The 70814-nt window shown below is 39.7% G+C and overlaps 6 protein-coding genes across 6 annotated transcripts; 3 read left to right on the top strand and 3 right to left on the bottom strand.

Annotated features, from left to right (window-relative positions):
• Positions 1-10028: 10028 nt before the first annotated feature.
• nfkbiab (nuclear factor of kappa light polypeptide gene enhancer in B-cells inhibitor, alpha b) lies at positions 10029-14105 on the top strand. The gene is made up of 6 exons (XM_073484175.1): positions 10029-10329; positions 11606-11711; positions 11919-12129; positions 12933-13021; positions 13164-13424; positions 13523-14105. Exons 1-6 carry the CDS (start codon positions 10082-10084, stop codon positions 13556-13558), a joined length of 951 nt encoding a protein of 316 aa, XP_073340276.1. The 5' UTR covers positions 10029-10081; the 3' UTR covers positions 13559-14105.
• Positions 14106-15799: 1694 nt separating this feature from the next.
• Positions 15800-20643, bottom strand: psma6a (proteasome 20S subunit alpha 6a). The gene is made up of 7 exons (XM_073484309.1): positions 20491-20643; positions 19695-19789; positions 19486-19567; positions 18774-18929; positions 18145-18323; positions 17204-17298; positions 15800-16713 (listed from the first exon to the last, which is right to left on the bottom strand). Exons 1-7 carry the CDS (start codon positions 20564-20566, stop codon positions 16656-16658), a joined length of 741 nt encoding a protein of 246 aa, XP_073340410.1. The 5' UTR covers positions 20567-20643; the 3' UTR covers positions 15800-16655.
• Positions 20644-20836: 193 nt separating this feature from the next.
• On the bottom strand, positions 20837-31321 carry prorp (protein only RNase P catalytic subunit). Its single transcript, XM_073484496.1, has 10 exons — positions 30511-31321; positions 30206-30347; positions 29889-30123; positions 29492-29796; positions 28997-29044; positions 28716-28848; positions 23223-23333; positions 21496-21644; positions 21131-21329; positions 20837-21037 (listed from the first exon to the last, which is right to left on the bottom strand). The coding sequence occupies exons 1-10, from the start codon at positions 30935-30937 to the stop codon at positions 20909-20911; spliced, it is 1878 nt and encodes a 625-aa protein (XP_073340597.1). The 5' UTR covers positions 30938-31321; the 3' UTR covers positions 20837-20908.
• Positions 31322-31820: 499 nt separating this feature from the next.
• ppp2r3c (protein phosphatase 2, regulatory subunit B'', gamma) lies at positions 31821-37934 on the top strand. Its single transcript, XM_073484485.1, has 13 exons — positions 31821-31965; positions 32078-32202; positions 32768-32872; positions 33124-33236; positions 33684-33781; positions 33884-33954; positions 34099-34231; positions 34427-34482; positions 35432-35507; positions 35733-35869; positions 36613-36750; positions 36972-37031; positions 37409-37934. Exons 1-13 carry the CDS (start codon positions 31899-31901, stop codon positions 37601-37603), a joined length of 1374 nt encoding a protein of 457 aa, XP_073340586.1. The 5' UTR covers positions 31821-31898; the 3' UTR covers positions 37604-37934.
• Positions 37935-38986: 1052 nt separating this feature from the next.
• Positions 38987-52359, bottom strand: fam177a1 (family with sequence similarity 177 member A1). The gene is made up of 10 exons (XM_073483249.1): positions 52311-52359; positions 48283-48552; positions 46885-47163; positions 46272-46574; positions 46064-46129; positions 43233-43381; positions 42615-42803; positions 42056-42122; positions 41572-41669; positions 38987-41399 (listed from the first exon to the last, which is right to left on the bottom strand). The coding sequence occupies exons 1-10, from the start codon at positions 52357-52359 to the stop codon at positions 41184-41186; spliced, it is 1686 nt and encodes a 561-aa protein (XP_073339350.1). The 3' UTR covers positions 38987-41183.
• A 10810-nt stretch (positions 52360-63169) lies between these two features.
• LOC141010580 (uncharacterized) lies at positions 63170-66356 on the top strand. The gene is made up of 4 exons (XM_073483615.1): positions 63170-63255; positions 65220-65272; positions 65472-65831; positions 66021-66356. Exons 2-4 carry the CDS (start codon positions 65227-65229, stop codon positions 66260-66262), a joined length of 648 nt encoding a protein of 215 aa, XP_073339716.1. The 5' UTR covers positions 63170-63255; positions 65220-65226; the 3' UTR covers positions 66263-66356.
• Positions 66357-70814: the final 4458 nt, after the last annotated feature.

Below are 70814 nucleotides of genomic sequence, written 5' to 3' on the forward strand. Positions count from 1 at the left end.
AAGTTCTTATTGTGATGACGTTTGGTCAGTTAAATCCCCAAATGCCTTCAAAATTATATCTTTCTATTTTCCAATTAGAAGAAGAACAACTTTAAATGGGCTCTGTGTAGTTTTGGAGAATATTTACATCGAGGTTTTTATTTAGTTTTTTCTTAGGCATTAAAAAACAGTCAGTGAAGATTTTTCTCTTCTGATTAAAATTTATTCCCCAAAACTACAGAGTGCCCCTTTAATATTGGATGTGGACTCACTTTTAAACGTTGACTCTAGATTAGTAGGACCAATGAGACTTCTTGTTTTAGTGTATTGTTATCAAATGATTTTAAGACGCCTTTAAAGTTGAATATCCAAAACATGAACAGTTGGTGCCTCGTGATATGCTGTATGAACTATAAAGACAGTATTGTATTCAAGTGTATATATTTATGTGACCTTTGACATTGTTTTTAATGTTTTTGGTCAATGATTGTTCTACTGTCATTATGTGACTCATGACGTGGTGAATAGATAATCAATAAAAAGCTGTGTAAATAATAATAACAATTCTACTAATTGGATCGCTCTACTCATTAAATTTAAGCATGTTAATAGTGTCATTTTCTTGCCTTTTTGTTTGCTGCGGTGTGAAATAACATGCTGTGGTTCCCATGTTGATGAGCATCTGCCACGGATCCTTTCCTCTTATTTCTAGAGGCTGATGTGCCTTCAACTGTCACACGCAGATGTAGCCTACATATTCTCAAGAACAAAACCTGATCACACTATTGTGTTGGAGTCAGTGGAATTAGAAACAACACCCATGGGGACTCGGATACAGATCATATCTTTTTAAGAGCACTAAATGGACCGTTTCTGCCCCGCTGAAGTGTCTGATTGTCTGTGTCTCTGCTGTTTGTGGGAACATCTCGGGCACAGCGTTCCCTCTGCGTGCGTGTGTGGATGTGTTTGCATGTGTGTGCTCGAGCATGTGTGCTTGGCTTTATCTCCCGAGTAGAACAGAATAGCAGTGAAAGCGTGGAGAATAGAGGGGGAGATGGTGATCGTGTGTGTGTGTGTGTGTGTGTGTGTGTGTGTGTGTGTGTGTGTGTGTGTGTGTGTGTGTGTGTGTGTGTGTGTGTAGGGACTGTTCACACCCGTCCTCCCACTAGAAGCTGCTCTGGCTGATAAGAGATCGGAGGGAGATTCATCCATCCATCCATCCTCTCCCTCCGGGCTGGCCGGCCCCTCTGCGCGGGCCAGGCGGTCTACAGCTCGGCCAGTGGGCTCAGGCCAGCCGGCGTCGCTCCCTGGAAATCAATCAAGGCAGATGAGCGTGAGAACGAGCTTGAGGGTCGGACTGCTGGCTTGACAAGGGCCGCCTGGGGAATAGAAATGAGAATAGAAATGAGATGGGTGGTGGAGAGTCCAGCACTAAAAACTAATTAAGCACCAAGCTTGCTGGGTCTTTAGTTGGGTTGTTTTTCGCTGTAATTGTCAGCTGCTAATGTCTCCCATAGAGAGGAAACCTTGACCCAGGTTCAGCCTTCATTGACCTGACTGACTGGCACAGTAAACATGAGTGACTGAAGCCACTGATTTTCTAGCCTAATTTGGTTTCATCGCAATCATTTCAATCCTACTCTTCATGGAATATCTGGAAGTCTATTTCTGTCAAAAAGGACATCAAATGTTAATTAAATGGTAGAAATATTTATTATTAGTCATTATTTATTAATGAGCAACGAATTCAATTTTCTTCCACTTATCTCAAAATTGTCATTTGTGTTTTCACCATTTTGACCTACACATTTTAAATTTGAATTTATTTCACATTATGTACTTTTTTTCATACTTTCTGACAGATGTGTGTCCATATTATGATTATATGGCACCACATTAAGTTAGGCAAACTGTAATATCTCTCCTCTGCTTTAATAAAGTGAAACAGAGATATTACACTGCAATAACCTATTTTCAATTTACTACAGTAAATATAATTGTCCCACCATGTGCCCTGTAGATGGTCACAGATAAGAATTTTTTTTGACAATAGTTAATTTAAAAGCTCTACCATGAGGTTAAAATAATGAAACCATATACTCATGAAAAAGGAAGGGTAGGGAAGAACAGGCAACTAAAAACAGGAAAGATCTTGTTAGTCAATGTCCTGTGAAAATATGGATCCACCGACAGTCTGAGGATGCTGTTGGCTGCAGGATATGAAGTGTGTGTGTGTGTGTGTGTGTGTGTGTGTGTGTGTGTGTGTGTGTGTGTGTGTGTGTGTGTGTGTGTGTGTGTGTGTGAGTGATTGAGTGTGTGTTTAGTTTGCATCGCATCAGTGGGCAGTGAGGTGGATAATCTTCCAGACTGCTGAAAATGACTCTATTGATTGTGCTTCTCAGTCACAGGCCTTTAAGTACTGCAGTATTATACAGCTGAGCTGTCTGTCTGGCTGTCTGTCTGTTTACATAGAGTTTACATCTTAACTAGGACTGCAGGGTGGGAACCGTGTTTGTATATAGCTGCATCTGTGTGTGTGTGTGTGTGTGTGTGTGTGTGTGTGTGTGTGTGTGTGTGTGTGTGTGTGTGTGTGTGTGTGTGTGTGTAGAGCAAAAATGTCTGATAGAAAAAAGAGAAAACCATTCAGACATTTAGTTAATCAGCAGTTGCGTTAAAGGCTAATGACATTGGGAAGAGATAGCTTCTATGTAGCCATGTGAAGGTCTTTATAATTACAGTTACATCAATTATCACCACGTGACCCATAAATACAAAAAAAAAAGACAAACGTAAACCTCCACGACACATTAAAACAGGGCACCACTATTTTACACACACATTATCAGGCTGTGAAGTGTCTGAGCTCTGTTGGTTGAATCAGGGATTTTATGAAAACAAAATCCAGATTAAGCAATCGCTGTAATAGTTTATTAGTAATATTTTTGTAAATAGGTTCATTTAAGAATGCATTCATCAATTACATGAATTTGTAAGAGAAGTTAAAATTCAATAAGAAAAAAATAAAGATCAGACACTAAAAGAGGAGATATAGAATCCTTCAGAATGTACAGAAATTGATTTCAGTACAAATGTATCCTTTAAAGCACATCCCTTAAAATCATACTCTCAATTTTACATACAGAAACCTAGTCATCAGTCATATTACAGTCTTACAAAAAGGCTCATATAAAATGGTTCTTTAAGCATTTTTAATGCAGTCCTTTTTTTGTGCTGTACAGAAAAAATATTATCTCTGTCTAGGTGGGTCTGTATAGGTCCAGTGTTGTAAAAAGTACCTAAAGTAATACTTAAAAATAAAAAAATAAAAAATAAAGATTTTTGCAGAGACAAATAGTACTTGAGTATAAGTCTTAAAATATCTGATAGTAAATCTACTTAAGTATCAAAAATATTTTTCTGGCAATAAATGTACTTAAATACCAAAAGTGCAAGTATAAGGAAATAATACATATATTTACATATATGTATATACTGTATACTATGGGTCAACCAATTATCGGCTGACTGATTATCAGAGCTGATATTCAGCATTTTTCTGGTTATCGAAATCATTGTTTGTTTCTTTGTTTTGTTTTTTATTCTGATTATCAATAAAGATACCCATACCTGTACTGATTAATGATAAAATAATTTAATAGTGAGTACTTTGGCTCTTATGCAGCGTGCAAACTGTAAAGTGACAAATAACTAAAGTTACCAAATAAATGACAATCATGACCATACTAAGAGGTAGAATTCCCCGAGATTCAACTCTCCAGTGGATACACTCTGTTGGGTGACAGTATGATGGTATATCTCAATCAAGTTGTCATCTGGCGCCATCTAGTGGTACACGCTCCTAAGAGCATCATGAGCAGATGGATTTGACCTTTTTGGACTCAAACATGGATAAGAAGTCCTAAACTTGCATGTCAGCTGTTCTGTCTCCATGAGCAAACCCCATCCTCAGATGGAGACAACTGATGATAGAGCTGAAAGCTCGGAAATAATGTGGGCCTAGAGTTGTTTGTTAAACTGGCAGACACTGACCTTTGACCTTAGTGTAGGTGGTCTCTAGAAAATTTTATTATTATTATTATTATTATTATTATTATCATTATCATTATTATTATTATTATTATTATTATTATTATTATCATTATTAAATGACACTGATGATTTGCATTGCAGCAGTGACTGACTGACTGACTGACTGACAGCAGCTCTCTCACTCCCCCTGCTGGCAGAGTAAACAAGCTGGCTCCTTTGACTTAATTCTTCCTGTATTCCCTCTCTAGCGGCTGTTTTCTTATTCCCACTAACACTGTTACAATGACTCTGGGTGGCCTGATTTGTTGTCTGCGCCCACTGAGAAGCTCACTGTCAATCAGATCAGATGAGATCAACTTTCTTTGGTCCTTGGCCTTCAGGAAAAAAAACATTTGATCCTGGTTTTATGTTGCCCACTACAGCTTTAAATAACAGGAAGCTGGAGTTGTGAATATGTGCAGGGTGATCACTGTTTGCACAATCTCTCTAGAAGCGTTTTCTCAACAAAGCACTGTAACATAGACAGAATGAAAACAATCAGCTTTAACAAAGGGGAAGTCAGCACTGCTGACTGGATACCCCCCCACAGCTCATTAAAGCAGACTCAGCAAAATACAAGGAACATCAACAAATGAGTTAACAACTCTACTGCAAAGTAATGAAAATGAAGCCCCAGCTGTCTCTTCGGGTGTGCTATTTGTTACTCTCCACTAAGTTAATACAAAAATAATTGCATTGGTTGCAAATGTGAAGGTGCAACAGTTTGAACGATTGGCACTAACAATTCTGCACAAAATGGAAAAGTGTTTCATATAATATTAGAAATAATTGTTGATCAACACAATGCAGATAATCTTTTCTTTTTTCTTAATTAACCTTTTGATATATTGGATGTGGTAATGTGTAGAACAAACTCCTCGTGAAAATGGTAATGTATCCCAAGTCTATGTCTCTATGCCACTATATAGCCTTGGAAGTTAGCAATGTAACGAGGTAAAACCACAATTTCAATTTTGCATTCAAAATCTTGCTCATTTATCTGCAACAGTACACAGTTATTAAAAACAAAATGAAGTTATAGTATCAAAGTGCTCATGTGATAAATTATTACATGTCATAATATTTCCTTATTGTTTTTCTCATCCGCTATTGTTTTAGCAGTATTTCCATGTTGGAGCTGGTGGAGGAGAAGCTGATTTAACTACTTTATATAGTATGTGTTGGGTAGTTTAATCTGAACATAGCATTTTATAAACAGATCATATGTTTCGTATGTAAAACCTGCAAAGTAACAAGTACCTATCACTGTCACTAATTGTAGTTGAGTAAAAAGTACGATGTTTCCATCTGAAGTGTAGTTAAGTTTAAAGAACCAACAGTTCTGGAGTAAACGTAGTGGCTACATTCCAGAACTGATTATACCAATCAAATCACTAATCTTGGAATATGTTTCAAATCTTTTAATGTGATCTGAAAGACACATAGGAGGCTTTCATATACTTTAATGTGCATTTTGCGGGTAGATACTCTTCTCTGGCCCTGTTCAGACCTGGCATTAGTCGCTTCTTGAGTGACCACTTGTGATCGGATCTCACTTCCCTGCTCTAAAACAAACGCATACATCAATTCTGTTTCATCTTTTCAGATATCTCCTCATAACTTGCCCAGTTTGAACCATCCAGTTTCCTTTGTACCAGTGTTTTGTGTGTAACTTGCCACCAGATTCCATTTTGCTTGTTATTGTGGCTTCATGTTGTTTGCAGTTTCTTAGTCCATGAAGCTTTTCTGGAGTAAAACAGTCCTGCAGTATTCTCCTGAACAACTGAAGTAGATGGGGACTTGTTTTAAAATGTCAAAACAGCTTGTCCAGCCTAATCCAAGTCTCCGGAAGCCAAGAGATCGAAAACATGTTATTTACACCTTTTTGATGTGAGACTTCTGAGACTTGGATCATGGAGCCATTTTATGTTTTTTTTTAGTTGTTTTTTTACATTTTAAAACAAGTCCCCAGTTAGTTAAGTTGTTTAGGAGAATGCTGCATCACTGATTTGCTGTGAAGCTCCAGAAATGTTTTGTGGACTAGGAAATTTCACCCAGCTTTCCATCAGCATGGGGGTGAGTACAGTGATTTTTTTTTTTAGATTGAGAGATTAAACTGAATTTTCATTTTTGGGTGAACTTATCCTTTGATACGGTGCTTTTTGCACTGAAATGAGCTGCCATTTAAGTCGGCAGTCCTTCAATGTGGCCCAGGACACATTCACTTCAGCTTTTAAAAGTAAAGTCATTTTGAATGCCTTCTGTCTGAAATAGAGATGCATATCGAGGGAGCTGACTGAAACCACAGCAATATTACACCACATGAGTGTAAAGTCCCTCTGTAAACACAGAGGAAAGTCTTCCAGACCAGAACTCAGTCTGCTGTCTGATACAGGAAGCAGGAAATGGAGTAAATGGAGAAGCAGGTAAAGGAGCAGGTTACAACAGTGAAACCCTGCAGTGTGTGAGAATTCATGGGATGTTTTATGTATTTGTCATGCTTTTGGTTTTCACACAGCCATATTTTCAGAATGTGACTTGATGAGTCATTTTTCACTTTGACCCTTTACCTTAATACATTTCACTGTGTGTGGCTGATCGAGTGATTCATGATGAGTCATTATGTGTTGTACATGTCAGCTCATGTCCAGAACGCTCAGGGGTTCCCACTGACACACACTGTACATGCCTTTATGTAACAATGACTATTCAATAGAAATCAGTGAAGCTTCAAAAGACCGTCATCTTAAAATCCTGAAAATACATTTTAATTCAGCATTTCTCTGAAGACTCATGACAAATATAAAAACATTTATTTAACATTTAATATGGTTTATGACATTTTTGAACTAAAAAAAAATGCCATTATGTGATTTTAAATCTGATTTGTTTTCAGCTGGTAAAAACTGTTTCTCACTTCAGGATCATTTTAAAAAAAATTATTTCTTATACAAAGTGAAACAATTTCAGTCTCAACTGTACTCACACATGCTGCACAGCATTGTGAGCTGGATGAACTGACATATTTGTCAGTTGGATTCTAGGTGGTTTCTAGGCACCGGCAGTGTTAGCCCATTATGCCCAGTGTTTATTATCCTATGCATCTCTTTCATGTGTTCTCTGTGTGTGATCAGTGTGTTTTCATTATTATTACTGTTACCAAGAGAAACACTTGGGGTGCCAAGAAAAATATCCGGCTTTCATTCGACTCACTTCCTATTATGTGCTTGGTTCCAGTAAAAGCTAAAATAACATAAAGAAATCGCATTTTAAAAAGCATCAAAAATTTAACTCATACATAATAGACATCACAGAAAGTACACACACACGCACAACCACGCATGCTGTGCATCACATACAATAAAATCAACATAATCCACTCTTAAATGTACAAATAGAATACATTAACAGTAACAATGTAATAAACTAATTGGCTTTCAGCTAAATCCTTCCTCTCCAAAACCCCAATGACAGAACTATCATAAAGAAAGAGCTTATCAGAGATCTGATAACACCGTCTCAGTTTCTATTCCCCATGTTTTCCAGTTAGATCACACTCCAACCATTAATACGTGATCTGGCCAAGTGCTGATGACTGGTGACATAGTGAAAAGCCCAGAAAAGCCAGCTGGAGACACCCCAGAAAAACACTGATTACACAAAAAAATCCAGGACAACCACTTCTTATGCAAGTGTAGTTACTTCCTTCTATGTCTGAGGCTGCTGGTAAAAGATTTAGATTTGTATTCAATGTGTTTGATTTTGTTTCTGTACTGTTAAGCATCACTTGTTCCAGATTTTAGTGTCAGTTACCGTAATGATGCCGAGTTTCTGGTGCTGGTTTCATCTGACTGGTTTTCGGTCAAAATGATTCAGTTCCACCAGCTCCAATCATATCGGCATCGTTTACACACGTTTGAACAGAAGAAGATGCCGAGGGTTTCCTGCCAATGTCCAACACTGTTGATTGACTTCAGCACTTACACGTCATACTTTAGATTGGTTGGATTACTCGTCAGGACGTCTGTATTGTCCACTACCCAGAAAAGAAGACATAACATAAAACGAAACTCTAAAGAAGGTCAAAATGTAAAAATACACTGACTGACTTTTAATTCACAAATGGAGATTTGAATCTGTCTAAATTAATAAAGCTTTGTGCAAATGTGTGTAACTGCTTTGTTTCTCCTTCCTCCTCCAGCCTGCTTTGTGCATTCCTTTCCTCCATTCATCTGCCTCATTCTGGTTCAAACAGAGGTCTTGTTTTCACTGTACATTCAGAGCTGATTATGATCAGCAGGCTAGACACACAGTATGTATTGAGAATGAAATGCGGCTTGTATAGTTCTATCATTCTTGCTCCAGAAACTGGGTTGCAGAGCAGAAAAATGCAATTGTTTCACCTTGAATTTTTCTCAATTCAACATTGCGTAACATGGTAAATATCTGAATCTAGTTCATGATGCATGATATTCTTCACAGAAGCTGTTTTCTAGTTGCAGCACTGCGGGTTTGCATGCATTTTCCTGACCAGAGTCCTAATATGTTGCTCAACAGTTGCTAACGTGACAGTAAAAATGTGCTGAGCCTCCCAGTCTAACTGGTCACACGGACTGAACAATGGGAGGTAAAAAACACGCCTGGAGTTTCCCTCAGGCCTACAGAACTTCACGTTCAACTTGTTGTTTGTTTTTAAAGGGATAGGTCACAGCCTCGTGAAGTCCTGCAGCCTGGTCGGGAACTTGGAGTGCTTCCATTTTATCTGCAAAAGGAACTGAATGAGTGACTTGATACTGGGTTATTAAAGGCACTGCGACTCAATCAGTGGGAGTTTAATCCTCTTCTAAGGGAAACATTTGCAGTGGCATCATTTACTATTTTCAGAAATAGTTGGCAGGATGCTGAGTACAGTTAGTAAATGCTTGTAACCTCTGACCTCTGCTTGCAAGATATTAATCCTTTTTTTTTTTTACACTAAATCTAAAATCTATGTATGTGCACTGTCGCAACAGGCACAAACATACAGCACATATAATCTATTACAGTTGTATCTAAGGAGTTCCCCTGACTTAAAGAATCAAAGCTGTCAAAGTGAATTAGATCTTTAAAAGCAAACATAATGTTGACCATGGGGTTTAAGCTCTGCTGCATGAGGTGAGCTTGAGGAAAACTCAGACCCGTCTTTCTGTTCTTGCATTCATCATATTATATGCACGGCGTGGTAAACAAACCGAGATCACATTGCACACTTTGAGTTTTGGAGGAAACTCCTGTGCATGCTGCAGCCCCCCTCCCGCAGGTCTTCAAACCCACTCAAAACACAGAGGGGCGGCTGAGCAACATTCCCTTTCGTTCAAGTGATTCAGCAGGGACATAATGCTAACGAAGGTGCAGTTTGAGGACTTTCCATGCATGCATCCTCTACTCATGCCAGAACAGAAACTCATGTGCAGCCAGAGGGACAAATTTAAAAATAAAGAGGCTCATGCTTCAAATTATTCTGATTTCCTGGACTTCAGTATTTCCCCTTATTGTGGAATTAACATTTGATTTGCTGAAGCACTGGTGTAGCTTTAAGGTGGATTTTATTAAACACTACAAGTTGTGTAAAATACAACATAGCTTGCATAATAGCTGAGAAGAATGTTTTCAACATAGCTAGTGATTTGAGGTGTAGATTGGAGAGAAATGCATGTGTTGTATTTGAAAACTCTTACACGAGGCCTGACATACTGCAGAAATGTGTACTTTATATGCAGCAAATGTAGCCTGCAAAAGTACTTTGCTCTGTTGGTGACAAACTGAAGAGTGTATTTATGTGTCTCAATAGAAATCCCCTCCTGGAGCCAGCAATCTGTATGCTGTGTTATTCTAAGTGACAGTTTTGTGGAAATCCCCCACCTAGTTGTTAGCCCCGCCCCGCTGCAGCCGCCACACAGAGGGCATTTACAGACTGCTGCTCGGCTCCGTCAGAAGACATCCGCACGCACCTCGTCTCGAACAACAAACCAACATGGACCTCCACCGGACCAGTATATTAAACCAAATGGATTATAGCCGAGAGTCTAAAGAAGGGAAGCAGTCGACAGATGAGCGGCTGGACAGCGGCTTGGACTCGCTGAAAGAGGAGGAGTACCAGGCTGTGGCGGCCGAGATCCGTCGGCTCCAGCTGGAATGTGAGCCGCCGCAGCACAAACAAGCTCCGGCTGTAAGCGGAGAGCTGCACGAATGGAAAACACAGATCACGGAGGACGGAGACACGTAAGTTAGCCCGGGAATAACGTTACAGTGTTGAGCACGGGGGTATTTATAAGCTTCGTAGGTACAGCTTGGCTTGTAGTATCGCCTGAGTAGGCCCAGCTTGGCTCTCGGAGGTAATTTGATCCTTTCCTGTGGGGAATGTCTTCCTCTAGCTTGTCATTACAATTTACAGGCCCGGGCCTAACCAAGTCCACACTGGGGCTTAACTTCTAAGCATTGGGGCTTATAAAAGTACGCCGCTGCGGTGTTAAAACACAGAACGGGTGTCCGGTTTTGATAACGGGACTGGCTGTGGCCAGACACGGCTGTATTGGACGTAAACAAAAGGCTATTATCAGCAGGGAATCTACTATGGCCGCGGGTCAGACTGGGAAAGTCCCGGGCGCGCCGCCAAGGAATCCGACCGAAGCGCGCTCCCGTGGAGCGAGAAGAAGGAAAAAAAGTAGAAAAAAGTACCTTAAGTAACACAAACGTAAGTCTGTGGAGGCTGAGGCCGAAACTCTGCTCTGCAGTACGTGTCTGCGGTTTGTTGTTACTATTATAAAACCAGGGGGAATAACATTATGAATGACTCCAAGTGTTATTCTTGTTATAATGCAATTCTTCCACCGGGAAATGTAGTTCTAACTCCGCACAGAGCTCTGCAGTGGCCTCAGAGTCTCATATAGTGCACACATGAACAACGTGGGTTCATCGATATGGTCCGGAAGACCGCAGCTGTCTCGTATTAATCAGTGAAGCATAAAACCATGTTTCAGTGATTTAACCAGAGGACACACACCAGAGGGCTGGCTCTCAGTGTGGGGGCAAGGGAGCACCGGCTCATCAGCAGCTTCTAGAGGAGTTAACTTTATTTATTTACATGGATTTATTGTAATGGCATTCTCAGAACATTATCCCCTTTACACCAAGTGGAAAACTGCTCTTTTACAAATTGATTTAAAAAAACATTATTTAATATGAGAAGCTGCATTGAGAGGTTATTTTCTGCTTCAGAGGACGTCAGTAAAAGTCAGATATAGGGTATTCAGCATTTTCAGGGCTGATTTCTCGTTCTGTGCAATTATATAATAAATGAATTGAAGCCTGCACCTGATTTAGCACACAGTAAAACTTGCTTTTCTATACGTTCTGTATTTGCTGTTCTTGCCTACTAAATGTCAAGTGACTTTGTGTCACTGCTTCCTTGTGGAAATTCTTCCTTTTGTCCTGTAGCTTTGGTTGTGTTGTGTACGTGCATTGTAACAGGTTTTCTATCCTCTCTCTGTCTCTACAGGCTGCTCCACCTGGCCATCATCCACGAGGCCAAGGACTACATCAGAACAATGATAGACCTGTCCAGGAACACAGACTTCCTCAACACACAGAATGACCAGAGACAGGTATGAAAGAGCTGCCTCTGAGGAGGACTTCATCCTCCCCTCCCCTCTGCCTTTAATCACCTCCACTTAATTCAGTTTACTTACTCTATCTAGACTCTCCTTTCCACCAGGATGTAGCAATAATAAAAATTACACTGTGTCTTTACTATCAAAATGTCTGCTGACTCAGTAACTCACCTGTCTTCTCCTCACTTCCTCCCATCCCAGACTCCTCTCCACTTAGCAGTAATAACAAACCAAGCAGACGTGTGTCAGCGCCTCCTGGTATCCGGCTGCGACCCGACGCTGGTGGACGACAGCGGGGACACACCTCTTCACATCGCCTGTCGCCACGGTAACCTGCCATGCTTCAGCGTCATCACACAGAACTGTCAGCCGGAGCATCTACACACAGTGATGGCTGCCTGCAACTATCATGGTGAGATTGTAGGACAAGAACAGTGTTTCTCTCCTGAGCTGATGTGGTTTTGAAGTTGTTCCTGTTCTATTCCCCCTTTGGACACCCTGAAGTTTTCACAAAGAAAACATTTCTGATAAAGGCTTCAGTTGTCAACAGTATAACTACAGTTGTTTACATGTTCAGGAATAAATATGCTTGAATTTAGCAGTGGCAGGTCTAAATTTCAATGTTTGTACATCATAATAATATATTCCGTAGTAGTGGTGATTTCCATTATGTGGTGGCCCACCCTTGGTGCATGGAAACAGATGAGACACTGACCAGTCTGCTGCCTGTCTCCGCTACTATTTAAAAGAAGGAGTGGTGGGCACGAGAAGAGAAATTTCTGCCGCCCATTATCCCTGAACACTATGGTTAGGAGGAAGGAAACATTTATGCAAGCAAGGGGAATGCCATAGCCATTCACGCCATCACATCCTGCTGAAAGCCCATCTATTACATGGCACATAATGTTAGACGCTGAGGCTCTAAATTTAAATGTGCAGGATTTCAGTTTTAGACTTGTGCGTAGACATTTTGAAGTCTCAAGTATGCCGTTGTTGGCTGGCTTGCAGACTTCTTTGAGGAACCGACCAACCAACTTAATTTGTTGTATAAAATAAAAATGACTTTAGTAATCTGGGTTAACGTGGCAGATTAATATAAATCCACATATAGCTAATAGACCCACGTTTGATCCCGGGCTTTTCTTTGAAAACAGCAGGTATGAAGTAAGTGGCCTGGTGTCAGCTCTTAAGCCCTTTTCTCTGATGTTTTTACAGGTCAGAACTGCCTCCACCTGGCCTCAGTTCAGGGTTTCCTCTCACTGGTGGAGAACATGGTGGATCTAGGAGCTGACGTTAATGCAAAGGTAAACGACACACACACCAAATGAGAATACACACTCTAATTACACAAAATGTATGTACATTTAAAATAAATCCCTCTTGAGCCCTTTTATTTTGTATTTACACCCTGTGCTAATTACATCGTGTTCTCTTCCTTTCCTACAGGAACAGCGTAATGGTCGCGGTGCACTTCACCTGGCCGTGGACCAGCAGAATTTCTCACTGGTCAAACTGCTGCTGAAGAAAGGAGCAGACCCCAACCTCCTGACCTCTGGAGGGCACACTCCCTTCCACCTCACCTACGGCCGCGACAATGACGACATCAGGAAAGAACTGTACTCGCTGACCAAACCGGACCTGAGGGAGCTTCCTGACAGCGAATCGGACGACAGCGAGGAAGAGGAGGAGGAGGAGTCTGATGAGGAGGTGTGTGTGTGTTGAAAACGCGGAGATTCCACTCTAACGTTAAAAGTTGCTTTCCGGCCAGGGTGTAACCATTTTTTCTGTCCTCTGTGTGTTTCTAGGTGGGTTATGACGATATTCAGTGGAATGGACATTAGCAGGAAACAAGAGAGAGAGAGAGAGAGAGAGAGAGAGGGGGGAAGTTACAGAGGCTGCGGTGATGACTGTAAAGGACAAGAGAAATGGCTCGGCATGTCGACTGCTTCCTGCAAAAACGTCACATGAGCCCGGTAGAGTGGGTGACACGCCGCGGGCGTGACCGCTGACAAATCGGATGGACAGGCAACTGCAATGGAGAACCAAACGGAGACTGATGGTCGAATAAACCGATGAGTCTGCTCCAGGCTGCAGGAGAGCAAACGCACGCCGAGATGTGAACACATGACACATTATGATGGGATCGCTTTATGATAAAGAGGATTGCTTGTATTTTGTGGACCCTGCGAATCATTTGTCACAAAAAACATCCATCCACACAGACGTACCTGCAACAGCTCTGTTGTATGATATTGTAAATGCTGTGTATACAAGATGTATTTTTTATGGAAGCTGTGAATGTGTACAGTTGAGCAGGTTGTATATGTCAGGCAGCAAACAGTCCAGCACACTCCAGTTAAATTAAAAACACTCATATTTAACAGTAAACACCTGTGTGAGTAAATTTGTGGATTGGGGAGTGTAAAGGGGAAACAGACAGCATGTGAATGGAAAATTGCAGCTGGATGCCGACCAAGGCACTAAGTTTGGACGAGAATGCTTTCACATGTGTACATTAGATGTCATAATTCTGGTAGTATCACAATAAAGATCATACAGACTCCAGCATATAATCGACAGCGCATGACAATATTACAAGGCTGCAATTACACGGGAAATAACCTCAACCATGTGCCTTCATGCTGCCGTCAGTGCGTCTGTGCTTGTAGAAATACCTCCATCCAAGCGTAACAGCTGACTAAGTTCAGAACGGCTCTTTATTTTCATGTAATGCATGTCATTCAGGGAAGTGCTGATAACCCGACAACTCGTTTCCACTGAAAGAGGAACTGTCGGCAAGTTGAATTCCTCCCAGCGTTTGCGTAGAAAGAGATAAGAGGCGGAGGGACATTGTGTGTGTGTAATGAGGCTGATTGCTCGGTCCTCTAAATCAGGAAGTTTTTGGGAGGGTGGAGCCAAGGGGGAAGGGACAGGAAATTCCCAGGAACAACACTCAGCTGTTCGCAACATTCCTGCCTCTTATTCCTCCAAAGAAGGGAATCTCCGCTGAATAACAGGATGCTTCAGTCAAGTTCGGAGCAACAGGGAGGAAGGGAGTTTTACTGAAAATTCAGAAAACATCAAAAGTCAATGTTAAATAGAGTTATGCAATTCTATGATTGTCATATAGATATGCTCTTCACATTTAAGTTGTAATAGACATTATACTTAAAGGATAAGTTCACCCAAAAATGAAAATTCTGTCATTATCTACTCAATACCATGTCAAGGATGACAGGTGAAATGTTGTGGTTCAGAAAACATTTGTGGAGCTTCACAGCAAAACAACATTGCGGCATTCTCCTAAAAAACTGAAGAAGATGGGGACGCCAATCCAATCCAAGTCTCTGGAATCCCAAACTGTTAGACGCTTGTAGGTTAGCAGCTACAGTGAAGATTTCAGCCTTTTTTCACATTTTAAAACAAGTCCCCAGCTACTTCAGTTGTTTAGGAGAATGCTGCAATGCCGTGTTGCTGTGAGGCTCCAAAAATGTTTTGAGGACTTCACCAAACTTGTCATCTGCAGGAGGGTTAGTGAATAATGACTGGATTTTCAGCTTTGGCTGAACTTGTCCATTAACGCTATAATAAAACAATAGTATCTGTAATGTGGTGGACTGTACAACAAAATACTAATACTATTATACTAATATAATACTACAATACTAATATATTTTAAATATTTGCAAGACCCTTATTAATCAGGGCCTAGATTCTTGTGTAGAAGCCAAACATTTTTCTTCTCAATTAAACGGATTGCCACGCTTTGCATTGAAAAGCTGCTCATGGTTGACAATTTAGAGTAAAAGCAGCTGACAAAAACAAAAACTGATAAATATGTGCAATCTTTGTCCAACAAAAGTGGGACATTAAAAGTCTGTTTTACATGAAAATATGATACCAGCAGTGCAGCTTTTAAAGTAATGTTTTTCCACATGACTCACTTCACCCACCTCACCCAAAAGCTCAGTATTAAGGTTGGACCTGGTAATATTTGTCTCCTTCCAGAACAGCACAAATAGAAATTGATTGAGCATCACAAGGTTAAATTCTACAAAGAAAAGGACACAAGGGAACGCAAGTAATCGATAAAAACATTGTGTTTAATAGAAGAGCAGTAATGTACAGCAGAGAGGAGGAGGATCAAAACACAAGGGAGAGGATGAAATAATTAGAGACTCGTTGACCTGAGCGGACCTCAGCAGGGGTGTGACGATGACTGTCGCAACGGGAGAATTCCCACAGCTGTTCCCTGGGTTTTTATCACAAAGTACTTTAGAGCATAAACATCAGAGGAGACTTTAAAGCAGATGAATAAAATGAGAGAGATACACGTTGTGGCAGCCCTGAGTAAAGATTTGAAGCACTGATTGAACACAGTGACTCAAGAAGCTGCAGGACCACCAAGTCCGTACAAAGTAAGAGGTATTGTGCTGTAGTTGTAGTGGTACCACACCCCTGTCCTCCAATCTGCTCATGTCACACTCATCAACTGAAGTCATTTGGGCTAAGCTCTATCCAGAGAGGAAACAATGGCTGACACCATCCGCGACCAACGACTCATGTTGACAGATATGAATGTCCAGCATCTTTCCAAGCTGTGTGTCATCTGGCAGATGCCTGTGGTGAGGATGTCTCAGTGAGGTGAGAAGGAAAATGAATGGAGGGGTCAATATGTGAGAACAGGGTGTCCAGTGAGGTCCCGGGTGTGACCAGAGGATGAAGGAGGGGTAAGTGCCGGTGCAGATGGGTAATGTATTCCACCCACCTGATAAAAATGACCAAATTGTTCTTTATTGTTCAGTTTTTAGTTTATCTCGAGCTCACTCTTCTGAACAAGATGATACCAACTCCTCCTTTACATTACTTCTGGACAAGGCCTTTGTGTGGAGGAAACACGATTTTCTGTTGTCGCAGCAAAATGGCTGCCAACTTTCCTCACTCCCTCTCAGACAAAGCCACCAAGTGAACATCAATCTCAGTCTCGGACAGGATCCTGGAACAAAAACACACAAGTTAACGGTCGTAATTTTTGTTGTTCTGGATTTTGTAGGCATAACACACAGATGGACATGTTGAGAACACATTTAAACTTGTAAGCCCTTCCTTTGATCTAATTTCTGGTTTTAGTTTGGGGAATTTCCATTACAAAACGTGCTTGTTTTGATCAATTTTCAAAAAATAGTTCTGCAAGGCTTTAAAGGCAGGAGCAATGGTATCTGCTCTGAGCTGCATGATTTGTTGGAGGATTTTTTTCTTTTTGTTTCTTTGTAAAATGTATCCAGGAAATTTCTTTCAGTAATGACCCGCTTCACTTTTATTCTGCAGAACCCATTTATAGCAGCACCTGGACTGTGAAACCATTTACATGTGGCCAGGATTATCTTAATTCCTGGCTATCAGTATATTTTACATGTGGCCAGGATTATATTCTTAATTCCTGGCTATCAGTATATGTTCTCTCTTTGTCTCAGGAAAATACTCACTTGAATTTAGATTCCTGTGTAGTGATAACTCCAACCTCCAGCTCTGAGGGCTTAAAGTCGATGGACAGAACGGTTGACAGACATGAGATAGCCGTCTGTTTTGAGAAGAGAGGGACAGTTGTTGAGAAACATGACAGGAAGTGGAGGAAGTGAAGAACGTTTAAAATCCCTGAGTCTGAGTGGTGATGCATTTAAAAACAGCAAGAAGCTCACAGCGTGAAATCATTTAGAAGGATGGAAAATAATGAGTAATACTAGTGTTTGTTAATGGAGGAATAAATGAGTGAATGAAAGTCTATGCTTACACCAGTGCGCGGCATCAGTGTGGATTGTGTGTGTGTGCCTTCTATCGCATGTGCACATTTGACAGCAATACAGTTAATTTTTCTTAAAAAATAAATACAGGCATGGCACATGCTTGTTCACCTGCTCTCTTTGTCTACCAACATCAATACCTATACCTATATTTTAAAAAAGGAAATAGCAGATCAGTTTATATAAGATAGATCGTATATACTTCTTACTGTCCCTGATTTGTATACCTACACCAATACTTTACATATTCATTCCTAAGATGGCTGCAACAGTTTGGTTTTCACTCGTTTTCAAAAAGAGAGTAATGCAGCTAGTAAAGTGACTCAACTGGTGTGAACTCCCTGAAAATTTCAGACATCCAAAGAAAACTCCACGACTTTCCCAGCCTGAGACATTTCATGACATTCCAGAAATGTTATAAGTGGCAACCCTGCCATGTAATATAATGTAATATAACTGAGTTGACCGACACCCACAATCTTAATCAGCAGGGTTGCTTTAGGACAAAATTCCAATGTGGCAATATGAATCTGAATATACAACAGTTCTATAACAAGCATGGGATATGATTACCCTCATTCTTTGTGTATATTTTATAAGGATATGTGTGTATATGTGTACCCTACCTCTATAGTCTGCTCATAGGTCCAATCCAGTTTCTTCTTGACTTTTTTCTCCAGGAAGCTGGTGGCCTCAGTCTGTTTGACTCCAGCTGCTGTGGCTTTAAAGCCACAGTAGTAGCCCGCTGGATCACACTTAAACAGCTGCGGACCCAACTCTTCATCCAGTCCGACCACAATCATACCTGGAGGAAGGATGCAGGGTAGAGGGGAATGAAGACAGGACATGAGAATCAAAGAAAAAGAGGCATTTTCTTCTATTAAACGTCTTGACGATGCTCTTAACAGAACTTGAAAAATACATTTTACTTTTGTTAAAATAAGGGGGGGATGACCAACATTTGTTTTCAAAGATATGTGAATTGGAGATGCAGAATGCAGATGCAGATTTTGTTCTGATATTCAAAATCAAGCTGTGTTGAAAACCCCCAGAAACTCCCACATACTTTCCATACTAATAACACTCTTAATATTGCTGAAATATAAGCATTCACCAGCTCCGGTCATGGAGGAAAGTATTATTTTGGAAATTTTTAAACATTTTAACAGGTTGCTTTTGGTTAAAACCCCTTATAACATAAACAACCATAAGGACACGTTGCTGTTGTGCTCAAACACAAATACACAATACTCACAGCAGCCTAGCGGCCTCATCTCAGCATTCTGCGTGTACACTTGGGAGATGTCAGCCATGCGTTTGCACAGCATGTCCACAGGGATCTCATAGCCATACTTGTACATCCAGTTAGCTGCTTCATACCGTGCCCTCTGCACCTGAGACCTGCTGTCAGCTGGAGGGAAGATGAAGCACAAAATAAGTATTTCACTCAAATGAATTTAATAAAAGACATACAGGAATGAATGATAAACAAGCAAGTTGCTTCAGCTTTTTAAGCAAAAAGAAACTTCAACTAAAAGGATCTATGATACGACAGGAGTACTAGTGCTGATAATTCAGCTTTTTGAGATACAGGATAGAGGATTAGTTTTTCATTTAGCTGGCTACAATGCATTTGCAACTCATAACGTGTCATGTCTTACCACTTTTTAAAACTGGATAGGTAGTTTTGCTGACAATTATTATGCAATGTTCATCTGTAACAAGAGATGGCCCCTTGACTAAAATTGCACTCTCTTGATGATTCTCCAGTTCTGAAAAATGTCTGAAAACTTTGCTGACTGATGCATTTCTAGCCCAAAATAACAACATGAGCGACATGACAATAAGGTAACAAACAGTCTGCAGGAGCTCGTTACAGTTAGCCTTGACAGAAACTTTAAATACTCAATCTTTCTATGGCTCAAAGTTGTGGGTATTCGACATTAGTTGGACAAGACATTGCTTACCAGTCATGCCAGTCAAAACGCAGCCAATGTTCTCTGTAATTTTGAACAGATGTGTGACTGTTGCGGCATCCAGCAACTTGTCCTGAGAAAAATGGAAGACAAAAGAGTAATGTACACCACACATGTACTCCAACCATAATCATCTGTGCTTGGTGAAGACACAGAAACACAAACTACTGAGTGTTTATCGTGTTTTTGTGTATACTGACTGGGACTTTCTTTTGTGTGACAACCACAACACAATCCTTCCCTCTGACTGCTACAGAGGTCAGTCCCCCCTGGTTGATGGCTTTGAAAGCATACTCTGAAGACAGACAAAAGGAAAAATAAACTCATGAGTTACAAGTGTGCACTTCAAACTTTTCATCAATGTAAGAAAACTTTTCTAAAAGGCAGTAATCAAGCTACCTGGTTGTTTTGCATGTAATTTAACATTCACACGATATATCTATCTAAGTATAACACCATATATACCTTTGCCATATATGAATAGTAGCATTATATTATTTTCCCAGGATGTGTTTCGATAAGGTTTGTCTGAGGTCTGAGGCTAACAACTAATGCAGCTCAGTTATAACGACTCGTTCAAGAGAATGACTGATGGAAACTGGGGTTGAGGTAAATAGTAAAGAGTGCTAAATAACTGCCTTCTGTAGTAGCTGAATAAAAAGGTTAAATAAATTCCAATAAAAATATTTGTCTAATTTAATTATTTACTTATGTTAGCACACCACAGCTAAATTAACCTAGCTAAGTTAGCTGAAGCAAATGGAACAACACGTACCTGGTTAATATAGTTAATTATTACTTTACTATATTCAATTCAAGGTTAATCATATATTAAATAAGCTACATACTGACAGTAGCACGATTTACTTGAGAAGTTTTTCCTTAATAACACTGAACTATGAATGGGCTGTACAAAGGCTGCTAGCTAATGTTAGCCTGTTAGCTAGTAGTGATGACAGAGCAGGTTGAGTTTTGTTCCTTTCTTTCTCTTCTTACCGACTTGGTAGAGTCTTCCCTCCGGAGAGAAGATGGTGATATGGCGGTCAAACCCTGCGCTTGACCCCCGAGACATGACAGCAGGAAATAATTGAGATAAACACTGGTTTAGACTGAAATTGAAACTAAACTGAGAGGAAACAGAGCCAAAACATGCCTAACATCTACTACCGGATGTGATTGGTCCGTTTGAAGGCTTTCACTTCCGGGTCAGCTTTGTAGTTTACAGACGTCACCACTGAATACAACCTTCTGCTCCTTTGCACTTTGTTTATGATTGTCATTATTTTTAAAGGAATATTTTCCCCATGTTTTAAAGTCACATTAAAAAGCAAAGACCAGTTAGTTATATGTGGTAAATGTTTTATTTACAGGTCCGTAGTCATAATCAAAGCATATGAGTTAGGAGTGTGGATGCTCAGTGCTTTCTGGTGAGGCAGAGCCATCTTTGTGGTACTTCATAGGTGCTCCTGTCCTCTGTGTCGTCGTAGGGAAGGTGCCACGAGTCCGCTGAAGTCTGGACAATGGTGTCATAGTTGGGAATACTCTAAACACAACACAGATACAGACAGTTAATTCATATGCTTCTTCCTTCAGCCCTCTCCCCTCACACCTCTGCCTGCTCCTTTCTCTTCCTCACCAGAAATCGGACTCTCCTGCCGGCTGCGACGTGTCCATCCACTACCAGCTGGTGGCCTCTCTGCCATTTGAAGAAGAGGCGTCTGGTGGCTCCGTCTGGCAGGCAGGCCTTGTGGTCCCTCATGAGGTCCCTGCTCACAAACTTACAGTGGTTCCCAGAATGTAAAGTGGCATACAGCAAGAAGGGGTCGTCCTCCGAACTGACAGACACACAGACCAAAAGGTGTAAGGTTGTTGATAAAAAAGAGGCACTGCTGAATACAACAATCATAAAAAAAAATCCTAATAACAAAATAACTGCTGTGTTTTATGTGTTTTCTGCGGAGTATATTCCGTATGATGTTTTTTTTATCATCAGGTGCTCACATGTTTTCAGTGAAGAAGCAATGAGCTTTCTGCCGGATGAGGTCCATGTCGTGTCTCTCCCAGAATCTGGACGGCCGCAGCATGTGTTTCCTCCCCAACACCAGAATAGTGTGGCCCTGACGCTCCAGCTCTGACACCACCGCCAGCAACTGAAAACACACATGCAAACACCTCAATACTTTGAATACATGAATATCTAATAACACAAATACCGGCCGAGACGCCAGCATGAAGCAGATAGATGACTAATACAAGTTTAAGACAGTTTGCGTGTGTGTGGTAGATCCTATAACATGTAATTATGTGTTAAAAGGATAGACAAAAGAGTTATACAAGTGAACTGGAATAGGTTTTGTAAGTTGCATAGCAACAACATGCAACAAAATCACAGTATTACAGATATGCAGGCCTATCTAAGTGACCACACCCCAAGTCATGCTTTTTGGATGTCTTTTTATACAAGTCAAAGGAACAGGAAGAACATCTGTAAGTTGTTTCTGAGTGGACTCTTAGATATGGCTGAAACTAATTACTGTACCTCTCTCACTAATAATGCAATGGAGCACTTCTGTCAACTACTTATTGCCTCAGCCAGAGCTACCACTCTTTACTTATGTAGCACTGAACCAAGAGTTTTGTTAAATAGAGCTGTGTGATGAGATGTGGGAAATTGATTCTTAAGATGTTTAGTGCGTCTGTGGGCCCTGGGGAAGCCTTAAGATGTCATCATTTTGTGTTATTGGACCTTAAAAGGGTAGTACACGTATAATGACCTTAAACTTGTGTTATATGTTATGTTCACAATTATTAGCTATTCTAGTGGGGAGGCTCTATGGATGGCAATGATCCACTGACTGAGCTATTTTATGACCAAATACCTGCAAAACTATTGGCACCTCCATCAGCTGCAGCTGTACTTTGTGTTGAGTGCTAATAAGCAAATTAAGTTTAAGTTTAGTTGTGAACATGACAAATATTGCACTTTTACTGTGTTTTTTGATAATGACCTGCTTAGCAGCAGTGTTTGCATCGTCACTGTGAGCATGTTAGCATGCTGTCATTAGCATTTAGCTCAAAGCATGGCTGCTGGGTGAAATTACAGCCGCTCAGCGTCGATAGTGAGGCAGCAGACTGTTCATCGTATGTTTAGCATGTATTTTCATATCTCATACATAACTGTGTAGCTGACCTCCGATTTCTTTCATGAAGCCGTTTGAATAACAGTTTCTGTCACTAAATTTTCATGACTTTTGCATTTATTTTAATTATTCATTCAGCTTTCCCATGAACTAGATGACCAGATAGGGAAATAGGTTTGTCTGTGTGTGCTTCCCTTTGTCTTGCAGCCACTTTGAGAAAGATGTGACATATTTTAATGCAGAGAGACCGTTGACACTCACATCCTGATAGACAGACAGATGTGGGCACACAAGCAGACTAGGTGTTATTAAAATCAGGTATTGGCCAGTTATAGCGGCGCTTCCTACACACATCTACTCACGCACACGGCAGGGTTAGTCATTGTGCAACCGTCAGAAAAGCCCCTGAGTTGGACAGACATACATGTAGGAAGATACCACTCAAATCTAGACTGTAAAACTGTGTGTCTGCATTTGCAGATATGATTCTGAATTTGCACCGTTGGACTCGTAGACACCGTACAATATTTAACTTAAACCTTATTTATATCACTGTTTGCACATGCGTCTGTCTGTTTGTTTTCTTACCGTCTCTGACTGCTTGGCTTTGTCCTTGTTGATATTTGCTACATTTAATCCATCTACGACCACATCAAAAGCTGGCTTCCTCTTCACAAATGTCTTGAACCTCTCCAACTCCTGAACAGACACATAAACAGAAAGAAATGAACACAGAGATAGAGATAGAGAGCAACATACTGAACAAAAAATAGGCCAGTGAAGGAGTAGATAGAAAGAAACAGATAAAGAAAGGCACATCATTCCTGGATATTGTGCCATATTGTACAAATACACTTCAGTTTACACTTCACCACATTACTGCTTTTTGCTATTTAACCATAGGAGCTCAGGATATTTAATAGTCGTGTGTGGATGGTAACAGAAGCTTCTAAAAAATCTGAATTCATAGTGGCACGAGAGGAAAAGTGGATCACCAAATGTATTATAATTCATCCTCAGGGGCTCATGAAGTTTTAGTCCAATCCATTTAGTAGATGTGGAGATATTTCACTGAATATGTGATGAATTTGACCTGCTAGTGGTCCACAGGGAAAAGTCGGGATCACCAAAGTCAGCAGGATGTTAGTGATTCATCCACTGGGGAATGTCCTTAAAAAGTTTCATGGCAAATAGATGTTGAGATATTTCAATCTGGTCCAAAATGGTGGACAGAGCCATTCTGCTAGCATGGCTGAATTATGAAACAACGTGGCCATGAAATGTTGCAGTTCTTGATTTGGGCAAAGCAAAGTTAAGAATGTGCTCTAACTGTTGCCTATATATTAGACCTGTTTAGTCTTTTCTAAGCATTTTAGTGCACTACTAGCCCGGAGCAAAAGTCCAATAAATTCACAAATAAGTCCAGAAAGCATTCACAAAATTTACTCTAACATTTTTCTTTTAGGTGAATAAAAAGCAGCAGACAGGCAAAAGCAGACAATACACATGGACATTTCCATATCGACTTCTAAGCATGTGTGTTCGATGTCTACTCATCGCATTATCTTAGTCAAAATCAGACTATTGACGTCAAGTTAGATTTGGGTATAAAGGCAGACCTGCTCATTTCCAGAAAATGCGGCAGCCTTAAAAGCTGACAGTTTGACTGGCTAGTTAACTGGATGTGTGACTTAATATGTGCAGTACTGAAAATTTACAGGAAAAGTCTGCAGATCAATCAAAGAACAACATCAGGGGCTTGTTCCTCATTATGGTCGAGGAACGCAACTGAACTCCACCTGTGAGTCCGCTGGTCTGATGGTTGGCTGATTGTCTCACTGACTGATCAAAGGGCTGCCAGTAATAAATCTACCTGGACTTTCCTTCTCGTCACTGAGATGGCTGAGTGCCAGCTGGCCGCTTAACTGACAGAACACATTGCAGACTAATGATCTGATGACAAAATGTACATAAGTGTGCTACTGTCAGCTGTCTCTCAGCTCTAGTGTTTGTACTACATTAAGTCACACTTTATTTTCACAGTCTAATACTCACACTAACTTCCTCTAATGGGGCTAATGTACAGTATGTAAGTACAAAGTCTAATGTGGCTGCAGGTGCTCGATGTCTGTCCTAAACTTAACTTTTTTATAACTTCAGCACCTAAAAATACAGCCAATAGTCTATGAAAACCACACGTTTTCTTTTGCACTGCAGGGAATGAGGAAGGCTTCATCACTCTAGTCACTATATAGGCCTCCAGCACGTGAACAGTGTTAGTACTTTCGCTTTTAGATAGCGGCAGTATGGAAATAGGTTGCTGTGAATTCCCCTAGACTTGAAACTTGACTATGTGCACACTGTCACAGATGCACAATCAAAATGTGATAATCAAAATGTAAAAAAGGCTGTAATATTCCTCCTCTGATGGAACTGTTCTCCGGATTAAACGTCTGCCAAACCTTGTTGACGCTTCGGTATCTGTTTTGATTGCTTTAATTCAACCAACACATGCCCACACGTACAGTATGGAACCATAACTAACCCTACCACAGCCGTGTAGTTTCACCTTGTAGGCTGGTCTTGGTTGAGGTGGGGGAGATTGTTTTTTGTTTTGGGTGAGATGGCAAAAGGAACTAGAGAAAAAGACTGAGGGTTGATGGACAGATGTATGTGTGTCGTGTGTTACGATGAAGAAAGGGTGCAAAAAAAGAAAAAAAAACAGAAATAAATAGATGTAATTGTCAGATAAAAAGAAAGAGAAAAGAGAGCAGGAGACGGAGGAAGAGAGAAAGTCCAGTATAATTATCCAGGGACTTTCCAGAGCTGATATGTGAAACCAGCTCATTGTGCCGCTGTGGATAATATGACTGCTTAAAACACACACACACACACACACACACACACACACACACACACACACACACATTTGCACCTGCATACATATCTTACAGTGCCGCTCATTATTACACAAAGGGCGATAGTATCCTGTAAACAACATACGCCATTACCAACGATGTACAAAATCAAAATACAACAAAACATAACTGACTGCAGGATTCAGGCTATAATTAAATCTATTCATTTTCATTCAAACACTTAAATAGGAACTTCCTGCTGAGTTTAACACTTATTGTATCAAGTCCACCTTTGGTTATACATATATTTGGTTTATTTGTATGATAACATCCAAGATTATGCATTAAATAAACATTTTATATTTGAGAATCCACATTTAAGTAAAGTTATGTCACAGGTAATGTTTGAAATAAATATGACTAAAACCATACATGTTAGTATCTATACCAAGCTAACACAGTGAGCAGCATGTTTGTTTAACCCCATCATTTTATACATTATACCACATCATAATGTGCTACTGCAATTCAAACTTCTATACTGAGGAAAAATCCTCTCTGCACATACAGTAGAGCCTAGTATAGGCTGCATTACTTAGCATCATATTAAAGATAAGCATGTTCATTATTATATTACCATCACATATCTGTGCTCTTTAAATTATAACTTGCTAAATTTCGGGGCAAATGTTTTATCCAAATTTCAATCAAGAGAAGAGAGAATCCCAAAGTGTTTGGTATAAGTGATTGCTATCAGCAGCAGTAATACCAGATCACAAAAAGAGAAAGCATTGTAGTATTATTCTGTTTCCTGTGATTGGGAAATGGGTTCAGATAAAAAAGCAGAAGGCTCTGTTGTGAGAAGGTCCATGTTGCAGTTGTCAAAATGCTAAAAATAGACCAAACTTCTCTTCTTGTTTTTGTATTTGAGGCATGTAGGCCTAACTGTGCTGAAATATGTTCAACTGGCCTAAAAAATGAACACATACATTTAACATACACATATCACATATTGTGTGCTGGAAGGTTACTTAGCTCCAACAGCATGCAGCTGAAAAAGACAGAGGCAAATGTACTGGGGTCTAATGTAATGCAACAGAACAACAAAAATGCCACCTCTTAAAAATGTTCTGGTTTTTGTTTTCGGCATAGGTGTGAACAAAAATATTAGAAATTGCCTTTCATGTGACGCAAGGCAATACATCATCACTGAAATCTACAGCCTAAGAAATTTTGTTGAAATTGTGTGTCAGAGAGCAGTTAAACATACTAGTTTCAAAAAGCTGATATAAAATGGCTTTTCTGTTAGTTTGCATTAAATTGCACAGAGGTTTCTATTTTTCTGGTCACTCACTGTAGTGTTAAAATGCATGACTTGATCTCTGTCTGCTTTGTGTCTCAGCATCTATCTCTGATTCACCGCAGACAAACACGGCTCCTCTTCCTCTTCGTATCGACGCCCTGCCTCTCTTCCTCCATCTGTCTCCGTCCCTGCCTGCATCTGTTGCTTCACTGTTGTCTGTAGCACTCTGATTGCCCTTAAAATCAATTGCCTTCAATTGGGAATTAATCAAGTCGAGTTAAAACAGGATGTCTGTCTGTCTGACTGCCTTCCTCGGTCTGCCTCCCTGGCGTGAGGTAGTTTGTGTTCCAGATTCTCATGGTGCTCCACACGCTGGAAATCCCCTCAATTTAACTAACAGTTGCACCAACAAACTCCCCCTGACTACCGAAAAACACAAAGGACCGCATGCAAACCTTCTCTGTGTTCATAAATTTAATGTGACATGTTATTAACAATGTGTTACTGATGTTGCCAAGTATCTTTTTGGAACTATTTCAGGTGAATAACCTTGTTTTTAAGTTTACTGTCATTGTCATTATACAGCCAGTACATTACAATTCACATACAGTGCACATGCAAGAAACAGTGATGGCTCATTTTCATTTTATATTTAATGTAGAATATTAACAACCAACTGCACAAAGCAGCAGAATATTTTACCTTGAATGAATAGGTTGACCTATTTGGAAATTATTCGCTTGGTTGCAGACAATTATTGAGTAGACTGATACCACTCTCATTCCTGTCAAATATTAAGTCATCACATTTACATGATAGACTTTGGTGCTCATGTTAATTAATGTGCATTGTCAATGCAAATAAACTAAACTAAACTAAAAAACTAAAAAAGTCAGACAACCTGTTTCCAGTCTTTTTGCTGAGCTAACCAACTGCTCGTGCTAGATACTTATTTATGGGACAGATATGAGAGTGGTATCAGTCGTTTCATTTAACTCTTGGGAAGAAACCAAATAAGAATATTTCCACAAATGTCAATCTATAACTTTAATCTATGTTTTTTGTTTCTAAGAAAATTGTGAGTTATGTTAATTATTAATTAAATGGGATTGTTGTCTATGAAAATGTTCTGCTAGCAAACATAGGAGTAAAAAAAACAATTACTAAATAGCTGTACTCAGCAAGTGTCTGAATGGCTTTACCAACAAACAGACAGAAAAGAGATGACTGGGCACTAAATAGCGAAGTCATCCCAGTCCTGAGACATTAATCATTAAAGTTTTGTCAAATGCTAAACTTAACTTCCTTTAAAACAACTCCTTAAAGTGCATCACAATAAGATCTGTTATTTGGCTGCTTGACTCTCATCCAGATAATGAAAACATGTACTGGCGGGTTCAACTCAACCTCAAACAGCCTAGTGTTGCATGTGTACCAAGGACGCCATCTAGCAGAAGTTAGAGAGAGGGAGCTAGAAAGCCACTGTAACATGCTGTGACAGATAGGCCTTAAAATAGATATCTGATTTGGTGTTTAGAAAGGCCATTTGACACATTAGCAACATGGATTGTTATCTAAAATTCATTATTTCCAATTATTAAAAAAAACAAAAACTGACTGAGTACAATGTAATCATGTCCAGTATTAATTAATATGAATGTTAATCACATTGAATGGACAAACTGCAAGTGCAAATCAATTAATAGCACTTAATATCACAAGATATATTGTAAATAATCTGCGTACAATGAAATTAAGTAAACAATAAACCTAAATACTATGTCTTCAAGTCCTACTAGAGGTGTATTTAAGCTACTGGCATGCTTCTTATTATGACCCTAGATTTGAATAATTAATCAATACTTAATAGTTTTTAACTGGAAACCCTGATTAGCATGTGTGTGTGTGTTTTGTGTGTACCTCCGGTGTAGTCTTGTTGAAAACATCTCGTCCCTGAATGATGTCAGTCATCACTCTGTCTTTCAGTTGTTGGTACTCCTCAGCAGTCAGCTGGATGGACTCTAACTCAGACCCACAACACCCACAAACACCCCTTAACAAACACACACACAAACACACACACACACACAAATGATACATATATGCATACAAAACATACAGCTCAGCCCTTGCACAAATATGGATGAAAACACATAAACCGCTGTAAAGATTCATGATGAGGTAGAAGGTGGAGTAATTACTTTGGGGTGGCCCTGGTCCAACTTCCTGTCCATCTTTGCCCTGTGAGACTGAGACAGGGAGGAAGAGACAGACAGAGAACAGAGAAATGAGAGTGACAAGTTAAAGTGGATAAAAATAGAAGGGAATGAGATCATGTTTAGTTCATACAGACAAGGGAAAATTACTTTGGGGAATAAAGCTACTTTTAAATTGTATCGTGTTTTTGTTTTTTTTATCAGTACAAAAACAAAGTAAAGAAAGAAGCCAAATCACTTAAAATGTATTCAGAAGTTGAATCTAAATATATGACTGTTCCCCAAATGTTTATTGACACATTATTGTACATAATATCTGTTGTGTTTCATTCTGATAGACGTTTTTTGGGCAAATGATATCATGATAAAAGATGTTGCCACAGTTGAGAGAACCGACACTCATTATTCAGGAAATAGTATAAAGTGCATCCAGCCTCAGTTTCCCCCCTGACCCTCAGAATCTTTATCACTCTTTTGTACCTCTCAAACCAGGTCTTGATGCTGCTGGCGAGGCTGTTTTGGGGGTAAATCTGATTGTTCCTCATGTAGAGCAGAATCTCCAGCAGCTTCTCCTGGTGCTCAGACTGAGACATGGCCTCTGCTTCTTTCCTGTTTTCCTCCTCAGTCTTCCTCACTCCCTTAAACAGAGCATCCCAGGTCTCCTGGTGTGGGCTTAGCCCCTTTTCAATTAATTCATCATAAAGAGCCCAGGCAGTGGTAGTGTCACCGTGTAACATTGCTGCTGAGATGACATCGCCATAATTGCGTGTTGATGGGGAAAAGACCTGTTAGGGCAACAGTAAAACCAGGTGATGATAGAGTAGTGATGTCATGTCCTTCATCTCCAATAGGAGTTCACTAAGATTGCTACAACAACCTTCTTAAGCTCGGTCAGGATGTTGACAGCCTCCCTCCACCTTGCTGTCCGGCTGAAGGACTTGATGAAGAGGCTGGAGGCTCCTGTGTCCAGAGAAGCGAAACTTCCACGCATGATGTCATAGACATCAAACACCTCAGCGTCATGGCCGCCACTCACACACAGCGTCAGGTACCGTAGGAGGAGCTCATAAGGTAGCGTCCCTGTTTCCATGGCTACAAAAGTCAACAGGGACCTGTGGCAGAAAGGTGCAGTACATGTTTGTTACATACACAAGCTTTACTGATATTTCTTGCTATTTACAATTAATTTCTCACTTGGCGATATCCAGCTCTGCCTGGGAGGAGAACAATGCCAGCATCATCTGGATTTCAAAGCGTTGAGAATTTCCCAGAGACGACTCCTTCAGCTTCCTCCACTCTGCAGCAGATAACGGCCGTTCAGGAGGCTCTACCTTCCCTGTCAAAAAACATTCATGCATCAGTGAAGGAAACTGAAACAATGATTCCCACACACTTCCACAGAGTCATTTAGACTTTATACGGTCTTAGAAAAACATAATTTCAGTCCAAATGATTTCTGCACATTACTTTAACTAACTTGATCCAAAAAAAGGTCTGACCTGCTCCTCTAGTCACCCTCCCTTCAGGCTCCTCTTCATCCTGAGAGACTAGAGCGGGTTTCCTCATCATCATCTCTGCCGTCCTCTTTGCTGTCCCAGCAGCAAACACAGATTTGGGGAAGGAAGGTCTCTGTCGAAGAGTGGAGGTCTTACCTCTTCCCTTGACAGCATCATCCCAAGATTCCTCTTCCCTACGTCTGATGGTGGTGTTTTTTACTCCTCCCTGTCCACTGTTCCTTCTGTCTGCCTGTCTAACACCTGGGTTGAGGTTCGTGTCTCTAGTGCACAAAAAGCGTGCCGACAGAGGCTGCTGTGATGACTTACACAGAGAAGTCTTCAGTGTGGTGAAAGCTGAACTTCCTTGGTGAAAGAAAGGCTGCAAGGGTCTGTGGCATATTCTGACTGTTAATATCAGGGTGGAGCCCATGTTAGGATGTTTAACCTCTGGCCTTGTGAGAACTGAATATAGAGTTAGGTTATTCACTTATCTTCTCCTTCACTTCAGTTATAAATCAGCAATTATCCTTAACTTACAAACTTTACCGACACTTATTTTCCAACCACAAAACACATGCTGTTCGTTGCATGAATCACTAAACTGTGACACTAGTCAGTTAACATCGCTGTTTCCAAATACCAGTAGTTACCTAAACACAACTATCACTCTCTCATTGGCTCTATAAACCTTTAGTTTCGACTCACCCTTCACCTCGATATCCATATTTATTTAACTAACCATCAACAGCCTCTTTCCTTCTACAACTTCATGGTCAAAAACACAACTGTAGGCATGTCTCGAGTCGCACACTTTGACGTCATCATCGCTCGACAGCTCCGTTTGTCAACTGCATCAAGTTTGTAAAGTTAACCAGAGGACGACCGGAACAAGCTATTTGGTTTTTAAACGAGGGCGCAAACTGTATCACTTGAAATAGCGGGAATAAGAATATTTCAGGAATATTTCAGGAAATGTTCCTATTAATTTCGAGAAGATTTTTCGCACATGAATATTATTTATTGTACTTTGGTGCTTGAGTACTTTTTGCTACCACTATGAGACTTCCTTTAATGATTGCAAGGATGGCTCTTCAATGAATATTGATTTTAATGGATAGCAAATGTAATTACCTTAGGCAAGTACTCTGCTGCTTATCTGGCCGGATTTTTAAGGGTTTTGCATTTTCCCAACGTGTAGAATTACGCTTTTATTTTGAAATAGAAAAAAATCAAACCGGAATTAGAGTTCTTCTTTATTGTGTAAATTGACGCTGTCCCATATTTTGGTAGCTTGGCTACTTTGTACACAGATGCTAAGACTACGTGACTGTTTTTGATGCTAGGGTTAGAAAGTTTATATTAAGACATATTAGATTAATGTCGGAGCAGGTATGGCTGAAGAGCAACAGCCTCACTGGTCGGACATTTTGAAAAGGAGGATAGCAAACTCCAAAAAAGGTGAGACAAAATGTAAACTAACGTCAAATACAGGCTAACGTTGGCTAGCTAACGAAAGTCGCCCTTTAGCTGTTAAGTCAACATTAACTATCATCTTCCCTGTCGGTTACAGATGAGAGAAGCGAAGAGGAAAAGAAAGCAGAAGAAACTGAGCTGTTCACCAAATATTACACGGAGTGGAGGGGAGGAGGCGACAGAGACAAGTCCTACAAGAACATCCCAAGATTTTACTACAGGGTAATTATTATTTAACTATTCGGCATATGTGAACCCAGTGAAAACTGTCGTTATTAATCTAACTTTGATTGTGTTATGTGACAAGACAGAGACCTTACCTCTGTGCCATCACTAAAGACCCATAACAGAATTTGCCTAGTAAATGTTCATTATAAGAAAAAGATTACATTTCAAGGAACGAGCATATGTAGAAACAAGAGCTTTATGACAAGGCTGATTCTGGTCAGCTACTGTTTGGCAGGAAGGCCTACATTTACTAATATTATATGAAGGGCTGCATTTTCTCATTTAACTGATTCATTGTTTGATCTACAAAGTATCAGAAAATGGTGACAGTTGTTTTCCAAAGCCCAAGATGATGATCGCAGGACTAAAGAAACCGGAAATTTTAAGATTTAATGATGAGTTATGGTAAAGATTATGATGTTGATTGTGTTATTACTGATGTGTAGTTGCCAGCAGTGTACAAGGTGCCGTGATACAGGCTTGCTGTTCAATGACAAAGATGTGCAGAAGTGAAAGTAACTCAGTTGATGATGATGATAACGATGATGATGCTCTATAGCTACCAGCGGAGGATGAAGTATTACTTCAAAAGCTGAGAGAGGAATCCAGAGCCGTCTTCCTCCAGAGGAAGAGCAGAGAACTGCTGGATAATGAAGAACTACAGGTAAACACACACACACACACTTAAAGGTGAAATACAGTAAATGAGATTTTGAATAGTAACATAGCAGCAAACAGCTGTTTGGTATGTAAAGATATAGTGGAGTAATGGCATCCTGAGCAGAGTCACACTCCCTCACTGTTCTTTGTTTTATAGCCACACTGGCCGCGCATGTATGGTAGTGCTTGTTAGCGATTCTTGAGAAAGTGTCCGTCTACATTGTTGTCTTTTAATTTTTTGTTATCTTTCTTTAGAACCTGTGGTTTCTACTCGATAAGCACCAGGTGCCTCCTGTGAGTGGAGAGGAGGCCATGATCAGCTACGAAGCCTACCTGCAGGTGGGGGAGAAGGCCGGGCCCAAGTGCAAGTAAGTAACAGGTAGTAGAATTTCCTGGCAACAGCACAGTTTGGGTAAACCCCCCCTTGTGACTGTTTTGTTTTATAGCTCAATGTGTTCTTGTTTTTGCCAAGGATTCATGCTGGATCAAAGGTTAATGATGGAAAATCCCCTGCCAGCTTGAATTTATATCCACCTGGCGTCAATGTGTCTTGTCTGATGGGATAACTGTATAATCAGATCGGGCTAAAACACCAATAATCATAATTGCATTGAAAATATGATCATTACCTCTGGAGGATGCCAGATTTGCATTTAAACAACCCAAGCTACATCAGCATTCTGTGGCCATAAAAAAATTTGCCTTTGAACCAGAAGGGGTCACATGATAAGCAGCAATTGAATATCAAAAATGTTTCAATTATGGCAAAGGAAATAGAAATCTGACTTGGATTAAAATTCTCTGTCCTCCTTCAGAAAATTCTTCACAGCCAGGGTGTATGCAAAGCTGCTGAACAACGACCCTTACGGCAGGATCTCCATCATGCAGTTCTTCAACTACGTCATGAGGAAAGGTCTGGAGTATCTCCTAGCCCTGTTTACTCATCTGGATTTATCCATACCAGTGAATGTTTGTCACTGAATGTTTCTCATTTCGATTCTCTCTGTATATCCAGTCTGGCTGCATCAGACCCGTATAGGTCTGAGCCTGTATGATGTAGCAGGACAGGGCTACCTAAGAGAGTCGGTAAGCTTCTCCATCAATAACAACAAATGTTTCAGTTCAAGTTATATTCAACAAGTTTTTCCAACAATAGGAAAATAATGGTTTTCAGTAGTGCTCACAGAAAAAAAAATGCAGGAAGAGGCTGACACTCATTATCTTGTGTAGGATCTGGAGAACTACATCCTGGAGCTGATCCCCACTCTGCCTCAGCTGGATGGGCTGGAGAAGTCCTTCTACTCTTTCTACGTCTGCACCGCTGTTCGCAAGTTCTTCTTCTTCCTCGACCCCCTCCGAACAGGTGAGAGTGAACCACACACAGCGTGAAAATGTATCTCTGTAGTGAAATATTGAATAATACATATCAAAGTGTAGTGTTAACGCAGTACAGATGGAGTCAATGGGTAAAGACACATTTGTAGAGAGGACACTTGTGCTTTAATAGATCTGTGCTTATATGATCTTTGTTTTTTGTTTTTTTCATTTTGTTTTTTAGGAAAGATTAAAATCCAGGATATATTGGCCTGCAGTTTTCTGGACGACCTGTTAGAGGTAAGAATTTTTTCATCGCTCACACTTCTTAACCTATTCACTTAACCCTGTTTGTTTGTTTGTTTGTTTTCATAACCCCTCCTTCAGTGTTAATTCATACTGTAATCAATTGTGTTGATGAATGCAATGGAGAAAGAATTATCAAGAGCCTTTACTTGTAGAGTGGTATTGAAAGTATTAGTACCACACTGCAGAAATGCTGTGTTACAAGTAAAAGTCCTGCATTTAAAAAAAGTAATCAATGCAAGAAAATGTCTCCTATTACTGTTAGGCTATTATGTATTAGTTCATTAGATTATTCTTCCCCAGACATCAATGTGTAAGCAGCATATTACTGTTGTAGTTGGTTGAGGTGAGAGTATATTTAACTAATTATGTATATAATATAATATGTATACAGCTAATTATTATTTTCATTACGGATTATCGCCAGTTATTTTAGTAATTAATCAATGGATGGTTTGAAAAAAATCACCAAGCAGTGGTTAAAACCTCAAAAGTTTTAAAATGAATTAATATTGTTGAAAGAATTTAAAGGAAAAGAAAAAATGTCTCACATTCCAAAAGCTAGAACCAGGAAATGAAAAATAGTTGCCTGTTAATTTTCTGTCAGTCAACTAATAAACACACCAACTAACTATTGTGTAAACTGTTTGGTAGTTTGATTTTTCTGTACTGAAGAACAGTACTTGAATAAATTCACTTAGTTACATTCCACCAGTGTGTGTGTGTGTGTGTGTGTGTGTTAAAATGTTACTAGTTTATCATGTTTCACTACCAGCCTGCTGGTTAAAGGACCAATTTGATTAGTCTCCCTGACAGACATGAAATGGCCCAACATTTAAAGGAAAATTCATTGTGAAGCAATACTCATGACAAGTGTGAAGACCAACTCATCTCCTGCTTCTCCTCTCTCACGCTCTCTTTCCCTCTCCCTGTGCGCTCCCAGCTGAGAGATGAGGAGCTGTCTAAAGAGAGTCAAGAGTCCAACTGGTTCTCAGCCCCCTCGGCTCTCAGAGTCTACGGTGAGAAAACGTCTGTGTGAGACTGTCATGTTTCCAATCTCACATCAAATGTCCATGATGTCAAATAACCTTGTTCGAGACCTTGCAGTGCAGATCATTTTAAGCACTTAATGATATCTATGCCAGATAAATGACAAGACTTTGGATGAAGCGATATGAATCTATGATTTTCAGTTATTTCCTCTAATTTTTATTTTATTTTTTTAAATCACTGTGTCTTTATAGGACAGTACCTCAACCTGGATAAGGACCACAATGGCATGTTGAGTAAAGAGGAGCTTTCGCGCTACGGCACGGCTACGCTCACCTCAGTCTTCCTGGACAGAGTGTTTCAGGAGTGCCTCACCTATGATGGAGAAATGGTACAATCAGCAACAACACCAGGCGGCCTGCATGGAAGCATCTGCAGTTGTTATGCTTGTCCTCATTTACTCAGGGTTTTCTTTTAATTCCTCACCTGTATGTATGTTAATGTTCAACTTCTACACAGTTAATCTTCAGCTTCTCATTGAGGCAAAAACTGTGTCCTGTCTGGGCAGCTGACACACACAGTTGATGGCACTTTTTATTGTTGAGGATATTGTTTTTCAATCCTGTTCCTGGTGGCGCCCTGCCCAGAATGTTTAAGATGTTCTCCTGCTCCAAGGCATCTGATTTAAATGATCTCCTTGTTATCAAGCTCTGCTGAAGCCTGATAACGACCTATTCGTTTGTATCAGGTGTGTTGGAGCAGGGAAGCATCTAAAACATGCAGGGCAGGGGGTCCCCAGGATCAGGATTAATAAAACACTGAATGGGGCACCACAGTAGCTCAGCTGGTAGAGCATGTGTCCCATTTACAGAGGCTGCCTCCTCGCTGCAGCAGCCCAGGGCTCGAGTCCGACCTGTGGCCCTTTGCTGCATATCATCCCCCCTCTCTCTCATCCTGTTTCCTGTCATATCTCAAGCTGTCCTATCAGATAAAGCCATAAAAAGACCAACAAATACATAAAAACACTGAATTATTCCTCTAAATATCTCCTCCTTGCATAATTTCAGACTTCTGTGTGCGCGGTCTAAATTGGATATTTACAGTTACGCAATTGTGTTTCTCTTCTTGTCACAGGACTACAAGACCTATCTAGACTTTGTGTTGGCGTTGGAAAACAGGAAGGAGCCGGCAGCGTTACAGTACATTTTTAAACTTTTGGATATGGAGAATCAAGGATACCTCAACGTCTTCTCACTCAACTATTTCTTCAGGGTATCCGCTGCACACACATCACACAAACACGCCCTAATGACAGAATACCTCATCTGCATTTATTCCTTATATCCTTCATCACAATTTTCTCATCCTCGCTCCTGACTATATAAGCCAGCCTTTGTTGTTTTTTTGGTATTTATATCCACTTACACATATTACAAACACACCTTCACACTCACTGTATTGTGTCAGTATTTCATGACAATATCGTTCTGCAGGCCATTCAGGAGCAGATGAAACTCCACGGACAGGAGCCAGTCTCCTTCCAGGATGTCAAGGTATATTGTACATAAACACACTCACACACCAGGGTTCGTACAAAGACTAGAAAATATGGAAAATGCTTAAATCTTATGTTTGCATACACAACTGTACGCACACAGTCCGACAAAGTTTCATAGACACGTCAATACTTCTACAGAACCTTGCTTTCATTGTAAAAGTACTGTAATGTGATGGGTGCTTTGAATCCTTTGTTTATTTTCATTGATTGTTATTTTGACAAAGCTAATGATGGGTCAGTCTTAGTCAGATTAACATTTCTTTTGGAAGACAACAGGTTCAACCACGCTGTATAAATTTTTAACCTATATCAAGAGACATTCTTAGTTTTGGGGTAAAACAGATACACATTTTGATCACCGTCTCTCCTCAGGATGAGATCTTTGACATGGTGAAGCCTAAAGACCCCTATAAGATCACCCTTCAGGACTTGGTTAACAGTTGCCAGGGCGATACCGTCACCAGCATCCTGATTGACCTCAACGGCTTCTGGACCTATGAGAACAGAGAAGTGCTTGTTGCCAACGACAACGACAGCAGCAACACAGCTGACCTTGACGACACCTGAATATGTTTCAGAGACACTCCTGATGCCAAAAGGTGAACGTTTCATCCTGAAACCTGAAACCTGAAGCCAAATGTCCTGTTGAAGTGTCGGCACTGAACTAAAGTGAACTCTTAACTACTGTCTCAGGTCCCTCTGGTTATGTTTGAGAGAAATGACTACAATGTTAAAACTTTGAGAGAAAAATGAAGGAGGAAAGCCCGACATGGTGCTTTGTGTGAATCTTGTTCTCTGTTCCTGCCCGTTGTGTCCTGTAAAAAAGACCTAATATAAATGTTTTTGTCATTGACCTTCTTAAATAATAAATGATTCCTTTTCATGCCTTTTCTGAGAATGCCTAAATGTTTGACTTTACTTTGTATAATGGAAACTCCCTCTCATTTTCACCCACTGAAATCAAACAGGCGTGAGAAAATCAAAAAGCCTGAATACAAACGTATAATAAACTATAATTATTACTTTTATATAAACACTGAAAAAAAAAACAGCTGTGTGTAATGTGAAAGGGGTCACTCATATTACTCATATACTAATCATCTGACTATTAAGTGTCTTTCAGCTCACCGTTTTGCTCTTGTCGTGTCATTTTCAACTGAAGCAGGCCGATGTCTGCAGCAGAAAAGCTGTAAAAACTCAAGTGTCCTACCTGCCGAGTACAACACACCAAGCAAGCAACTAGCTGATGAGAAAAGTGGAATGTTTAATGAGCTTAAGTGCCAGATACTTCCCTCAGGAGTTAACTGAGACTAAAAACAGCTAAAAGAGTGAATGTATAACCTACATCTACCATGTGGGCAGAAACACTTATAATAACACAAATATTAATGTTGCTTTGTAATTGCTGGTTGTGTGAATAAGTAACCGTTTGCTAACGAGTTCGCTATATCACCTTAAAAGGTTATGTCAGTGTTTTAACCTTACTGTCTCAAGATTACATTTTCACCATTAGTGAGGACAAAATAATGTTATAATTGTTTATAATAAAAGTTGTTTTGGGAGCATTTTTCTAAAATTTGTTCTGAACTGTAGGTAGACAGAATACACTCTCATCCCTTTCTGCCTTGAATTTGATGTTTTATCACATTATTCTGACGCTGAGAGTAAATAGAAACCATGTTTTCAGACTTCATGTTGAAACAAGTCAAAAAAACTTTGGATTGGGTGATTAACAAGTAAATCAAAACTCCAGAAAGCCGGATCCGTCTACATGACGTTTATTCGAGAAGATGGTTGGATTGTTACAAAAACAACCTTAATGATTTTAATGACTTGTTTTTGGTGGTAAAGCTTCTATTAATAAAACTCTAGGAAGTCAAACAGATGGTTACTGTAATTTAAAATAAAACACAGCTGACTTACTGTGAAAATAAAATACAAAATCCAACCTTTTGATTATTCAAAGGTTTTATTAACACAGAGAAAATATAAATAGTATATATACAGTCATTAAAAGTTTGTTAAAATAACCAAAAACATTTGCATATGTTGGGCCTTTTTACAAAGAAAAAGGCAAGAATAATATTCTACATTGACCCACCAAGTATTAACATACCATACACTTTATGTCCAGATAATATTGCTATTGCCTTTCAGTTTATCTTTGAAGCCCGTTTTGAAAAGGTGTGTGTAATTTCTCTGCATGTGGTCTGTCACCACACTACACAACCATATCAGTGGATAAAAATAACTAATAAGAAGCTTATGACAGCTCACTCTGAGCATTAAGCCCACTGCACAGCTAAACGCTCATATGAACACAAGGACACTTAAAGAATGAGCCCTTAACACACATACAGGTGGTAGCACTGTATGTGGACAACCATTAACGCCAATGTAGATCATCCTTCATCAATACATTTGAGTTTCAATTTTCAAAGATCCGAACCATAGTGATATTGTTTAATGAACATTGGCTAAAAAACCTGATCTTTTGACATACACAAGATATGACAATTAGTGCTACTTCATGTAAGTTGTCTCCGTTTGTCAACAGATTCAAGTGTCATCACAGAAACATTTGTATATTGTGAAAAGCAGAAAACAGTAAAGGTGAATCAGTTCAATGACAATAACTTAGAAATCAATTATCTTCTGCGTCTTGTGTGCTTCCACAATTCCTTAACTCAACCTGCACCTGAGTGGTGCTGTGACACCTCCAAACATCGGCGTATATGAACAGGAGGATTTCCAAATCTACCAATACACTACGCAAATGGACCTGTGGCACTATGGCTTATCAATTACAGTCGACAACTGTGAGTTTATTCACTTGCAGTGGAAGTGATTGACCACAGAGTCAAGTATTGTACTACAATCCTAGCTGGGACAGTTACAGAACACCATTTGCAACGACTTAGCTATAATGCCTAGCCTAACAGGAGCGCCACAAAAAGAAGTAAATATGTGCTGATAATTTCATAAACTGCCAATTCAAACAAATCTACAAACATCTTGTTTCCCTCCAGAGCATACGATCTCCCTTCACAGATGTGGTGTTTTGAAAATATTAGTTTGACTCCGCAACAGTGAACCATGGCTAATGCCCCTGTGTGCAATCGACCAATTAAGTTCAAACACAGGAAGTCCACATATTACATGTGTCCCGTTTAAAAAGCAGAGAGGTGCAGCAGCCTTGAGGAAGGATTCTTGAGCACTAAAAGGCAGCAGGAGATGAGTTGTCATACTGTATGTATTTGGGTATCACATTAAAGATATAAGGTGCTGTTTGGTGAAACTCAAGGACTCAAAACTATGTTTTCTGTTAAATCTTGGCATTCATTAATAAATGTTTCAGATTATTACTCATCTGTACTGTGAGGAATTTAAAAAATGTAAGTATAGATATTTTCAATGAGTAAATGAGTCATTTCAGTGCCGTCTGTTCATCTCTGTAACCTTTTCAACTTGTATTTCTAAATTCCAGAGATGACAGTACAGCGGTAAAGGCAGCGATGGAGAGTAAAACACGTTCCCAGTGCACCAGTTCTGGCTTCTTATGTCACTACCTGCTCATTTTCACAGCCAGGTGCAGACAATGATGGCAGAAACAAGAAAAACAGGATGAGACAGAGCAGAAATGGCTCAGCGGTGCCAGTATCAGGCCCTGCTGTTACAAAACTGGCTGAACTTGTGAAATGTCTTTGCATATTTACGGCAGCAGGATCAACACATGCCTAGTAGATTTATCACGTGTCCACTGATGCCGCTGCTTATCCCAGGGGTCCCTCCATTTACTTAGAATTAAAGAACAAACTGAGATTGATTTCTATTTCTCAGTAAGATTCAAATCCAGCATTTATTTCACCTTCTCAAGAGTTGAGCCCAGTCCCAGTTTGGTCTACACAACTAGCTCAATAATACATCTCAGTCTTGCATATGATTTCACACTATATACAAATTAACATTCACAGATAAGGCCAGTGCTGCCACTTCCACAGCCCTTTAATTAGTCCCTGCACTGTGTACTAAGATCTCCATTTATAAAATAAAAACATAGAAAAATAACAATATTATTAATCTATAAAGCTAAGTAAATGAAGGTTTTGCCAACTGATAGAAATGTATGAATGTCAGCGGTTAGTTTTCAGGAGGGGAGGGGAGATGGGACTCTGTTGGTGTCTGTGGTGTTGAGAGGAGGCTCTGGCTCCAGATCAAAGCTGATGTTTACAAAAGAAGCTCCCGATGCTTCCGGCTGCTCCACAGTAGCAGGATGAGGATCGTCCTGCTCACCTCTCTGCTGCTCCGCAAAGCGACGCTCCGCCATGTCAGACAGATGGTTCTCCTCCTCTTCCTCCTCCTCCTGCAGGAGACCACAGTGCGTGTAGCATTTAATACCGTCTGAGAGTTCATGTTTGTGTTCTTGCTCCTGCCTCAGTGTAAACAGCTTTTAAAGGTGCGGCTTTATTCCTATTTACACATGAAACTGACATATGAAACTCAAGGATGTGTGTGTGTGTGTGCACGTGTCATACCTCTTTCTTCATGCGGTAATACTCGTCGATGGCATACTGGTATTTAGGAGTAGTGATGCCGAACAGAGAGGCCAGTCTCTCTCCCATGTAGTCACACACTACAGGACACATACACATTCAACAAAGATTATTATGAAGGTGCCCAAAAACAACCAAATACGACTGAAGTGCGAAACAAGCTATAAAATACACTGTGATGCATTTCTGTAAAGCATCTCATTCGTGTTTACTGTTTAACTGTAAAATATCCTGCCTCTGTAACAAGTCTTTGTCACAAGTGTTTAGTAATCACATCTGAAGGATCATTGTGAAAACGGTGTGTCTATTGGCTGATATATCAATACTGGAATTTTTTACTCCCCTATATTGGCATCGTCATTGGCCCCAGAAAACGAGTATCAGTCCAGGTGAACTATTAGGACCCAGTGAGATGTGACTGGTCCTTGCTAGCATGAATGCCATCTGTGACAGAAGCCTCCTTTACCTGAGATAGTGGAGGTGGTCATTCTCCACATTTGGAACCAGAAATATGGACCCCAGGTCAGTTTGGACTAAAACACAGGAGAAGAGAACCATGACAATTAGAACACACATCTGCTGGTCAAACACAAAAGAACAAATATTACCCAAGATTATTGTCAAGCATCATTTAAGGGGATATCAGGGTGAAGAGGGATAGGGAAAGACATGCAACAATGGTCCCTTGTTTAAAGCACACCAGGGACAGGAGAGACACTGTGATTCATGATCAAATGTGCAAACACAGGTACAATGGCTCAGCTGGGACAGCATGTTACGTGGCATAGTGACCTAATAATACATATGTAGTTCAATTGCACATATGTATTGAAAAGGATTTACCAGTGACAGGCCATTTCTGTTTTGATAAATAAAGGAAATGTCTCCTAACACAGGCCTGAGAGAAGGTTCGCTCTGATGCAAACACGCCCACAGGATATGCCCTACATCTGAGGCTGTTTAACATCTATAAAGTCCTGGTGGTTTCCGGCAAGTGACTGTAAAACTTTTTGATCTCAGCCTACCGAATCTACAGTAGTGACATCTTTCTTCACAAGCTCCTCCTCTTCTTCCTCTTCATCGGTGCTGTACTCCTCCATGGTCTCTCCACTGGCAAAGTAGATGGTCCTGCGGGGAACCTTCACCCTCACCTGTGGTCTCCCTGCAGAGTCGTCCATCTCCACACTCTCAAAGTCTGCCTCCTCTCCTGGACACTGACAACAGATAATACATGTACATGAAGCCATAACATAAAGTAATATCTTGTTATATTTATCAGAATAATATCATGTAAATATATATATATATATACACATACATGCATACATACATACATACATACATACATACACACACACATATATATATATAAACCTAACAAAGTTATTTAACTAAAGTTAAGTAACTGGAATAATTTATGTCATATACTGTAATGTTAAGAGGTAAATAAAGAGAAGTTTATGACCAAATGTAAACATTAGCACTGCAAAGCTCAGCTGCGTTTATTAGCTTACTTTAGCTACTTTTTGTTTGTTGGCTGTTAGCTTCTCAGCTAAGGAAGTAATTCTCCTTTAATATAGAAAAGTCTCAGCTTATAATACACAAACACGATCAATGGCGACAGTTGTATCACACCGACTAACCTTATCAGTTTCCATAGTTTGTCCCAGTGAAACGTTGACATTAGTCAAATACAACGACAGATTCGCCATCTCACTCACTCCCCTCACTACGAGCTTGTTGTCTGTGTAGTGCTGGCACCACTTCCGGTCGGACTTCTTCAGAATAAAAGCTTTTCTGCACAAACGCCGGGTTGTTTGACAGTAAAATTCAGCCACACTGTATTTCTTGTGTTTGGTGGTAACTTTTCTGCACAATATAGATTCTTTTCCCTCTTTCCAAAGAGTTTACGTACACTTACTAAAGTAATGCCTTTTATGGATATTATCGTTATTAATATGACTAGAAACATACATTAGTTCCATTGTTGATCAATATATTTACACACATAAGTGAGAACAATTAGTGTACATAAAATACATAGATGAATAAATAATACAATTAGTTAGACATTTGGTGGAAGCAAGACATATGCCAAGAAATAGATAACTATTAACACTACTCAGGTACTGTGCCCATCAGATGACCATAAAACAAGACATAATACCCCAGTCATCCTCCAGCCTCCAGGCTGACTGACTGCTGCTCTGTCAGATGATGGAAGGAAGAGAGAGACAGAGCCTAGTGCCCTACTCCCTCCTATTGGTTGTCCTCAATCACCCAGACTGCTTTCACCTGGGAAGACAGGAGCATCAGCCACAGTTGTGCGTCCTGGCCAGCAGAGGGGAGCATGTAACTCTGCAGCTGTCTCAGCCAAACATCATGGAGGAGAGATCCTTCGTTAAAAGTATACAAACCATGCACATGTCACAAATAAACACAGGAAACAAAAAGCCAACCGTCCCTCCTTCTCTCACTTCACACATAATAACAGTGCTTTGAATTGTGCCACAGTTGTTTCCTCTTAAAGACAGCTGAAGTGTTTCAACATGGCAGACTCTCATCACTGCTGTCCAGTGTGCTGATCCTGGAGCTATCCGGGGTACCAGCCATTCAACATGGTGGGTCGTTTAACCTCTCACACAGACTGAGTATGTGTTAGATCAGATGAAGACCTCTGTCAGTCCCACATCAGCTGTTTGTATTAGTGTTAAGCTGCTTGACCTCATTCGACTGGGCACAAGTGTTACACCCTGTTCAGCAACATCAGTACATTCCAGATGTTTTTATTAAATTAGCCAGTTATCAACAGGTCAGAAGGACTGTTTCTATAGAATTATAGTGCAATTACCATGTAGATGTTAGTGAAGGATGAGCACCAAACAGTCAGGAATCACACAGAAACAGGTGATATTGATTATTTAGAGTATTATATAGTAACATTTAATCATTTTCTCTGAGGGTACCTCTGTATTCAATCATTTCTATTATTGTTGTATGTTGCTTATACATTTAATTTATGTTAACTGACAGCTCAAATCACTGCTGTGAATAAACATGTTTCAACGTGTATCTCACTCTGAGTCTCTCAGTTTGTTTTCCTGAAAGCTTTTGACAGTATTAGCCTCACACTGTTGCATTATTTTTTTTCTAGAAACCAGTCAGTCAGATTTTTAGTTGTCAGAAAGCTCCTTTAACAGAGATTCTGGCTCTCTGTTTAATCTCCACTTCCTGTGTTCATGCTAAGCTAAGCTAACCATGTCTGGGAGCTAACTCTGGTCAGAGTTAACATTGATATCAATCTCCTCATTCAAATCCTCTGTGAGAATACTGAATGTTCAGGTAATATATTGAAGCGTAGTTACAAATGAGCATGTGGACCAAACTTTTTAAAATGTGAGGATTTTAATGGAAAGACAAACATCAGCACAAAAAGAAAGAACAGTACATTTGAGTTTTAACATTCATTCATGATCATCAATGTAAAGGAATTGACATGTTTAATCTCATGAGTTCATAGTTGTAAATGTTTCGATATACATCTCCCACTCTGCTCACTGCTCATACAAGAGACGCACTGGCTCCATGCTAGACCAAACTTCATATTCTCCTATCTATGGAGTGGTGCAGCAATAACATATTTTTGGAGGCTAACCCTGAAGTAAGCATCGATCTGGTTCCCTCCAAAAAAAAGTCTACAGGATTTTTGAATTGGATTTTAGAATATCATAGATAATAATCTCAAAATCAAACATTTTTTTTACATGTTTTGTTAGTAAGTCTGGTCATACGCTGCCCCCTGGTTGTTTTGAGTATGAATTCAACAGAAAACAACAATCAATAAAACAATCAGAGCCATAGAACATAGAACAGTCCCACCTTTTCAATCAGTCCTTTTTATATAACTTCACTGTTATTGCAAGAAGCCATCCTTTACTGTCTTTTAGTTCTGCAAAGCTAAATAAAGTGACACCAGGAGAGTCACTGAGTGTGTTTGTCATTCAGGTCTCTGGATTCAGCTGCTCACGGAGCTCTGTGCTGTTGTCAGGAGCTGTAGGTCAGAAACAAGCAACCCATATTGAACTTTTCTAAAGAATAAATACAGGAAACAGTCTTGAAAAGGTTAATCTGCACAATAATGTGAAACATTTTTTAATCTAAAACATGAATTGTGAGTCAGATCAGCTGAAATAGAACCAAAGTAAGTTTTACTTACAAGATGGTGGGCTAACGGCTGAAACTAAAACAAAACACAAATAATTTCAGTCACAGTTGTAAATGCCAGATTATCTTTAGTCACTTTATTGCTCTCTTCTACCCACTCAAACTGAGTATCTGTTCATACTCATGCTTGTTTTAATTTTGCAACTTGAATTTTAAAAAAATCAACTCACTGACTGAAATCAAAGTACTGAAATCTTTCCTTTTTCTCACTCACCTTTCTTCTTTTTGGAAACGATGAATCCAGCAGCACCGATGAGAATGAGAGCAAGAACAACCACTGCAGCAGTGATGGGGACGGTCATGTCACTGGGCTTTACTGGTGAATAAAATACAATAAGACTGGTGCAGATGTAGCAAGTTAGAGCAAAGCAAAAATGTTTATTAAGTTAATTATTACTGTTTATTTCCAAGATTATTCCCATGCACTCCCCTTCAGCACCCTCTGATCCCACTCTTACCCCTATTGGACCTGATCCGATCTTTTTCCAATTTGGTGATGATGTCGTCCTCCACACCATAGAGCTGAAACACACAGTCGTACCTCGTCCAGTCTTCTAGTGTGACTGATGAATGGATCAGGTGAACACTTATCTGGAAGGTTCCATCGTGGTTGGGGAGGATCTCTCCGTGGTCCACCTCCTCATGAAGCTCCTCTCCATCTTTCCTCCAGATGAGTGAGGCTCTGTGAGGGTAGAAACCTGTAGCGTGGCAGCTGACTGGAGAGGAGGGAGTCTTCTGGAGGAGAGACACTGAGGGAAGCTCTGGAGAGAGTTCAGTGAAACTATTTCCAGTTTGAAACACTGAGACAGCAAACTTACTTAACTCATGCTAAGTGTACACTGGCTATCACAGTCATGAGCAATAATGGAAAGAAATTTCAGAACAGCCAAAATGTCAGTGTGTACTGAATGGTCAGGACAACATTGAATCATTGAATCACTACAGAAAATAAACAGAGAAAACAATGTAATGTCAGACTGACTGGAGTGATAACACAACAGCAGTTCAGTCTGAGCAGACTGTATGAACATGATTGTGTCCATTAAACTACATCAGGTCATGTGATTCTACCTGTTCTCAGCAGAAAGCTCCTCCCATAGGCCAAATACGTCTTCAGCCACTGAGGGTAAATCACTGTGAGGTAATACTGATCAAATCTCATATTAGCTTTGTCAGCATCCCATCTCAGTTTGGTGATGAAAGCCTGTGGTTTTTGAGCGATCCATGTCATTGTCTTCATGTCAAATGAAATTAAGTCTTCTCCATCATAACCATACTGAATAAAACCAATAACCTCTCCAGTCTCATCATCCCACTCACAGCCACTCATCCTCTGTAAAATGTGGACACCTGAGACAGAGACAGAGAAAGAAACACCTCACCTCATCACTTTAAGGTTTAAGATGCCAACAATGAACAGAGATGCAGCGTCTCTTGTTTGAGTCCAAACTATTATAACGGGGACTAACAAAAAAACAGTTTTCTCTAGTTTTGTAGTATAATAGTTATATTCTCTGTGTTAAAAAATGTCACGTTGAGTGTCAGTTCTGTGAGGCTTTGACTGGGTGAAGAGATTCACCTACATGTGTGCAGGGAAGGAGTTTAGTAAGGGGAGGACATATATGCTGGGTGTGTCCTGTATGTTTCTCTGTGTGAGACCATGCTGCCACATGTTAGTTTGTTTGAAGTTATTTTGCCAATTTGTTCCTGATACGTTGTTGTTGTATCCTTTAAGTTATGTGTACATGCATCCAGATGACGTATTGTTTATATCTTTTAGGTTATGTTTAAATGGAACCAGTATTTATAATGTGTCACTGTCTTCCCACCAGACTGTGGTGTATTATTTGGAGTTGTTTGATTCCTACTTCCTCTCCTGTGAGAAGCTTAACCCTGTAAATATGACTCATGATGTATATTTAGATTTACAATCATTGTGTATTGTTATTCTGTATTTACTTTTTGTTTTTAATAATAGAATCACAGTGAAGGATCACATAATATTTATCCTTCATGGATGCATTAATAATGTAAGCTAACTTTGTTCTCATGCACTTTTTGTGTTACTTAGTTTTGGCATGTATGCATTGCATATATATATTGATCTATATTTGCCGTTGTACAGAAATCTTCCATCTTGTCATTCATCCATCCATCTGATCAAGCATTCCCAACTCAATAAATGATCTAAAGGTTCTTGGATTCTCGTGTTTAAATGTGCACACTAATCAGATGTTCTGTGGTCCAGTCATCCCCTGAAACAGCTATTAGTCAATAAAGTATTCAGTCTTTTTAACTATGCATGATGAAAACTTTCTTTCAGCCCAGGGAGGCTGATGAAATTAATTCCGAATATTTTTGATACAAATCTTTGTATGAGAAAAATTTTGTCTGATCAAAATTATTTTTATAATAATAAAGAACAGTTCATGAAATAAAAGGTGAAATATAACATAGTACATACTGTACCTCCACCCTGGTTGAAGCGCTGTTTCAAACTATTGATTTCGGCTCTAAAATGATTTGGCACTTGCTCAAAACATGCTCCTTTGTAGTCCTCCAAGTGGCGAGGATCATCATCGTATATTTTTTTCACCCAGTCGTGTTTTGGTTGGATTATCTTTTTGCTGCCGTCGCAGTAAAGCACTAGATTTTCATCAACCATTGCAGCTGCAAAAAACTCCGGGAAGTCTGGGAGTCCAGAGGATGCAGTGAAGATATACTTCAGGGAGTGTTTCTCTGCAGGACAGAAGAGGTTTATACATTCAGTATAAATACACACGTCATCATCACACTCATAAATATGATGTCATGGTAACACTTATGATTATGGCCTGCCATCTACAGCATGATTCTTTTTATCTAACTTATCTATTACCCATTCTATCATTACAGGGTACAGCATGTGCAGGGCTAGCCCCTAAAACTTGGAGTAAGAAATGTTGTTATTCTAAAGTTTTTGTTCGTCTTTGACAAGGTTAAATAATGTCCACAACCTATCCGTAGTTTGTGGTTTAAAATGTATATATGTTAAGGACGAAAATGAAAACACCCCCGCTTAGCAAATTGTATCATCCTCTTCTCACCGCTACTTCTCCTCTGTACCTGCACCACTCCGCAGCCCGACCGTCGTCCAGCGCGACAAACACGCAGAGTGAGAATCCGTTTAGTTGTAGTGTTGTAAATCGACTAAGTAAGTTGCTCCAAAGCTGTGTCTCACACTTCTTTCCTTTTACCTAGAGTTGTTTCGATTCCGAGACCATACCGGTGTATCGGTGAGTACTGGAGTCCAGACACCGTTTATCAGTTAGCTCCGTTAGCGCCATTAGCGCGGCTACAGTACTACTGGAGCTGTCCGTTTATTAAACAAAAACAGCAGCAATAAACTGCGTACCTGTGTCTCTGTTGTTGAAGTTTATCTTACTTTGAGACTCATTTTAACAATCGGGTCAACAGTCATTTAAACATGACGTCACGCGCGTCTTTTCTGGTCAGTCGTCATGGAAACATGAAGCCCTGCCAGTGGTGCGGCGTTTGGACCAGAGTGAAAACAAACGTGTGTACGAGCTGAAAACCGAAACGACATATCACTGTATACCACCAGTATGTGTGAAAACACTCACTGTGGCTTTTTAAATGAATTGTTATTTATTCCTAGATTTATATCTGTTATTTTTCAGTTGTGTCTGACTATCAAACTAGACAATAAAAGAAAGTTAAATGTTGTTCTTTTGCTGTATTCATTCATGTTTTACAGAGGATTTAACCTGAACCAGGCTTTGCAACATAATAATCACATCACTTTCATGCAGGTGTAGTACCACACACACACACACACACACACACACACACACACACACACACACACACACACACACACACACAGCAGGTCTATAGGCTATTTATAACACACAGGTATGAGATGTGTGAAAGATAACTCCTAGCATTACTCTCTCTCTCTGTGTGTGTTTGTGTGTGTGTGTGTGTGTGTGTGTGTGTGTGTGTGTGTGTGTGTGTGTGTGTGTGTGTGTAGCCTGCCAGTGACCAATGGACATACGACAGTTCTTTAAAAGAAAAAAGACAGATTCAGGTGAGAGACTAGGGACAGTCCATAATGACCTCTGTCTTGTTTTTTCTTCTTCTGAAAAGTGTTAAGCTAAAGTAACAGATAATATAAACCAGCTATCTGTATGTTGTATCAAATTACTTATGTAGGCAATGGTCCCCTGCTTTTATTTATTTATTTATTTTTATTTCAAACTCACAATGGAAAATACAACTTCTCTTGTGAAAGGAATTTGTGATTTAAAAAATTATTGTGTTTCTAAGCCCAATAATAATAATAATAATAATAATAATGATAATAATAATAATAAAGATATTTAAAATGACACGCCTCTGTGTGCCTTTTGATCATATCCTTAGAATCTGTAAATGGTCTCCATAACATTTCTGTGACATGACAAACTGACCTCAACTCTCCTGCCTACAAAATATTTGTGTATGATTGTCAGTGGCAAGGGAAAGAGAGAAAAATGGAGATGGAGAAGTAAAAGTAGAGTGTATTACCCGCATACCTTACCTCCCTCTTTTTCTTTTTTTTATATCTTTACTTTCTAAGTATTTTCAAGACCTGGGTCAATAATCTGGATTTTTTGGACTTTTTGGTTTTACCTTCTTTTTTTTCTTTTTTTTTTTTGCTCTTGATGTGAAGCTTGTTTTATTATTAATTATTGATGACATATTGGTTTATGAAAGTTCAGACAGGTGTGCATTGCAACCAAGTAGGTTAGAGATGGCCATTTGTAAATAATTTACAGAAGATGACTTGCATTTTGTTGTCCAAGTACCTGTTACTTTGTTCAATGACAATAAAGTTGAATCTAATCTAATCTAATCTAATCTAATGACTGTTGATACAAAAAGAGGCACATGGAGTTAACGGTCAGGAAAACCAGCTGAGTGAAGAAGGTTTTGTGTTTGTTACAGGGGGCTGTCTGTGTGAACTGTCACAATAAAGCTGGTGTTCTGGAAAGGTCTCCAAAAAAAGAAAAAAATTCTGGATTTTGGAGTTAGTTGAACCAATGTTAAAATGATAAAGTTATTTTTCAATAGACATATTCTTTGTTTTTGTGTGAAAAAAGGGTGGGTGGTGGCAGTGGGGCTCATTGGGTGCTCAGCACCCCTAAAGCTCTGACCCTCGACTCGCCCCTGGGGTACAGTACGGCCCACCAACTACTGAGAAGCATTTTGGTGTTTGGATAGACTTTAAAGAGAAGTTACACTCAAAGTACTTTTAACTATTGGGACCCCCTTCTAATATGAATGTGAGCATCCTTTATGGCTGCAGTATATTGATATTATACCGTTACTATGATATGAGAGTATGTGTAATCTTAGATTGTGGATATTGTTATATCATGATATAAGTGTTGTCTTTTCCTGATTTTGAAGGCGACATTACTTGATGTCATTTTCTTAACTTACCAGACTGTTCTACTTGTTCTAATACTTGTCTTTACCAACGTTGTCATTATACCCACATTACTGGTGATTATTGATCAGAAATCATTGTGTTTATTTTGTTTATTTTTCTAAAATATTGTTGCAATATTGATAAAGGTATTTAGTTAAATATACTCTGATACTTCATTTTGTTATCCAGTCCTAGCATTAATGTGTTTTTAAGGGTATTTTTTAAAAATATTAAGATATACTTATTTTGTAAAGTAAAACAGCCTACAAATATCGTGGCATTATTTTAAGGTCATATCACCCAGCCCTGCCATCCTTGAGAGACACACAGAGGTCACAAACCAGTGACCACCAGCAACATTTGTTGGTGAAGTTGAGTGAGTTTACTGTTAGAAGACACACACTGAGTTTGAAAGTTATACAATGAACTGTGGTTTATCTTTTCATACTGTATGTTTGTTATTGTGCAAAGACTTTCAATAAAGTTTCTTAATGACTGTTGTTTTTCAGTCCTCTACTGTTTATGACAGTTGTTCTGATCCTGTGACAGAGCAATACAATTGATTACCTTCTATAACTGCCTCATCATAAAGAAGCTTTTCTTCTTCCTGTACTCCATAAAAAACAAAGATGAACTCTGTGTAACAGCAATGTCAGTCTACATCTACCTAAATCACCTCAGGCTTCTGAAGTCCCCTGTCCCCTATGTTTTACCCCATACTTACAACATACAGCCTCCAATAACACAGCACAGTAATGCAGGCTTTATGACTACAGTATGTTCCTGACAATAGACTTGGATCTGTGCTTGTTCCAAAGTTAAACACAAATCAAAGTTATTCAGGAACTATAGAGGCACATCCTAATTCATAATTAGATTATCTGAACCCTGAGCTGGACAGACTTGTTGATCTAAAATATAAAGATAGGCAGCCTCCAGCTTCAGGTCACTAGTTTACTGGTGAACTGTTCTGTGTTTCATAAACTGCTTTCAGGAAATAATTCAAGGAAAGTTATCTCACCTGAAAATGCAAAGTGCCACGAGAGAAGCACGAGAATGAAGATCTTCATGTTTTCGGAAGTAAGTTTTATCCACTTAACAGCTGAGTTGAGTCTTCTTGGAGTTGAGTCTTCATGGTGTGATTAAAGGGGAGATGTGTTTTCTATTTGGATAACACACCTTCTTCCCTCCCCCACTGTGTCTTTAGCTCCCCCCAGTGGGGATGAGACGTTTAGACAGGGGTAAAAGTTCTTCAAAAGGTTTTCCGGTGGTCTTTGGTTAACTCAAAATAAATTGAAGTTCTTGTCCTCAAATAATGTAGTGTCAGATAAAGAGGTGTATATAGATATAGACATAGATATAGATAGAGGTGTTAAACATTATTTGATGGCAATTCAACTTCAAGAAGGACAGCTTAACACATTTAGTGTATGTGTGTCTGAACTTTGTCTTTATTACGCCACCCTTCAGTTGTAGCATGAGATCAACTGAATTAACTGAGTGAGTTCAGAATGGAAATTGGCTAGTAGAAAAGCTTTTCTTTAAAATGTAAAAGAAATAATGGTTTGTCTTATCTCTTTAAATTACCTGACATTTTGTTACCTGTATGTATTCAAAATCTGCCTCACTCCACAGTGAACAGTCAGTTTTTCACTTTATGTTGACAGAATTTCATAATATCAAACAGCCTAACAGTGAAACAGAGAAGCATCAGTGCTGGTTTGGACTGGCCTGGCTTTGTCTTTGACAGGTACAGTATCAAAGCAAAATGTATATCTGTTTCAGTGGCTGAGGAGGACTTTAACACTGGACCAGTGTCAAACTGTAAGTATTGGCCTCACATTGTTGCATTTTATCAGCCTTTTAGTTGTCAGAAGGCTCCTTTAAAAGAGATACTGGCTCGCTGTTTAATCTCTAACTTCAGTGTTCATGCTAAACTAAGCTAACCTTGTCTGGGAGCTAACTCTGCTCAGAGTTAACATTGATATGAATCTCATCATTCAAATCCTCTGTGAGAATACTGAATGATCAGGTAATATACTGAAGTGTAGTTACAAATGAGCATGTGGACCAAAATTTTAGAAATATGAGGATTTAATTGGAAAGACAAACATCAGCACAAAAAGAAAGAACACCACATCTGAGTTTAACATTCATTCATGTTCATCAATGTAAAGGAATTTACATGTTTAGTCTCATAAGTTTGTTGGGACCCTCACCACATGGTTCTGACAATAGAGCATCCTGTGTGTAGACCAAAGCTTAAATGCAGCCTCCTTGCAACAAAGCTAAAAAAGCCTGTTAAGCAAAGGAAAATGCACTGACCCTAATGTCCAGTAGGTGGCGCCTGATTGTCACAGTCCACCCAGGTTTGAAAACTCCCATCTGTCTGAGAGTGCACCTGAACACATCATCAGTTCCACAGTGACCGGATACATGGAGAAGATAAAAACAGCTGCACGTCCATTTCAAAGCAGTCCCATCGTAACATGTTGCTGGATGCATCAGATTTCGCCTGTGCAGCTGTTACTAAAAGGGAGCACACAAACGTTTGGATTTTACCCGCCTAGGCTGCAGTCTTTAACCTCGCTAGATGAGCCAAAACTTCCCCATGTTTACCAAACACGCTCCGGATCCAGAGAAGAGCTGCGCAAACCCCAGCTCTCTCATCCCTGCAGAAGGAGGTCTCCCCTCAGAAAACGCCTGCTTTGACCCATTTTCTTTGCCCATCTCGACTCCACTGTTTGAACAGCCACCGCAGGATGCTGCACCGCCTTTAATCAACAGGAAGTGAGCTGGATTAAAGAAAACAGGCACTACAAGTGAGGCTTAATTAGTATCTGGGCAGGTACTAGAAATTAGCGTGTATTGTATTCTTGCACTTGCTCTACCATTAATTCCAACATTGGTGCCCCGTGTGAGGATTTGATCATTCATTTTGATTAATTTCATTTTAATAATTACTATCAATGATTATTAATTTCTAATAACCACATATGCCCTACCATCTACAAAAAGTCTATGGGATTTTTGAATTGAATTTTTGAATATCACTGAAAATAATTTATATATAAATATATATATATATATATATATATATTATATTATATTATATATATTATTATATTATTATTTATATTATATATTTATTTGTACACGTTTTGTTCATCAAGATAATCTTCACAACACAATTTTTGTGATTTTCAAAGCCTAAATTAAATCTCTATTAGTGAAAAGCTAATGCTAGCCTGTAAACAGACTACATCACGGTCACATGACTTAAACGTCACCACCACTAAGTGTCTTACTACACAATTACTATACATGTTTTCTACAAACTGATCAATGTACAAGTTGTAAAGTTAAAGTTAGAATAGTTTGTAACTAAAGTCGGCCTGTAAAGACGGACTAGTGAGTAGATGAGTCTCCATGTTTGCTGTGATGACATTTAATGTCCCCGACAACCTCTTTAGTCTCATTTAGACACTTGTTAGCAATCGCCGTTTTTGAGACATGTAAGAGCCTTATAAATAAACTGTGGGACATTTAATGATGTGTTTTATGTCTTAGAGCAAAATGTGTAAATATCTTCAGCCTGTGGTAACCACACACTTTATTTCAGACATTTAACTGAAAACCAATCAAAAAAACTAAGACTTTGAGACGAAGGAACCAGATATGCAAAAATGCAAAATGATTTCCAATTTTTAGGACTACAGACTACACCACTCTATTACAATGTGACTAAGGTAAACACGTTTCCAGAGTATTCAGCAGCAGCAGTTAGCAGTTACTCTGGTCGTACACTGTCCCGATGGTTTTGAGCATGAATTCAACAGAAAACGACAATCATAAAACAACCTGTAGTGGAAAATACTGCACATGGGACATCCTTTAATCGACTGACTCCTTATAACACTTGTTTTGGACATAACTCCTTACCCCCGTCAATATTGGCACCAGGATTATGTCTTGTTTTCAAGTTTCTTATGTTATGTTATTATGTTAGTTTTCCTTTGCTGAAGTTAGTTTGAAACTTGCTGAAAGTTGTCCAGTGATGTGGAAATCCTCACTGTGGTTTTCAGCTTGTGGTCTGCTCTGATCAGATGCCAGGAGTACACATGCACATCAGTGTGCGCACCGCACACACACAAACACGTGCACACAGACATGCACAACACAAAAACACACACACATTTTGGCGGAAGTGAAGAAGCAATAATACAACCAAGTAGTTCCAGATAGCGACTAGAAATGCGAACGGTTTCCACTCGCACTGAGGTACACCAACCTGTAACAGTCCAATTGCTTGACTTGCTATTTTTCTTTGTTTGGGCTGATTTTCCTTATGACTGATTGCAGGGGATTCAGAGCACCTGTGCACGGGTGGGGATAAACACAACGCGTTCCGATGTGCTCTCAGTCGCTCTGCTGCTCTGGCTGAATTATCTCGACCTGATCACTGTTGAATATACTCGGCCAAAAGTGAGTCACTTAAAATAGAGTCGCATTATAGAAACACTAATAAAGTAACTCAAGACAGCACAAGTACAGTATTTTTATTTTACATTAATAATAATATTAATAATAAAAATCATCATCATCATATGTCCCATTGTTACACACTACATCTTTAGCCTCACATTCATCACAATACTGAATCTCAATACTAACATATCACCAAGTCATTAGCATTGCTGCACTTGTGCTGCCTTCAGTTACTTCATAACTGTTTCTATTGAGCAACTCTATTTTGAGCGACTCACTTTTGTTAGAGTTTATTCAGTATAAACAGATGACTCATATTTATCGGCAATGTTGTCCAGAGTTTGACACTAAATGATAAAAACTCAATACGAAAACTAAAAGGCAACCAGTGTGAATACTTTAAAATAGGCGTAATGTGACGTAACTTTGGTTTGTTTATCTTCAGTTTTAAACCATCTAGCCTCTAATCAAGAAGGAAATAATGTACTGTACACTTCTGATGGATTCTGACTTCTGATCTCATTCCCAAGCAGGGAATGAGATTCAAAAATCAATATTTCTTACAAATAGGACCTTTAGTCGGAGTGGTAGGAAGAAGAGTGTATCACTGCATCGTTTTCATCCCAACATCTAACTACAAGTAACTACCTCATGTCTCATCAGTGGCGGTTCTAGCTCGTGTGACGCCCTGGGTTGAACCTCACCTTCAGCTAAGCTCAGGTTAATCTTCTTCACTGACAGAGAAAATGCTCTTAGAGCTTTTCATTGTTTTCTGTCCTCTCATCGCAATTTTGTCTTTAAACGACCCGAAGACTTCACAGCACCCCTAAAAAGGGTTTAAGGTCACACTGATTGACTCAATGTTTACTTTCATCAATAAAATCTTCTCACACACAAGAGTATTTGTGTATTTACTCCTTGTTTTGCATTATCTCTAACTTGTTTGAATAAAGTCTTGAAAATGATAATTGCCTTTCCTTTATACTTCCAGCATAAACAACCAATTTTACCAACAACCTGTTTTAAATTTGACCATTTAAAACAGGGGGAACGCATCCTGACAGCTTGGAGTATTACTGTCAGATACTGTTCCCCCTCTGTTCAATATGACAGGAGGCTCACACATCTTTCAAATTCATACTGCTGACTTCTTTCCCCACAACAGATAAGTCCTGTGATTTCCAGGCTGATATCATTACATTTGACCATTTACAACAGGGGGAACGCATCCTGACAGCTTGGAGTATTACTGTCAGATATTGTTCCCCTTCTGTTCAATACTAAAGGAGGCTCAGCCAAGCATTAAAGACTTTAATAACATTAAACAAAAAATAAATAGTGTATAATTACTTTTTAGAACATACAATTATTATTCAAATTCAATAAATACAAAATTAAATGGCAAAATGTGCAATATTTAACACATCAACAAAAACATCAAAATAATTTAAAAAATGAAACATTCAAAATCAAGGAAAAACTACCTGTCAATAGAAAATTTCTTATTGATACATGAACTTTAAGTTCCTTTCCTTCAGCATGCTGCACATACACATTTGTCCTCTGTCTTTGGCCTTCCAACACATGCATGGTGGAACCACCGTCCACAGGATATCTGTAGTGCAAAAACATTTTAACACTGCATGAAATACATGCATAATATAATAAAATAAATAATACCCATGTCAGCTCTGCCTCTTCACTGTCATCTGCATTTTCCTCCCCACAGTTGAAGCAAAGGTTTGTCAGATCGTCTGTCAGAAAAATAAGTATATATAAGCATATAAAGTATTTGAAAGAAGTCAACATTTGTGAGGACAAGATGATTTCTTTTGAGTCTGATCCCCGGCAATTGTATTTTTTGTAATTTTCAGAGATAATAACCTGAGTAGTCAAAGATGTTTTCATATAATATTCCAAGCTGTCAGGATGCGTTCCCCCTGTTGTAAATGGTCAAATTTAATGATATCAGCCTGAAAATCACAGGACTTATCTGTTGTGGGGAAAGAAGTCAGCAGTATGAATTTGAAAGATGTGTGATCGTCCTTTCATATTGAACAGAGGGGGAACAGTATCTGACAGTAATACTCCAAGCTGTCAGGATGTGCTTTACCTTATAATGGAGCTGGATTTAAGACAAATATGATAAAATAGCGATTTATATTTAGCCTATAAATGAGCATACTTTCTTCCAAAAGTCCATAATATTCAAAATGAAAAGCCATTCACAAATAGTTTTTATTGATAGAAATAACAGTAGTTGGTTGTGTTAATAAATGGATAAAGTAGAAAAGAAAAAATATAAACAATTTTCAAGCTCTCATCTGAGCATGGTAGCTGCTATTTATCAAGGATACCTAAAGTACATAAGTGTTATGGTTTAAGTGCTACGGGTAAGAACATACAAGTGCATATACTTTTTTATTTTATTTGATATTTTAATTGCTGTATGGATGTTGAGAGATTTTCTACAAATACAATTGGTTTTGAACAGAATTACCAACCCCAGCTTTAAGTGGATTTTGTTAAAAGTCTCAAACAGCTGTGTAGCTTTCACAGGAGGCTGGTTTGTGTAGTTGGTATGGGGCCGTCCACTGGGGCTGACTGGGAGCGAACAGTATAAACAGGACATGATATAATAAATAACACTGTGATGGAAGATAAGGGATCGCTGCTTGTTTTGTTTCCTGAAGACATCTAACATGAGAGTGAAATAAAACCTTCTCAGCTGCAGTCATGTATTCATGTCAGCAGGTAGCGCCAGTGGTTACCAGCTACAAGCTTATCTGTGTCAATATTTAAGTTTCCTTCACACCAGGGGCCTGTTTCAGGAAGCAAGTTTAACAAACTCAAACTCAGAGTTTTCGGTTTCAGAACAGGTGTTAACAATTAGTTCAATCAACTCTGAGTCAAGGTTACCCTGAGTGAAGCTCGTGCATGAGGATATAAAAAGCCCTCATCAGTGGAACGCAGATAACATGATCCACCATGGCAACAGGTGACAAAAGCCTCGATCCTCCTACTTCTCCCCAGTGGAGTTGGAAATATTAATGACTGCATATGCAGAAAATGAGCATATTTTCAAAAGAAAAGCAATACTGGGGCAGCAGCAAAATAGCGAGAGCTTGTGTGGCAGAAAATTGCTGACCGAGTCAAGGCGTGAGTATTAATTGGAGAAAAAAAAGAAATGTTTCGTCTTGAGTGTTCCACTCATTCAACATTTATATTCTATATGTGTGTTTGAGCGCACAGGTGCAACCCAACAGGCACAAAACGGACTGCAACGGGCAGCAACTAAAGATGATATATAAAAATATAGTCCAAACAGGTAAGGTATAATTTAATTACAAGTAATTGTGGTGTTGTTATAGCCTGCCCTCATTAAACAGCATTCAGTGGCTACATTCAACATGTGATAGCGATATTTTAGTAATTAGGAAAATCCCCTAAACAAAGAAAAAGCCCAATCTTCAGCCATCCCATCACTGCCAGTATTTAATATTGACTAATCTTCTTCTACCAGTTACTGATGGTGTAATCTGTCTCGTGGAGCCTTCTGCTATAAGAGACCTCCATGATGTTGCAAGTACTCTTAATATTCCACAGAGTTGTCATGATGGGTAGAATATAACACAATAATTTCTTTTTATTACAGGAGGATGATGAAGACCGCCACAGAGAGGGAAGTTGCAGAAAGGCCCGTTGTGGTTCACACCTCTTTAAAATAACTTTGGTTTCAGTTAATGATAGTGTTGTTCCACAATGCAACTTGCAGCTTCTCTCTCTCTAACAGAGCAATGCTGGAAATTACAATGAGGAAGAGGGTCCATCAACCTCCACAGCACAGGTTTCCTCAGTAAGATGTTGTTCAGCATTGACCCACAACTTACTATGACACTAAGTAGACATGGCACTGTGAAATTCAACATCATTTGTGTTCCTATAGCTCCCTGTGAAACAACTGTACAAGGTGTACTTGCAGACACAAATCAATAAGTCAAATCTGGAAATGGATCACATAAGGCTGCAGATCAAAAAGACACAAATGGAAATACAACTGCTGGATCATCAGTTAAGGGTGGGTGATGTGCCCACAGGTGGATGATTTTCAATTGTTTCAACAACAAAAGGTTAACTGTACAACATGTGTACTTCCAGGAAATAAAGAAGACCTTCCATCTCGTGCATCAGCACGGGGGTTAGGATTATTGTCTGGATCATCAGACCGCTGATAATGATAAAACATCCAATCGGGGTCTGATAATCCTCTCCCGACGGAGATTTCTGCTGAGTATTTGCGCTTCGACATCAACTGGCTCCTCGAGAAACGGACACGCCATGTCTGCCACTGCCTTCAGTCTGCAGGCTTCAACTTAAGAGCAGGGGAAACTCAGGGTTAGTTGAAGCAAACCTGCCAGCGAGCAGGATACCTTAAGTACATAAGTGTTATGGTTTAAGTGCTACAGGTAAGAACATACAAGTGCATATACTTTTTTATTTTATTTGATATTTTAATTGCTGTATGGATGTTGAGAGATTTTCTACAAATACAATTGGTTTTGAACAGAATTACCAACCCCAGCTTTAAGTGGATTTTGTTAAAAGTCTCAAACAGCTGTGTAGCTTTCACAGGAGGCTGGTTTGTGTAGTTGGTATGGGGCCGTCCACTGGGGCTGACTGGGAGAAAACAGTATAAACAGGACATGATATAATAAATAACACTGTGATGGAAGATAAGGGATCGCTGCTTGTTTGTGTTTTGTTTCCTGAAGACATCTAACATGAGAGTGAAATAAAACCTTCTCAGCTGCAGTCATGTATTCATGTCAGCAGGTGGCGCCAGTGGTTACCAATCTGTGACAACATGTGGATCAGGTGCTGCTGCTGCAGAGAAGATCAAACACATCATCAGCTGTGAGCTGCAGTTTGATTTACTCAGTCTGTGCAGGAAGAGGAGGATCAATGAAACATGAAGAGTGTGTTGGTCTTTGTTTCTTTACCTTAATGATAGCTGACAATATTTTGGACTTTATTAAAGAGTCTTATAAAACATGACACATATTGTTTGTAGGCCTGTAGTCGATTTTCCAACACATCACTTTGTGTTTCCAGTTTGAGTCTTCTTGAGAAAACATAAACTGAAGACAGTTACAAACTGCTTTACAGGTGACATAAATGAGTAGTAACATCATAATGGTGAAGACTGCAGGTTTATAAACCACCATTTTACTGCTGCATCTCCAAACATTACTGATGTTAACATCCCTAAAGCACAACTCAAGAGACAGACAGGTACAGGATCAGTTTTAGACCTGGACGTCACAAACAGGCCAGCAGCCTAAACACAAATTGAGAGGGACACAGACTTTGATCAACACCCTTCCTCAGGTGTTGAAAGTCTTAAAGTTTTAAGGGAGGAGTTAGCAGTTCACTCCTCATTGCATTAACCAACAGCGCTCCCTAAAAACTGACCTTGTGGACCTTGTAGATGAGGCGTGACGGACCTGTCAGCTCAGGTCCCTTACACAGACCACTGTACTCTGTTGTCATCACAGTTTCATCCACACGTAACCGATCACTTACAAGCTTACCTGTGTCAATATTTAAGTTTCCTTCGCACCAGGATGCCCTGCCACTCCATTAAGAAAACAGCCACCAGGAACACACTGGAGCTCCTCTCTGGACATAAACAACTCAAGCAAACACTTCAGTGTAGCAGCTTGTTCTTAACACACTCCTCTGTAGACAGAGAGGCCTTAAACCATGAACCTCAGCCATAGACCAGTGTTCATAAGGGCTGCATGGTTATAAATGCCTGTTATAATAAAATAATAATAAAATGATGTGTTATGTTCCCTCATCTGGCCTGAACATGATCCATTGTTAACTAGGTGACTATGGGCCCTGCATGGCACCACACCTTTGTTGATCTGAAGCTCCATTTGATGAGTTTTAATGATTAAATATCAGCAGGATGTAATGAAGCTTCAGGTTCCCATGTTTGTACATCAGCCGTGTTTACCTATAGCCATCTGCTTGCATAACATGATGAAATTACCATAAGCTGGCAGCGCTCGGCGGCAGAATAGGTAATAACAAAAGACCTGTATTCATCCTGTCAGACCTACACATGCAATCGTGGCAGGCAGGACTGTCTCCTCTGTCAGCTCAGGGAAACCTTCATCTCTGACAGAGAAAATGCTCGTGGAGATTATTGTTGTACACTTGTATAAATCTTGTGTGTGAGAAGATTTTATTGATGAAACTAAACATTGAGTCAATCAGTGTGACTTTAAACCCTTTTTAGGGGTGCTGTGAAGTCTTCGGGTCATTCGAAGACAAAATTGTGATGAGAGGACAGAAAACAATGAAAAGCTCTCGCAGCATTAAAGTCTCTGAAATCTTCTTCACAAGTCAGTGAAGAAGATTTACCTGAGCTCACAGTGGAGACAGTCCCAGCGGGTGGATCTGTAAAGTATGATTTACGTTTCAGTTCAGCTCATCTGTCATCATTCAACATAACTTACTGTGCAAATGCAGCCATACATACATTTCGAAAAGCACCCAGTCTCGGTAACAGGAGGGAACTGTTCCAGCTTTCTTATCAGTCTGCACGTCATGTTTTACATATCAGAATGTCGATTTACATGACGCAGCCACACTGGTTTGACTATCTAATTGTGTTCTAGTTCAATGTTTCCTGCGCATGTTCAGAGTTAGAAAAATGAGTTCCCCTTGTGCAGCCAAAACAGCTCTGACCTGTGAAGACATGGACTTAAGACCTCTGAGGGTGATCTGTGGTGTCTGGCACCAGGGCGTTTTATAGTGGATCCTCTGGGTCCTGTATGTTGGGGGGTGGGGCCTCCATGGATCAGACCTGCTTCAGTACGTCTTACAGATGCTCGATCAGATTGGGATCTGGAGAATTTGGAGGCCCGGTCAACACCTTGGGCCCTTTATTGTGTTCCTCGAGCTGTTCCTGAGCAGTGTTTGCGGTGTGTCAGGGCACATTGTCCTGCTGGGGGGCCACTGCCATCGGGTAGTGTTGTTGTGACGAGGGGGTGTACTTGGTCCACAACAGTGTTTGGATGGGTTCACTTCCAACTGCACTGATAAATGTACAGTTCTAATGTGCCTGTGCAGGTTATTTGTAGAGCCTGCTCGATATGAGATTTTAACCTGGCATACTCTACACTCATTTTCTCACCTTTCCAGCGTGTTCTCTCTCTCTCTCTCTCTCTCTCTCTCTCTCTCTCTCTCTCTCTCTCTCTCTGTGTGTGCTGTGACTGTATTACCGCTCCTCCTCCTGCTCAGTGTGGACACACGGACACCACCACGCATCATGTAGTTGACCAATCACGTGCGGCTTGAACAGAAAAAGAAACAAAGCGGCTCCGGCTCCCAGCAGGGAGCTGGACTGTGTGTCCTCTCATCATGATTTCGTATGCGAATGACCGAAGTCTCTCGACCTGACATGTGTAAGTGTTGATTTATGTTGTACTTGTCAGCTGAAGAGTTAAATTCTACCAGAAACTTAATTGCCTTTTCTAAAAGTCTTTTGTGTAAAGATGTTGTTCTTGACTCTAAACATTGATTCATATTGAGGACATGTTAAACTATAAATGACACATTAAACCATCTCAGCTGGAATAAAATACATTTTTAGACGGTTTTCACTGTCAAACCAGACACGTTAGTTCATTAGATTGTTTTTATAATGAAAATCTTTGATATAAATATCATCCTCTATATACTTATATGTAAAATTCTGGTTAAACTTTATTAAAGTCGATGTAAACGAGTCGATGATGGCGTCTGCAGTCAGTCTTTGTATGTGTGATCTGTACATAAGTGCTGCTTTCAGCACTGAGTTCATACACTGTAATAAATTTCAGGCTGGTTTAACTTATAAACTTAAGTTCAAAAGCTGCCTTAAAAACACGAGTTAACTCAACTTAGAGAAAAGCTTTATTTCAACTAAGGAAGGTAAGTTATATAAATTGCTTAATTAATGATCATTTATTGTTTGAACTTGATACTCTGAGGTGAAATTACTTACAATATTACATTGTGCATTAAATAAAACTTACTTTCTCTTGTTAACTTATGATTATATGTTGTTTCAACTCATAAAGTTCAGTAATACTAGTTATTTAACTCGTGATTTTGTACCATTTAAACCTGATAATTTGAGTTCAAACTACTTACTATATTGCATTTCAAGTTACTTTAACTCATGTTTTTAAGGCAGCTTTTGAACTTAAAGTTGCAAATTGAGCAAACTAATGTTTTTAAATAACTAATTTTGTCTTGACTCATAATGGCAAGTTAAACAGTTTACTAAAGATCACACTGAATAGACTTACAGTTCAAATACATTTATTGAACAAGGGTTAGGGTTAGGGTTAGGGTTCGACGCTCGCCTGCTCCCCACCGATTTCTGCCACCTGCAGCACGTTGAGAAACGAGATCCGAGCAGCCGGTCGCGCCCTGATCTTGCTGATAAAAAGTAGTCCTCCGCCACTTCTCTTTTACCGTCCTCTATCTGCTCGACAACAAGTGTTCCTCTTCTTCTGTTAATTGGCAGCTGCAACCGGGTGGAGCTCCCGAAGTATTTTAAAAGATCTTACATGATACTTATTAATCTTTATCAGATCAAGACGAAATTTCAAGCACTGTTTTTTACGGCGCATTAATATTGCTAACTCATTAAGGGTCACGCTCAGTTCATGAGATTCAGTTACTGTTGGTAAAGTAAAGAGGAAGTTTTTCTTCCTCATCCAGTCTGGTTGAGTTCCCCATTTTTGATAAGATAAGACTTGTTCTCATTTCTTCTTCCACAAATGACCAAAGACTCACAAACTCATATGTATTTATTTAATTTAACCCAGTGAAAACAAACCCGGATTTCAAAGTTGATTAACTGAAAGTTTAAGATCTTTTGTCTTTTCAACTGTTTAAAAAGCGTCAATTATTTTAATAATGTGGAAATATACAGGCAGTTTACTGCAAACAAAAAGCCTGCAGGACATCGCACAGTTTTGTGTTGTTCTTCACCAGATGGAGCCGTTGTTGCTTCCTGAGATGTCCACATACTTTTGGGCACTTAAGTGTTTTTATTATGAAGATAAATAATTTTCCTTTCTTTCATTTTAATCTGTTGGACCAAACAGCTGCTGATGTGTTTTTACTGAGCTGTTGAACTGAACTCTTCATCTTCACAGTTTAACCACTGGCGCCATCTTGTGTCAGATGTACAATACAGCAGCTTAGCGTTAGCATCAATCCTGTGTCCAGTCAGGAAGTCCTTGTGTGCAATGAGCAGGATAATAAAGACAGAGGAGTATTGTAAAGACTAAAGACAGACTGTAGATGTTTGTCGTGGTACATGTGAGGACTGAACTGTGATCACATGACTCTTCACCTCTGTCTCCTCTCACAGGGAGAAGATGATCTGCAGGATCCTGCTGCTCATCAGCCTCAACTGTGTCTGTGGTTAGTTTACAGCTTCACTTTATTTCACTGTGATTCCATGAATCAGTTAAAGTAGCCACATGTGAGCAAACAGTTGATGTTGATGAGCCTCTGCAGCTCTGAGACGTCACTACACTGTCCACAGAAACGTGTAGATGGCTGCCAAGTTAAAGTTGTCAGTGTGTCTGCTCCTCACTTTCCCTCTCTGTCTCCTCAACAGGAACATTTGTAGTGAATGTGACACAGACCTCCTATCAGGCAGAGGAGAACCACAACATCACACTGGAATGGATGTTCACAACCACAACTCACATTTCCCCCAACTCCATTTATATCTTCTGTGAGATGAAAACTGATCACAAAGTCTCAGTCCTGTTTGAACTACGTAGAGGTGTTGTGGTCCCAGAGTCTCGGGATCAACAGTTTGTAGGACGAGTCCAGTGGGAGAAGGATGTCCTCAGAGACGGACGAGTCAGACTTCATGTGTCCAGACTCAGGACTGAGGACTCAGGCCGGTACATGTGTGATGTGAGGACAAACTATGGTGTGGACTTTGGTGAATGTTGGCTCAAGGTCTCTGGTAAGTTGGTTGAGTAGAACTTTCAGTAGAACTTTATCAACAGGTTCAATTCAGCAGCTTTTTTGGATCAATAAGAACCTGAAGAAAAGTATTGAGGATGACCACAATCCACAATCCTTCACTTCATTCTCACAGTATCTCAGAAATATGTCACAACTTCAGCTGTTCTGTTGTGTGGTCTCTTTACAGCAGCGAGGGATTGGCCCGAACCTGAGAGACCCAACACAGACACACCTGAGAGACCCAACACAGCAAGTCGAGGATGGATTGTCCTCTACTGTGGACTGGGACTGACAGCAGCAGTGGTTGTTGTGTGGTTTGCTCGCCATTTATTTATTCACTGTTTTGCTAAGAAACAAAAGCCCAGCAGAGGATTTAAGAAAAGTTCCAGCTCAGCAGGACCAGAGGAAACAATTTTATCAGCACTGTAAATGAGGCCATTAAAACACATCATGCCTTCATATTGTTCAGCAAGTGTCCATGATATAAGAGTCAGAGGAGATAAACGATAATGGAGTTGATGGAGGAAACGTTGTTCTTCACCTTCAGATCTGAAAACTGCTCTGTGAGAAAACCTAGAATACCATGTATATGTTACAACTGTATATATGTTACATTTATACACTGTCGGGCCAAAAAAACGTCACCACCTGGATTTAACTAAGCAAATAGGTCAGAGCCATTCATTGGATAATTACTGCAGTGATTATATGTTTCAGTAAGGAATTTTCTGTAAGAAAATAAACTTTGCATTTCAATTCATGATCTGACTGTCAGCTGACCACAGTAGAATGTGGGACACACAGAATGCACCTGACAGTCCCTATAAATAATCGCTTGCCACCCATCACATAAGCTTCCCATCACCCACTTAACCATAGCAATCGTCCTGTGTTGTCTTTGAGAGAATCAATAACATTTTTATGCCCCATAAACACATTCAGATGTAACTTTATGTCCTGTAAACACATTTATCCAGTTTTCTGTGATTATTATAATTTTTGCCATCAGCAGCCTAACCTGTTGGCCAACACTGATCTGTGTTTATAATCAGTCAAGAAACCTCTGGACGTCCTTCCTGTATGTTGTTTATGCTAATTGTACTGTATATTGTCTAAATGGTAAAAGAGTTACTATTTTTGTAGTGTTATTTATTTACATGTGTTCCAAAAAAATCAATAAACAAGAGTCTTACCTAATTCAGTTGTTATTATTAGTGCATCATGTAAAGTGTAAGAACTGTAATGGGTTGGTTGTTTATGCTGGAGGTGTAAAGGAAAGGCAATTATCATTTTCAAGACTTTATTCAAACAAGTTAGAGATAATGCAAAACAAGGAGTAAATACAGAAGGACAAATAAACAGGTGTCAGGCAGAGTTCAGCTCCAACGTAGTCCTTGAATTCTGCCTGTAAAGCAACAGAAGAGCAACATAATTAGATATTTTTATGGAACAGAGCTTGACTATCCTCAGCATACTATGAACATATACACTTTCAATTGTGAATACTTTAGACATTCCTGGACAAAACTGTACAGATGCCCCAGTTTATATTACATTTTTTTGAAGTACCAGCCCTTTATCTTTCTTTTCATTTTTCTACTTGCTGTGTTTATTGTTATGCACCAAAACACAAATTCAAAATGTGAAAAACTACATGGCAAAAAATGTGATTCTGATTAGGGCACTTGTGTGTCCAAGTTACATGCCTGGTCAATATACTGTACAAACACAAGTAGTTTAGTTGTAGGTGGTGTTTATCAGAAAAAAAGTAATGTTCTCCTTTAGATGCTGACCTGCTCATGTGTAATCCTTTGAGCTTGATGATCTACTCAACGTATGAACATATGCTCCTTGACCTGCTTTGCCATATCTAATGTTACCATAGATAGCTGCTGCTAGCTAACCAGCAATAAGTAACAACTTCAAAATATACACTTTCGAAACAATTTCTGAATGCTAACAAAGCTAGCTTGACAGCTATCAGTGCTAGCAATGGCTATGTTGGTTGTTTACGTTCAATATCATAATATGAGGTGTTTACTTACAGGTGAATGAGACATGAAGTAGTGACTTGTAGTTAGATGTTGTGATGTAAACGATGCACTGATACACCCTCCTTCCCACTGCTTGTGAGGACTCGGACTCCATTGGCGGGATTCAGCAGTTGTTGGACGGTGCACGTTCATGGTTTGGGGGGAGAGGCTTTAGAGAGAGGCCTGAGTGCAGGGTGCAGGGTTAACTGGCTGGATACTTCTTGAAATCTAGCCTGGACGGGTTTATGTCTTACAAACCGCAGCTTTAAGTTTCGGCCATCTCCACAAAGTTTTCGGGAATATAAGGGGAACTTGACCGGCCAGGAGACGGTTTTCACTTCTCCATGTTCTCGCCATTGTCTCCTGTCATATGTATTTGACCCAAAGCCAGCACTTGCGGTTTAGTCACTAATTGCCAACCATGAAACATCTGCGTGACTGTGAAACTGAGAAGTGCTATAAGTGCTGCCTAATATTTGGCACTTGACATTGGCACTTCCTCCTTTATTTGATCAAACACCCCAGTGCGCACATTCAGCCTATTTGTGAAACCACAGTTGTTTATGTTGTTTGCTTTCCAGTCAATTAGATGATTTTATTTGACCTGTTAAATCAAAACCATGTTAATTTTTTACCACTATAACATCTGCTAAATTATCAAACAGGCCCAAATAGTTAAGAATATGTTGCAGAGCAAAACAAAGATTATACAGTTTCTCTTAACACTACAAGACTCAAAATTGTGTGTTTTTATAATGGAGTCTGCTAACCAGGAGAAGCAGCTCATATTAGTTTACTGTATTTGTAAAATGTGACATGTTTACGTCAATTTGTTTTATTCCTTTGTACATGTAGTGTAAATGTTGAGGTACAGCTGCTGGGAGGTAAGAAACTCTTCAGAAATGGAAGCAGACAGACTTTGACAGCGATGAGGCAACAAAGTGACACTTTTTACAAAGAAAGAAACATAATGATGTTATGATAATGAAAAAAGTTGGTGTGACCCTAAAGCACGACTCAACAGACAGGCAGGTCCAGTTAAAGATAAGTTTTAAGCCTAAACAGGCAGTGGTCAGTACCAGACTGAGAAGAGAACAATGAGCTGCAAACTGCAGCAAGACTCAGTTATAATTCAGCTCAGTCATCAGACAGAGAGGCATCCAGTTCACTGAAGACATCTTCTACAACAATGACATGAAGCCTCAGGGACTTTTCATTGGTCACAACCAGCTCTGCTCCTCTGGATACAATTAAACATAAAGAAAATTTCAGATCGAACTTCTTTCCATCAGGAGAAAAGTCGAGTGTTTCCCATCATGCACTGTGTTCTGTGGAGAGAAGAGAAACATCTGCAGCTGTCTATGATTTAATTCTGATGCTTCAAACATCGATATATACGAGAGAAAGCTGGAAAGAAAACAACATAAACTGTGATTTCACAAATAGACTGAATGTGCGCAGGAAACTTAGATCAAAACACTATTTGATCAGACTACACATTGCTGCACACCAACAATATGCAAGGTCAGCCTGATAAAGGGGAAGCATTGGTTGACTGTGGTTTGAAGTGTGGGAAGTACAAACCACTCAGGCGGGTTCCCAATGGACACAACCTCCATCACCTTACATCATCTCAGTAAAGTGATCAAGCAGTCTTAGCAAAACCCAGACAAGACGACTGAGAATGACCGAAGACTTCAGAAGCTCCTCTCTGTAAGTAATCGTGTTTGTTGAAGTCAGATGAGTCAGTCAGCTGTATGAGGGACATTCTACCAGAAACATCATTTCCATTTGTTTAAATCTTGTGTGTGAGAAGATTTTATTGATGAAACTAAACAGAGTCAGTGTTGATATTTGTTTGTTGTGGTACATGAGCAGGATAATAAAGACAAAAGGGGATTGTAAAGACTACAGACAGACTGTAGATGTTTGTTGTGGTACATGTGAGGACTGAACTGTGATCACATGACTCTTCACCTCTGTCTCCTCTCACAGGGAGAAGATGATCTGCAGGATCCTGCTGCTCATCAGCCTCAACTGTGTCTGTGGTTAGTTTACAGCTTCACTTTATTATCCATGAAGAGAAAAGCCGAAATGCACTTTCAGCCTCACTTACAGATTTTAGTAAGAATTCAATCTCTGTCTGCATTTGACCAAGCACATTTTAATCTCTGTTCTCTCTTTTCTACTCTCAGGATTGGTTGAGCCTCGTTACACAGGTCCAGTCTATCGGGCAGAGGAAAACCACAACATCACAGTGGAGTGGCGCTTCTCGTCCGAATCCAACATTTCTATCCCCTCACTGAAGATCCACTGTGTGTTCGTGGTGCCTGAGCTGAAGGTGTTTTATCACCTGGACAACAGTGTTGACGAGCCTCAGCATGAGCAGTTCACAGGACGGGTGCAGTGCGACAAAGACGCTCTCAGAACAGGACGGCTCAGACTTCATGTGTCCACAGTCAGGACTGAAGACTCGGGCCTGTACCTCTGTAGGATGGCCACTGAATCTGGCAGGAAGGTCACACAGTTCTCACTCAACATCGCTGGTAAGTCAAGATCGTCATGTCATGTGAAACAGTTTAAACACATCTGGTCAGTTAAAACAAACGTAGACTCAAACTATCAGCTACGCTGATTTAAGTTTGTGTGAACAGATAACTCAAACACACACACTGTTATTGCTCTTTACAGAAACCACCTTGACGCCCAAACCGGTGATACCAGAACCAAGACCAAAGCCAAAGCCAGAGAGTCGGGGCAGAATTGGCCTGTTTGTTGGACTGGGACTGGTAGCAGCAGCGGCAGCTGGACTGACTGTCAGTCACTGGACTTTATCATCTCGCTCTACCTAAAGTGAAACAAGTAGGACCCAGAAGTCGTGTCACATGAATGAAATGTTTCAGCTTCCTTTCTTCAGCCTCTGCTGCTCTGAAGACAGAATTGCTTCT

Source organism: Pagrus major, chromosome 16 (genome assembly GCF_040436345.1).
Source record: "Pagrus major chromosome 16, Pma_NU_1.0".
Taxonomy (NCBI): Eukaryota; Metazoa; Chordata; class Actinopteri; order Spariformes; family Sparidae; genus Pagrus; species Pagrus major.

Excerpts from the sequence above, each read along its gene's own strand:
- nfkbiab (XM_073484175.1), top strand. The coding sequence starts at position 10,082 with ATGGACCTCCACCGGACCAGTATATTAAACCAAATGGATTATAGCCGA. Across the intron at positions 13,022-13,163 it reads GAGCTGACGTTAATGCAAAG|GAACAGCGTAATGGTCGCGG; the intron begins GTAAACGACACA and ends CCTTTCCTACAG. Across the intron at positions 13,425-13,522 it reads AGGAGGAGTCTGATGAGGAG|GTGGGTTATGACGATATTCA; the intron begins GTGTGTGTGTGT and ends GTGTGTTTCTAG.
- psma6a (XM_073484309.1), bottom strand. The coding sequence starts at position 20,566 with ATGTCTCGGGGGTCAAGCGCAGGGTTTGACCGCCATATCACCATCTTC. Across the intron at positions 19,790-20,490 it reads GGGAAGACTCTACCAAGTCG|AGTATGCTTTCAAAGCCATC; the intron begins GTAAGAAGAGAA and ends GTCTGTCTTCAG. Across the intron at positions 16,714-17,203 it reads ACACAGGAATCTAAATTCAA|GATCCTGTCCGAGACTGAGA; the intron begins GTGAGTATTTTC and ends TTTTTGTTCCAG.
- prorp (XM_073484496.1), bottom strand. The coding sequence starts at position 30,937 with ATGGGCTCCACCCTGATATTAACAGTCAGAATATGCCACAGACCCTTG. Across the intron at positions 29,797-29,888 it reads TCCTGACCGAGCTTAAGAAG|GTCTTTTCCCCATCAACACG; the intron begins GTTGTTGTAGCA and ends TTGCCCTAACAG. Across the intron at positions 23,334-28,715 it reads TCAACAAGACTACACCGGAG|GAGTTGGAGAGGTTCAAGAC; the intron begins GTACACACAAAA and ends GTGTCTGTTCAG.
- ppp2r3c (XM_073484485.1), top strand. The coding sequence starts at position 31,899 with ATGGCTGAAGAGCAACAGCCTCACTGGTCGGACATTTTGAAAAGGAGG. Across the intron at positions 32,873-33,123 it reads TGGATAATGAAGAACTACAG|AACCTGTGGTTTCTACTCGA; the intron begins GTAAACACACAC and ends ATCTTTCTTTAG. Across the intron at positions 33,237-33,683 it reads AAGGCCGGGCCCAAGTGCAA|AAAATTCTTCACAGCCAGGG; the intron begins GTAAGTAACAGG and ends GTCCTCCTTCAG.
- fam177a1 (XM_073483249.1), bottom strand. The coding sequence starts at position 52,359 with ATGAAGATCTTCATTCTCGTGCTTCTCTCGTGGCACTTTGCATTTTCA. Across the intron at positions 47,164-48,282 it reads GCGCTTCAACCAGGGTGGAG|GTGTCCACATTTTACAGAGG; the intron begins GTACAGTATGTA and ends TCTCTGTCTCAG. Across the intron at positions 42,123-42,614 it reads ATGTCACTACTGTAGATTCG|TCCAAACTGACCTGGGGTCC; the intron begins GTAGGCTGAGAT and ends CCTGTGTTTTAG.
- LOC141010580 (XM_073483615.1), top strand. The coding sequence starts at position 65,227 with ATGATCTGCAGGATCCTGCTGCTCATCAGCCTCAACTGTGTCTGTG. Across the intron at positions 65,273-65,471 it reads CAGCCTCAACTGTGTCTGTG|GAACATTTGTAGTGAATGTG; the intron begins GTTAGTTTACAG and ends TCTCCTCAACAG. Across the intron at positions 65,832-66,020 it reads ATGTTGGCTCAAGGTCTCTG|CAGCGAGGGATTGGCCCGAA; the intron begins GTAAGTTGGTTG and ends GTCTCTTTACAG.